The sequence below is a fragment of the Helianthus annuus genome, chromosome 17 (assembly GCF_002127325.2).
Source record: "Helianthus annuus cultivar XRQ/B chromosome 17, HanXRQr2.0-SUNRISE, whole genome shotgun sequence".
In the NCBI taxonomy this organism is placed as follows: domain Eukaryota; kingdom Viridiplantae; phylum Streptophyta; class Magnoliopsida; order Asterales; family Asteraceae; genus Helianthus; species Helianthus annuus.
The window spans coordinates 92843592-92915680 of NC_035449.2; positions in this window are offsets into that span (position 1 = coordinate 92843592).

Genomic DNA, 72089 nt, shown 5'->3' on the forward strand with positions numbered 1-72089 from the left:
CTTCTTGAAACCAAACCTGTTATGAAGCCGGCTGATGGCAGGTCAGCGGAAACCGCACATGTTAGTTGGGATGCAACCTCGATATTGCGAGGGACAGACATTCGACACCGGTGTTACCTCTGCCATCCTTGGCAGTTACGGCGCAATAGTTAGTGTTGGTGGGTTATTAGGACATATCGCCCCGACGTACCCTGTGAGAAGAAATTTAGCATCACTATATGCTCTAAAGTATCAGAGTGGTGAAAAGATTAGCATCATGTCAGTAATGACAGCCTCGAAAGCGCCTATGGAAGGAGGACCTCACTGTATTAGCAATTATATCTAATGATCAGACTAAGTAAGATGGGATCGAGGACCCACCGATTGTTGTGACTCATCTTAAAGTGCAATTGGAGGAGCTTTCAGGCCTACTACCACAACTATTAGTCAGAAACTCGGTGATCTCACGATTAGAGGGAGCTCCGAATACTCATACTCTTACCATCTTACACCAGGAGGGTTGCAAGGATTGTGTAACTTACTACGAGAATTTTTGCACAAGAGTTTGTTGGACCTAATTCTTACTTTGGGAAGCCCCAGTTGTATTCGTGAAGATAAGCCTTTTTGTGTGTACGTATCAATTGTCGAGCACCCATCGAGACGACAGTTGAGAACCGTTTGCCACGGCCATGTATCGAAAACCGATCGACTAGTTACAAGAGACGAGCTTTCATTCAAGGATTAACTTACAAGCGCATTGTTATCAGATGGGAACCAAAGGGGAGAAAGTTCTTAAAGAAGCTTACCAGACGCAATTCGGCAATACAACTTTGCACTTCAACACCTTTAGAGCGATCATCACACCGGCAGCCTCATAGATCATGTGAACCGACCATGCTATTGGGTGACATTTTGACCCCTTTTCGGGGGAAAAGCAACAACATGGACAACTTTTTGGGAAGACCTGATGGAGGAGCCACATCACGCGAAGTCTTGACAGATGTAGCTTCTGAAATTCGAGAGGTACCTTTTGGGTAATGTAATCAACAAACTGGGGATGCACGTGAATCACGCTAAGACCCGTTTTCTTTGGAAACTGATCGACACTAAAAGTCCTTCGAGGATACAATGATTTCTTGGTTCCGCTTGATTTATCACAGGAATTTCGAAGGTCGCATAGCTTAGATCCCTTTAGCACAGCGGGGTGCCGTGTTCACGAAAGACAGAACATGAGGACGTCTCTTCAGCTTTCGAATCCTAATTCAGTAAGGTACTGAGCCTCATTTTTACCCAAGGGCGTGGGTAATACAGTGGTATATCATTATGTTTTGAATCAGAGTCCCAGTTACACGACGACGCAACACGAGAGTGTAACGACTTACGAAGAACTGCATGACACACAACTAGTGGTGGAAACCGAGGTCTTTGGAGTTACACGGAGGCATTACTTGGACAGTACCAAATGCGTTACTAGACCGATCACAAGGGCCTTCTGTGTACTCTGGTGTCGAAAGAGCTAAGTCAGTAAATGGCATCGTTGGATGGAACTTCTGAGTGGAGTACGACTGTGGAACCTGAACGTGTATGGACTTTGCAGCTCGCCATCGACTCTAACCCACCTGACACAACTCGTTCCGTACAAACTAGGGAACTAACGGGAGAGAATTTTCAAGTTGAGCCCATGCGGGGCATGGAAGAGCAACCTTGGTGAAACGAACGATATTCATTAACTCATAGAACGACTATAAATCTCACTTCACAGCAACGGTAGGGAAGTTGTGGTTAGCAAAACACACTGGCTTTGAAAATTCTATTCAACTGGATTTTAAAGAAAGATGTTTGGACATGTAAATCTTGTACTGATGATTGGGCATGAAAACCCGTCTAACAATGTATGGGTATGACTTTTGACTTTGGGAAAAGTCAACGCGAAGTATAAGAAACTGGCAACACCTATGTGGAAGATGGGAGCAGACTGCTATGAATGCTGCCACTAGCCTATTTACAACTCGAAATGGAAACACAAACAGTAACAATCATTGATCGCTGAATGTGATCAGCACACCTCCTTGCAGTCAAGGGAACTGATGAGTCTTCTCAGCTTGTGAAAATTTCTCTGGAAGAGACGGATTATAGGCATGAGGACAATCGAGCAAAGTGACGAACCATCTGAGCACATGAAGGCATGTTGTAAGTATGCGCATAACTGACTTCAGTAAACGTTTGGGAAGGACACTTATCTTGGGGAGAAACTCTAATGCAACTGCACCATGATAGTATGCATATAGCCCATGCTGAGACATAACCTGGACAGTAACTCTAATCTCCTTGTTGGACTAATGTAGTTGACAACGTAATCGCGGGTCCAGGACCTGAGCTCAAAACTCTCGAACATTGCTTAGATCGGAAATTGTTTGATGGCAGCGCATGAGCGCTAGGAAAGCTGATTAGCTTAGGAAACACTGGGAGTTTGCTGTAGGCAAACGTGTCATTATCGAAAGCATCGCCCTGGGGGGGTGCGGTATGCTATAGAAAACATGGCAAGCTTACTTTACGACGCGTGAGACATTCAGATTACTGGAACAAACGGTGACTTGGCTCACAAACTTAGGCTAACTGATGAAACGGGATAACTATCATAATGTTATGTATGCCCTAGGTTTAGGGCAGTGGTTGCCCGATGAAACCCTGGTGATACCCTTACCGGAATTTGAGGTCATCGGATCAGTTGTATATATCAGGGAATCTATCGGAAACATGGGCTAAGAAGTCAAGGTTCGCTAGCATGAGCCATATGACAATCGTGAGGGCTTGTTAAACTTCAATATGTGGACTGAAGTTCACATAGGAACGGAAGGACATGTTTAAACTTCAATGTTCCCAATTGTTCAAAGGATTGAACCAACTCTTGATATCACTGGTGAATTTCGGGACGAAATTTCTTTCAAGTTGGGGAGGATGTGACACCCCAGGAAAACCAGCAAACGATATAACTTACCTAGCTTTAACTTATCTAGCTTTCTTAGTGAGTGCGTACCAAATTTCGGGACAAAATTTCTTTTTAGTTGGGGATACTGTGACAACTCGTAATTCCGAACCTACCTTTGTGTGATATCTGTGAACATGACAGGACTTTATGAATCTGAATGATTAATTGAATGTTATGATTGTATGCTTTGTGTATTAACTGTTTGTGTTAATTGAGTCAAACCGCACAACTCACTCGATCGCACAATGCACCAAAGCCCACTTCGGCCCTTATCTCTTGTAACCGGATCAAGGGCAGCCCAAGTAAGGGCCGGCCCACTCTTCTTATATGTACAACACACAATAAGGGGGGTGGTTCCTCATTTGTTTTGCAAAACACCCACACACACAAGGAACCCTAGCTACCTCTGTCTCTCCTCTCGAACTTGACGGTTGCCAAACATCCCTTTCATCGAAAATTGTGGTGTTCGGTTCAATCCTTGGCCCCTCTCTTTCATCCGGTTAGTGTATCACCTTGCTTGTATGATTATTGATTCTATGATTGCTATGATACCGTGAGTGTGTGTGAATGACATGTATGACAGTGTTAATCAGCCATGAGGTATTGTTTTCGGATTGAATACATGATGAGTTAATGATGTCTTGTGTTTGAATGTAATCTAGATCATTAATTTAGTATATGCATGATAACCGGATTGTATACGTGTTCTAGACAATGATGATACTAATTGGATTTCACCTTGGTTCGATGTTCATTAATCGGCTGTGTGTTGCAAATCGGTTTAGATGTAGGGTCGATCATGAAGTGTTACGTGATGGCTTGAAACCCTAGTCGGTTATGTTTAAGTGTTATGATGAGTCGTTCATGTCTTTGTGTAATTAGGGTTCATGAGAATTTAAATGTTAAAACCCTCATTTGATCGAATGTGGGCATGATTTGAAAGAGATTAATTGTTGATTGGTAAATGATAAATATGGAAACCGAGTAACTGTTGATTGATTGTGTAAAAGTTGGAAACTATTAAGTTGTAACCGATTGCATAATATCCGGGAATACTTAATCAATCGCACGAGATTTCCGAACCGCACAAGATCAAATCCTACACGATCTGATCTAATCGTACAAGGTGGCCCAATCGCACAAAACACATGGTACAGCTTAGTATTGCATGATCGCACAACACCCTGTGGATCGCACAAGTAAGTTGCGATCGCACAAGGGGTTGGGCCACACACTCTCATTTAGTGTTGATACACTGTTGGGCCGAATGGCCCAAACTATTAATCGCACAACTTATTTGAAGCACACAATTGTTCGGGTCGCACAAGTTTGGTCGGGTTGTACAAGATATTTGTTGACTTGTTGCTTGGGCTGTATATGTTGGATTAATTACTTAACCTGTTGGGTCGGGCATACCTATTGGACTGGACTGGTACGGACCGCACAAGGCATAACCAATCGCACAAGTGGGTAATGTTCTTAGCGGTTGGGCCTCAAGGCCCAAACCTGATCGCACAACCCAACCCAGTCGTACAAGGTGTTGGGATCGCACAAGACTGTCATTTGTTTATCGATTGTTGGGCCGTATATGTTTGGACTGTTTATCTATTTGGGCCGATCACCATTAGACATATAAATTGCATAAGTTGTATGTGTTGCTTGACTGCTAAACTGTTGACATGATCCCTACGTGTTTGTAACGTGTTAACTGTACGTGCAATACTTGAATACAAACCTGACCTGTATGATAAACCTGCTAGGACGTGGTTGATCACATTGTAGCTTAACTGAACCTTTTCGTGTATCATACCGAGCAACCCCAGGTGAGTTCATTGCATTTTTCTCAAGCATGCGTCCCGGTGGTTTGGGACAACTGGTAAACATTTGGAAGGGAAACATTGGGTAAACAACTTAATCGGTTTTGGTTATTGCCTGGAGGGCAATGGGGGTAATTAGTTGATAGCGCTATTAGGTGGGAAACCTCACACCGGGCCGTAAGGACGGGCGTGAACTAATTATCTGGATAGGGCTATGGTTGTTAGAGGCACACTCCTCGGATACATATGGGCACACTCCCTAGGGTATCTAACGATGGCAACATAGCAAACAGTCGTTAAGGGGTACCCACTCCCCGGATACACATGGGCACACTCCCTAGGGTATCTAACATGAGCAACATCGTAACGCAACATTGAATCGCATTAACATACATCTGGTAACTCAACACGTGGACAAAACCTTGAACTCACCAGCGTAGTCTGACACACTTGTTTGCATGCTTGTAGGTCATTAACGTTTGGAACATGGACTTGCTATCTGGGAGTGCTGGAGTGGTCATGGATCGAGACTCTTGGATTGACTTATAAACGATACATGGATTTTGATTATTATCATGAAACTATTGCTAAACGATTTGTTACATGCTTCCGCTATACAACATTGTGGGATTTGATATCATGATTGACATTTTCAATTGGTAATTAATGGTATGTTTTATTAAGTATTTATCATTGGTTCAATGTGATTGGTGGCTCGAACTCTGATGCGTAACACGCCTCGCGGGGCTCCCGCAGGTGGAATTTTGGGGGTGTTACACTTTCACGTGTCTAATCTCAAGAAGTGTTTAGCTGATGAGAACCTCCACATACCACTTGATGAAATTCGTGTTGATGACACGATGCATTTTGTTGAAAAACCTATGGATATCATGGACCGTGAAGTCAAATGGCTCAAACGCAAGCGCATTCCACTTGTCAAAGTTCACTGGGAATCTAAACGTGAACCAGAATTTGCTTGGGAACGTGAAGATCAAAAGAAGGCGAAATATCCACATCTTTTCCCACAAGTTTCCTCTAAATAAATTTCGGGACGAAATTTCCACAAGTAGGGGAGACTGTGACATCTGTGCTTGTAATCATTGTAAATAGTTCAGTTATAAATGAAACAATGTTATTTGATCCCAATATTTGTTTATTTATGTTTGACATTTTGCATGTTTTGATTTTTGTTCAATTTCAAACTCTATTTCGCTTTCTAGAGAGTTATACGCAAACCGATGCATAAACTTAATCAGTTTAACACGAAAAGCACTTCGGAACATGAATATATGCTTAACATACCTTAAATAACCTTTACATAACTTAGAAATAAGGTTTGAAGGCTTTGGTATGGCAAAATCAAGTTTATTCGCATGCAGGGACTAATTTCGACAAACTGCGAAAGTATGTCGATTCATACTGTAACAGACACTCCGGAACATGATCATAAGTTAAACATACCCTAAATATCCTTTACACAGCTTAGAAATAGGCTTTGAGGGGTTCGGTATGCTAAAATAAACTTTTTGGTCATTCAGGGACTAAAAGCGTCAAAAAGTGCATAAGTTTGCATTTTCGCGCATAACTTACGCTCTGAATACATCCGGACATCCAAAAATTTATGTAATCATTAAAATATTTTATTTTAGTGATTGGCATGATAAAATTCCATTCGTCGCATAATTTGGATCGTTTTTCGCGTCCGTTCGTGTTTTGTCGTAATTAACCGAATAACGTGATCGTACGACCAAACGAACCGACATCCGACATATTTTCAAGCATGTTTCATGTCCCCTATGCTTAGGCATCATTTTAGAGCCTTGAAAATGGCTTAACGGGCTTTAAATGTGTCAGTAATGGCATTTAACATGTGCAGGGACCAAAGTTGCAACTTTCAAAACTGTTGCTGATATCCCAGGCGGTCGCGGGCCGCGTAGGATCTTCCTATCTCGTACGCGGGGCGTGAGCGACCCCTAGATCATCAAAACTTGATTCCAGCTTGATCCAGTTGTTCCCCATGTTTGCAAATGGTTTTTATCAAGTCTATGGGCTGTTTTGAGGCACCCATGGTATTCTAAAGCTATGGGCACACTTGTAAGGCCAAGATCGAAGCTCGTTTTCCGATGAACGATCCTAACGGTGGCCCAAAAACTATATAAACCCACAAGTTTTTCATTTGCAACTCACACTTTGATCTGATTTCTCTAAGTTGAAGCTCAAAACCTTCATACCTGATAATTTTAAGATCAAATCCTCATCGCTTGGACCTCTTGTAAGCTTCTTTTGTTCTTTTATGCGTTTTTAAGCGTGAAAGTCAAACAGTGTTTGACTTTCTGCTTTGACCAGTCAATGGTCAACACGAAGTTCGTTTGAACTTTGCAACGTGAGCGTAATCACGATGGTCATAGTCCTTTGTGACCATACCTACTGATTACCACGTTATTTACGCGTAGTGACGAGTCATATTTTCGGTCAAAATGCGTATTCTTGCATATTTTGCAACCAAACTATTCTTGCGTATCAAAACCCTTTGTTTTGATATCAAACTTGTTTTCTAACTTCGTTAAACATGTTTTAACATGTTTAACTCGTCACTTTACGTTTAGTGCTTATATAGGGTCGTAAGATAAGCGGTCTAAACAACCGCTTAGACTTTCGAACCCGACCTGTTTGGTCGATCATTAGGATCCGACCAAACACATTTTGTGACCATAGTTGTATAGGGAATAACCTTCCGAGGTTTTACCTTATGGTCACTTCGTTTAGCTAGTTATATGACAGGTAATTATATGCCTTAGGAAAAATGACCAAAATGCCCTTTTTACGCCAAATTTCATTCTAAGCAAATTTTGACATCTAAACTGATTAGGCAACATTTTTAGACATGCTAAAGCATATAATACTTGTCATAGGACTAGTTAGGCGGTCCGAACGCGTTTTACTCGAACGACGCGTTAAAGTAGCGTAAGCTACCTAAACGGGTCGTAATGGGTCGTAAGCACTCAGGATAAGTTACGATTTAGAATGTAGGCTTTGTTAAACCATATTACATGAGTTCCTATACTCATTTGGTTTACGAAATTAACGTAGTTACTTATATTAGGTGCCGATTGATTCCGTGATCTTTCTAGCTTTGCTTGGTTGTTATGCAAAGACTATTGAGCAATCCCAAGTGAGTACATAGTCCCCTCTTTTACTGTTTTCAAATGTTTTGGGGTGATTTCATTCTTTTATAACATATACTTGCTATGTTCATTGGTACACATATAGTACATGGTTTTTCTTCCATGTTTTTGCTATGTATGTTCACTTAGCATGCTAGCACATTGATTTACATTGCATTTTTGTTTCATATGTTCACTTACCATATGGACACATTGATTTACATTACATTTCTATTGCATATGTTCACTCAGCATATGAACACACTGTTTTACATTTCTACTTTGTATGTTCACTTAGCATACTAGGTACATTGTTTTCATAAAACATGCTTACATTTGATATGACATTTGGTTTGTTTAACGAAACTGACATACATTCATTAACATTAGTTACGCCGCTCGGTAGTAAGTAGTGGTACCATAGGACTTGACAACTCCCATTCCTGAAATCCTAGGTTTGTTTGGATGTAAGGAATGACTGAATCCGAAAACATTTTTGATAACGTTTGATTTGTTCTAAGGTTTATCTTACAGTCTCAAGGCTTGAATGTATACGTTTAACATTACCGCATTGATGTTTGTATCAGTAAAGCATGCATTTATTTTACAAAACATAACTTTTGATTTATTCAAATACTTTGTTTTGTGCATTTTTACATATGGTTTAAGTAGTCACTTTTTACTTACCATACATGACATTTGTTTACACATTACATGATTTACATTTGACAATAGACATTTTTGGTGGTTTGTTTGGGTAAGTGATTTAAGTAACGAGGCGTGTGTAATATGATAAAAGCATGGTGGATACGCCGCTTGTACTTCTCCTATATAAGTGCTTTTATGGTATTACATATCGTAGCGTTATTTAAACCATTTCAGTTTAGACATATTACTTCACAACATATTTTCACATAAACATTGTTTTAAAACAACTTATTTTATACAAACTCATTTTTACTTAATTGCTTATTTAACTAAACATCTTTCTTTTATATATCATCAGATTTTCTTATCACTTTTTATATGATTTATAAAAGAAAACATTTAACAAGATTCATGACTAACTCTTATTAAACATTTCTTTAAACTTAAGTCTTGAATCCTATTTTAACAAAACCTATTTATCTCACAGGCATTTTTATGCTGACATACCTATTTTTACATGTGTTTTCAGGAGCTGGTGCATAGGATTGGGCAGGATACACTTAGGCGGACCTGTGCCTTAGTGACATAAAATGAAGCTAGATTAGTTTAACTTTGTTATGTACTCTTCGTTTCTTCTTTTAAGACAATGTATCTCCTCTTTGTTAATAAATAAAACATAACTTTAATTACCATGGTTGTGAAACAATAATTCTGTTGCTACACTCCCCGACGTTTCTGTCGCGGTTTGTTGTTATACGCTTTCGGGGTGTGACAGTATACCACGAAGTCTTCAGTGCCTTCGAGTAGAGATAGTATTGGTGCATCACATAGCTTACTTTTGAGAAGTTGGAAGGCTTCTTCCTGCTTATCACCCCAGTCGTACTTCTTGTCCTTCTGCGTAAGGGAAGTCAGCGGTTGAGCTATCTTGGAGAAATTCTCGATAAATCTGCGGTAATAGCCCGCTAATCCCAAAAATTGTCGAACTTCGGTTGGTGTCTTGGGGGCTTCCCAATTCTTTATTTCTTCAATCTTTGCTGGGTCAACATGAATACCCTTCTCGTTCATAACATGACCAAGGAACTGTCCCAATTCTTTATTGCTTCAATCTTTGCTGGGTCAACATGAATACCCTTCTCGTTCACAACATGACCAAGGAACTGTACTTCGTGAATCCAAAATTTGCACTTTGAAAACTTTGCATAAAGCTTCTCTTTCTTTAGTAGTTCCAGAATGGTCCTGAGGTGTTGCTCGTGCTCGTCTTTCGTTCGTGAATAAATCAGAATATCATCAATAAATACAATCACAAATTTATCGAGATATGGTTTGCAGACACGATTCATCAGATCCATAAATATTGCTGGTGCGTTCGTCAATCCAAATGGCATCACAAGGAACTCGTAATGCCCATAACGAGTCCTGAACGCAGTCTTTGGTATACTCTCTTCTTGGATCCTTAACTGATGATAGCCAGACCAAAGGTCGATCTTGGAGTAGTAACTCGATCCTTGCAACTGATCGAATAAGTCGTCAATCCTCGGTAATGGATACCGATTCTTGACAGTGAGATTATTCAATTCTCTATAATCGATACACATCCGCAGTGTTCCATCCTTCTTCTTTACGAACAAAACTGGAGCTCCCCAAGGCGAGAAGCTCGGCCTTATGAATCCTTTATCCAACAACTCCTGGAGTTGTGTAGATAACTCTTGCATCTCGGATGGCGCAAGTCGATAGGGTGCCTTGGCTACAGGAGCGGCGCACGGAACCAAGTCAATATGGAATTCGACTTGTCTTTGCGGAGGTAGTCCTGGCAGATCTTCGGGAAAAACATCAGGAAGTTCCTTCACCAAAGGAATGTCTTCGAGTTTCGGCTCCTCTGCCTTCTTATCTACAACATGCGCCAAGAATGCAACACATCCTTTCCTTAAGCACTTATGCGCCTTCATACAATTGATGATTCGCAGAGGTGTGTCTCTTTTCTCTCCATGCACGATGAGAATTTCATCGGTCGCAAGTGGGATGCGAATGATTTTCTCGTGACAAACAACTTCAGCCTTATTCTTGGATAGCCAGTCCATCCCGACCACCACATCGAAGCTACCCAATTGAACATGTAAGAGATCGATACTAAATCTTCGCTCACCAAGTTCCAATGTACAACCCCTAACAACTTCGCCCGACTCAACAAGTTTGCCATCGGCTAGTTCTATGGAATAAGGAATGTCTAATCTACTAGATTCTATTCCAAGCATACGTTTAAATTCCACAGACATGAAACTATAATCGGCACAAGTGTCAAATAGTATGGATGCAAAGTGATTATTAACGAGAAACGTACCGGTGACCACATTAGGGTCCTCGCGTGCGTTCCTTGCTCCAATCACAAATGCTCGAGCCTGAGCGTTGTTCTCCCTTGGGAAATCTTTCTTGAAATGCTCTTTGCTACCACATCCGAAGCAACCTTGGTTCTGCCCAGTTCCATTACCATTCCTGTTACCATTACCATTGCCATTTCCATTCCCATAACCAGCACCGTTTTGGTTTCCATTCCCGTTCCTATTACCATTTCCATTTCCTTTTCCCCAACAGTTCTCGGTGCGGTGACCCAGTTTTCCACACTTGTCACATTTTGGAATGGGACAAACTCATTCGTGGTGACGCTTGTACTGATTGCATTTGGGCAGAGTGCCCTGGTATCCTCTAGTAGGAGCGTCATTCATAGCTGCAAGGGCTTTCGCCTCCTTAGGCGGGTTGGGGTCACGTTTCTTTTTGCTGGAACCCTTGTTGTTACGCGTTGCTTGACTCAAATCGAATGCTTCCTCTTCTTGTCACCAGACGACTCAGCATGCGTCTCGGTTTTCTCAGTGGGTTTCAGCGACAACTTCTTCATACGGACAACATCCTCAGTAAGGCTAACAGCCAGAGTTACAGCCTGAGCGATTGTTGTGGGTTTAGCCACAGTTACCATGCTGCCAAATTCCGGAGCAAATCTCCAGATGTAGCGCTCAATGCGCTTAAATTCGGGAGTCACCAGATAGGGGATCACTCTTGACAGATCATGGAACCTTCGAGTATAACCAACAATGTCTGCACCTTCCATGGACAGGTTCTAAAACTCAGTCTCCAACCTTTGGAGTTCAGCACGAGAGCAATACTTCTCCCTCATTCTTTCCTTCAACTCATCCCAAGTCATACCATACGCAGCATCATCACCCAGAGTTTAGACTTGCAAATTCCACCAAGTCAAAGCCTCATCAATAAACAACCCAGTAACAAAAGTGACTTGTTGGAATCAGTCTTCTCCGTCCATCGCACAAAAGCCACTGCACCTCCAGTGTCGTCGTAGTTCAGTGGCTTGCAGTCGAGAAACTGCTTGAAGGTGCAGCCTTGGGTTGTGTTTCCTCCTGATGAATCTCCATGTCCATTACGTCTAGTACCGCTTGGTCCTCCACTGTGTTCAGTGCGGTTCGCCTCATACTAGGCGATAGCTTCGGAGATCCTTTCTTCCAGCATGGAGTTTAGTTCTTCAGCAGTCCTCGGCATCAGAGGAGGAGGGGGTTGGTCATGAGCATTCACAGCTCTCCTAGGTGCCATGTTCTTTCAAAAAACAACACAACAGAGTTAGACATTTGTTTAATATCATCATAAAAGATAGTAGTATATACACACATGCATATACCCACATAAGTAACATCAAACAAACCGCCAATCATATAAATCAATTCATACAGCAACAAGCACGCATAAATAGATAAATACTGATGTGTCATAAGATATTCACAGAGTCTTTATACATATCAGGACAACTTGTTACATCATTGTTTGCAAAGAAAACAAAATGCATAAGGGTTACATCACCCCATAGTACAAGTTTAATACATATAAAAATAAAATATCTTTCCTCACATTGGCGGTTCTTGTCTTCAAGTTGTGCCCAAGCTCGGCTGTAGTCTTCATACCTAAAAATACTACTCTATCAAGGTACCTGTAAAGAAACTCAATAGGCTGGGGGAGAGGGTGGGGGTGTAGGGAAGATCAAACTATGAAGATGAGTCACTTCATCCTCAAGCTCATGAATTCGACGGATGAGGGAGCTCATCTGAGTGGGAGTGTAGAAAGGTGTGGAGATGTGAACAGGAGAAGATGGCGCAACAGACATAGCGTCATCATCACCACCAGTCGGGTACACTCTCAGTCGAGTAGCAAAAAGCTCAAGGTCTGAATCAGAAGGGTCATCGGTAACGATCATAACAGCAGAGGCCACACTATAATCCTGGTCATCAACGAAAGACCAGTCCTCAGCAGGGATGGCGGCAAAAGGAATAGCATGAATGGGAAAAGGCTCAACGAGATGTTTACCATCGGGATGTCCTATGATAAGCTGGCCATGGAGGGGTAAAGGTAAAGCTAAGACATCATCGAGATCATCATCATTGGTTACCACCTCAGGGTCGGTCTCAAAGTCAAACGTGAGAACCTCCAGATCTGAAGCAATCTCGTCATCAGAGACAATTATCATCAGGTCACTTTCTTCGGATAGGTTGCTTCTTTCAGACGAAGACATGTGTACCTGTAATATTTTATTTGTGGTATATGTATATATTATTTACCATTACTTAACTAATATACAAATAATTATACACATTGTTGCAAGTAGTTCTTAGTTAAAGACAAGTGTTATTCCAGTGCACCCTAAGTCTCGTAGTGTCCTTACTTGACTCTTTGAAAACAGTTTCAGGTAGTGGATGTTGCGGAGAGTTTTATGCAATGAAAACTTTTGAAAAATTATTTTCGTGAGAGGATCCTAAAGATTGTAGTCTAGACTCGAGAAGGAATCCTGGTTCACTACAATCGCAGCTCTGATACCAATCTGTCACACCCCTTTCTAAGGCGAAAGCATGAGGTGTGATCCTGAAAGGTTCTCATTGCATACGAATGGTAAACATACTACATGCTCGTAAAATAACTCCAAAATGCCATTGTCATTACATAATCAAAACATAACATAAGTTTAGTGTTTACATCACACGACTAATAATTGTTTAAAAAGTTTACAACTTATTTTCAAAGACAACCACAAGGTTTTTAATCATTATATCACCACACGAGATGGAATATAACAATCAAATCCCACAAAAGAGGAATTGGAATCTTGACACAGCACATCTAAAAACATAAACGACATCCTGGATCAAGAGTAAGACAGCACGTACATCCACTTTAGTTACCTGAAATACATGTAAGTTTTGGAAAATCGTCAACATAATGTTGGTGTGAATTCATGCAGTTTTGTGTAAAACAGTTAAGCATTTGCTGTAGAAAACATGGTATGTAATTGTACTGAAATAAGTGCTTCTGTAAATGTAAGGAATACGAGATCGCTAATGGTTAGCTAGGCCATCAACATGTGTAACGACATAGGAAGCATCCAAACCATAGGCATTTTTACTTGTCGATTCACGACTAGAGACACAAAAGCACTGCTTGGTAAAAGAGTGGCCAAGAGTGTGGTTGCCTGAAACCCATTAGATCTAACCTTTTGTTCCGCGGTCTTGGTATGTAACTGATTAATGGTGCTTATGGCACCCTATACATCACATGATCTATAGTATCATTCCTTAGTTTTTGTAATGATCATACCATAGTACATGTATTTTCCCCAAGTTTAGAAAACAAGTAAAAGTTTAAAAGGGGGGACATGAACTCACAATTTTGCGTATCCTGCGTCGTAAACTTCACCGGGTTTGCTTAGAGCGTCGTATCACTACCTACACACGTACTATGTCTTATTAGACGTTTAGGTCGTGTAACGACTATTAGTCTTAGTTGTTTATTAAGACTTATTTTGGAATCGTTGGTATATTTTGAGTTACGTCCTTGAAGTATTATATAATTCCAAGGTATAATTATTAGTTAAAATAATAATAATTTAACTTGAATTATATTTATCCAATTATTTAGAATATTATTAAAGTAATATATTTCCAACTTGGTTTATTATATATATATTCTACCAGTATATTTTCCCAAGCATAGGAATACTTATATTTGTGTATATTCATACTTGTGTATTTTGCCAGGAATTGGTGGTGTATTCCAGTATGTATTTATACGTATGAGGGTACGTATTTTCTTTTATTTATTAAGTATTTTATTCTTAAACATGTGATTATTTTTCCGGAATGTTATTTTTATATAACTAAAAATCACCACATTATTTTTAGCATTCATCGAGTAACACGTATAACATCCAGTAAAGGTTAGCGTATAAAAGTGTTTGCGCTGTGTGTAGATTGTGACTTGAAATAGGTAATGTATGTAACACCCAAAAGTGCGTAAAGCAAAAAGGGTTCGAGTATACTCACAGATAGTGTTTAAATGAATAAACATAGTCTTGGATTGAAGGGAGCGTTGAGAGATTAGCCTGAACACAATACGACAGTATAAGCATTGAACGTGCGTAAAACGGTGCCGAGTGAGCTGAGTAACGAAGGGTCATTCGATCGGATGACAATACGGATGGATGGTCATCCGGACGGATGACCATTCGGTCGGATGGTCATTCATTTGGGATGAATGTGTTTGTGTATGATGTGACTTTGAAGTTTTCTTTGTAGCATTTTATAAAATGAGAAGTATCTCTACTTTTCAGGTCGTCCGGTCGAACGGTCATCCGGCCGGATGGTCGTTCGATCGGATGGCAATCCGTTCCAAGTGAGATGTTTCAAGAACTCAAGTCTCCTAATAGAATAGTCATTCGATCGGATGGTCATCCAATCGGATGACTATTCGTTGGAAACTGTTATGATTTGAAATGTTGTTCAAGTGTTGAAAGACCACAAGTCGTCCGATCTGATTGTCGTTCGATCGGATGGCTATCCGATCGGACGGAAATCCGGTTGATAACCTGTTCATTTCGAAATTTGTAAAATCCACTAAGTTTAGAAAGTTTGCGGTTTTGAACGAGACGGTATGACAACGTGTTCAAACAACGGAAACTCCACCAAGTCCAAGTCATCCAATCGGATGGGAATCACCTCGTCCGATCAGTTAACTATTCTTGATGGTTGTTCATGTTCAACCCGTTAAGTCAGTCATCTCTTCGGTAGAGATCTGTTCTCAGACCGACACTTTACTATAGAACGAGTAAAGGGCCTGCACGAGCTCAGATTCTATCGGTTTTTTAGTGCAAGAGTGTAAAAGAATGTGGAAGAAAAGTTATGAAAACATCTTTCAACTCTTTTAATCTTGTGAGGTTTGAAAATGTCTAGATTTAGGTGAAATCAGTGTTTAAACATGTTGAAATCTCTTAGATCTGAGTTGTTCTTTGGTGAAATGAGGTTACACTTTGAAGTTCATGATAACCCATGATGACATCATCCTAGAACAGCCCAAAATCGGTAGATTTCATGGAGGAAAGTTAAGATTTCTTGGTGAAAATGATGAAGAAGTGTGTAAAGATCAAAGAAGTACAAGATTTGAGTTAAAACTTACAAGAATCGCGAGAAATCGAGAGAAAATAGGGCTGGAACGTGCTGGTCGAACGAGAGCTGTCACATCACATGAACAGTGATGTGACAGGTGCTATTTATAGGTGAGAGGGTGAGAAAGGCAGTGTAAGGAGACGGATCAAAGGGCAGTCCGATCGGATGGGCATCCGGACGGATGACCATTCAATTGAATAGTCCTTCGAACTGATGGTGTGAGTGGGTTAGTTTCCGACGTTTTGTTTCGTGCGCTGAGCGTTACGATGCATTGTGAGTAAGCGATGCGATAGTATTAAGCAATAGTTACACAACAACCTAGCTAACATACAACATAAAAGTAAACCTTATATTTCAAGTTCGCGATGAGATTGCGTTGCGATAGAGTTGCGATTGCGTTTTCGATTAATCACCACAAACATAATATAAACATGCACAGGTAACACATAATATAACACACACACGTAAAACAATATCCATAACCTGCGGTTCGAGTTGCGATGCGATAGCGATGAGATTAGCGTCAAATAGATTAGCGATTAAACTGCGATTATTGCATTTACTCCACATAATACAACTAAAGTAACATAAACTATAGTATCGATGCACAAGTCAAGGAGTACAATCACTAATTAAGCAAGGAGTGACAGATCGCATTTAGCAATCTTTTCTTCCTTTGACTTTGACTTTGACTTGTACTTTGACTTCAAAACGCGGGTTGTTACATTAGTACTTTTAAGAATTAATCTTGTTCAATAATTCTAGAAACATATACAAATATATATATTTTTTGATTGGTTATTATGTCGAATACTTATTTTATATAATTTAAGTCCCAAATAAGAGAACTCAATTTCCTAAAATTAATATTTTGTCCGTTCGTTTAGGATTTCTTTTATTATTATTTTAGGGTGATTATTATTGTCATTATTTTTTACTCTATTCAAATCCTCTCGTGCGTAAATTCATACGTATCGTTTCTTCGCAAACAGTAAGTAGATCTATATCTCTCCCCTTTTTAGTCATTAAATATTTTTAAGGTGTATCATGTGCCATGTTTACTTATGTTTCTATTTAAAACTTCAACATGCAAATCAATGTGTCATTATGTGTTGTGTTTTATTTCATATTTCTTGTTTTTATTGTTTCTAGTATCTATTGTGGCATATACGTGTATCTATGTGTTTACTAGCTTTGTGTCACATGTTTCTATTATGGATCCTGTCACACCCCTTTTAAGGCGGAAGCACAAGGTGTGATCTTGAAAGGTTCTCATTGCATACGAATGGTAAATATACTACATGCTCGTAAAATAACTCCAAAATGCCATTGTCATTACATAATCAAAACATAACATAAGTTTAGTGTTTACATCACACGACTAATAATTGTTTAAAAAGTTTACAACTTATTTTCAAAGACAACCACAAGGTTTTTAATCATTATATCACCACACGAGATGGAATATAACAATCACATCCCATAAAAGAGGCATTGGAGTCTTGACACAACACATCTAAAAACATAAACGACATCCTGGAGGAAGAGTAAGACCGCACGTACATCCACTTTAGTTACCTGAAATACATGTAAGTTTTGGAAAATCGTCAACATAATGTTGGTGTGAATTCATGCAGTTTTGTGTAAAACAGTTAAGCATTTGTTGTAGAAAACATGGTATGTAATTTTTTTTTTAAAGAAAATGTCTTTTATTTTATTTTTTTATTTTTTTTTTATTTTTTTACAAAGCAATGGCAGGTAGTCGGGCAGCAAGTTGCGCTGGCACCCCCTTTTGAATAGAAAAACCAATTCTACTAAATACAAAGTTTGAAACCTTTAGCGACGAAGAATTGCTATTAACGACTTTTTGAACCAGATTCAAGAGTCGTACAGCGTCAGGAGCGAGACCACCAAAGGTATCAAACGCAAACGGGACTTTCAGTATGTAATTGTACTGAAATAAGTGCTTCTGTAAATGTAAGGAATACGAGATCGCTAATGGTTAGCTAGGCCATCAACATGTGTAACGACATAGGAAGCATCCAAACCATAGGCATTTTTACTTGTCGATTCACGACTAGAGACACAAAAGCACTGCTTGGTAAAAGAGTGGCCAAGAGTGTGGTTGCCTGAAACCCATTAGATCTAACCTTTTGTTCCGCGGTCTTGGTATGTAACTGATTAATGGTGCTTATGGCACCCTATACATCACATGATCTATAGTATCATTCCTTAGTTTTTGTAATGATCATACCATAGTACATGTATTTTCCCCAAGTTTAGAAAACAAGTAAAAGTTTAAAAGGGGGGACATGAACTCACAATTTTGCGTATCCTGCGTCGTAAACTTCACCGGGTTTGCTTAGAGCGTCGTATCACTACCTACACACGTACTATGTCTTATTAGACGTTTAGGTCGTGTAACGACTATTAGTCTTAGTTGTTTATTAAGACTTATTTTGGAATCGTTGGTATATTTTGAGTTACATCCTTGATGTATTATATAATTCCAAGGTATAATTATTAGTTAAAATAATAATAATTTAACTTGAATTATATTTATCCAATTATTTGGAATATTATTAAAGTAATATGTTTCCAACTTGGTTTATTATATATATATTCTACCAGTATATTTTCCCAAGCATAGGAATACTTGTATTTGTGTATATTCATACTTGTGTATTTTGCCAAGAATTGGTGGTGTATTTCGGTATGTATTTATACGTATGAAGGTACGTATTTTCTTGTATTTATTAAGTATTTTATACTTAAACTTGTGATTATTTTTCTGGAACATTATTTTTAGACAACTAAAAATCACCACTTTATATTCTCAAAATATATATATTTTGAGAGGATTTTTATAGAAAAATATCTATAAATTTATTCGGCAAAAATAAGTATATTTCCATATAAATCTCAAAAATAATATATATTTTTAAGATTAGTCTTAAAAAATATTTTTCTAGTCTTCACCCCAAAATAATATATTTTCTATTTGACAAAAATATGATATATTTTTGTAATACTTGTAAAAATTTATATTTTGCCATTGTCTTGGTTTCAAAAATACAGTTCGTCACGTTTGTTACGTTACAGATTTATTTCCAGAATATATTACTTATAGTCCATAAGTCCGCTCGTCCGATTGTCCGATATTCGGGTATAATTCATATATGTGTCTTCTTGGAATTTTGGTAGTATTTTGTATTTTTGGTATATTTGTGTGTTATATTATTTTGAAGTTCCTAAAATAATATAACTACTACACATAATATACAAGTAACACACATATTGTGACATCTAAATATATTTTCCTAAATATATACTTAGTCACCTTTATTTATCAAAAATCAATCTCCAATGTTTGTAATTTTTGTAATAAAAATTATGGAAAACTTTTATATGAAATTCATGTTCAAAATTTATTTATAAACACTTGTTTAAAAATATTTTTCTAAGTGTTTAATTTCTACAAAAAATTTGCCATAGTTTCCCCTTAAAAATGGAGGTTTCCATGCTTTCAAAGCATATCATTTTCTTTTAAAATCATCATCAATCATCAACAACTCAATCAAGACTTACTATAAGCCAAGATTATGTAAATTACACTACATCATGAAGTTGAAATTTTTGTAAAAACTTGTAGTAACTTGCCATGTTATTTAGTAGGTTTAGTTACCCTTTAAAACATGGTGATGTGTTTGTAACCCACATTCTTTAAAAATTTAGTCATTTATAACTTGTAAGATGATTTTTCCAAAAATAATTCTTTTGTATTTTTCTTGTTACAAACATGTTTCTAGTCTTGATTTAACACTAAAAATATGATTAGTTTACTTAGAAACCATGACTTTGTAAATCTTGTAAATAAACGTGGTTTCTTGAGAAAATTATTTTTGTAATCATCTATTTACAAGACTTTTAACATATATCAACCCTCATCATACTCTAAAACATTTTTATTTTCAAGTTCATGTGAAACATAAAGGATGATCATTATGATTTCTTCAAGATCCATCCTTATACTTGCTAGATCATGTGTTTAATCATCTTCTAGCAAGGTTATCATGATGATCATCATCATAAACACAAGAAATCAACAAACAAGTCTCATACATACACTTAATCATCTTAGATTTCATGTTATTTAGCTTTATGTTAGTGATCTTCTTCATATTTCATTGTGATTCTTGAGTTTAACAACTTACATAACACTTTAACCATTATGATTAAAAGTAAAAACAAGATCAAGAAGCTTACTACTAGCTCTAATGGCTAGGGAAGTGGCACAAGAATGTTGATGATGAATATGAAAGAAAATAGGTGACTAAAGACTCCACAAAGAGGTCCTTCAAGTTCCTACACTTCAAGCTTCCTTAGATAGCCTCCATACACCTCTAGATCACCTTAGATTATGAGTTTGGAGCTTGAAAATGATGGGTGTGGGTGTGTGTATATGAGCCGAGACCAAGAAGGGGGAGAAGGAGGTTGAAGATGAGTTAGGAGGTGAAGAATGAAGGTGTGATAATATTTTATGGTTTTTATAAAATCCTCACAATCTTTTTGGTATATTTGTTAGAATATTCTACAACATAATCTCTAAAATAATCAAATAAAATCATGTGTAGGACCCTTGTCCCTAACCGTCCAAGATGGGTGGGGGGGGGGGTTAAAGTGTAATATTTCAATTACAAGTTACATGATTTAGTTAGGATTTAATGGTATTAGTTAGGTATTTTTATGTATTTAGTATTTATGAGATGTAATAGGATGTTTGGTGATCATAACTAGCTTCGTAACAATAAAACAATGTTTCTAGTGAAAATTTGGTATTTCGGGTAGTGTCCGGTTGTTCGTTTCGTTACGGTTCGTTAAAGTGCTAAATCGCGCAGTTTCACTAAGTATGAAGCACCTTTTATGACAGTTTCAATTCCCGACACTTTGTAAGTTATTCTGGACTCTAATTCATAAATGTTGCATGATATTTTGGTGTTAAAAGCTAAATTATAGCTGATTTATGGCTGAATTATGCTGATTTAAGCATTTAAAGTGAGTTTCAGGTGCTTTTTAGTGCACAGATTAGCTTCCGGGAAGTCTATGAGTTGACCCTTGTATCCATACTTGGGTTTTAATGTATTTTAGATGTTGGACCTACTCCTAGGCCCTAATTCTATTGTCTGACTGCTTTCTGCGGAAATGCTGACACAGTGTGTCTTACCGATGAGTTTACTAGTCTTTCTGACGCAACGCTTAAAGTAATGCATAAAGCAATTTTTGAAGTATAAAACGTGCATGAATTCATATGTATAGCAAGTAATCAGGCAATGTTGACGCTTAAGCGCATAATTGCAGATATTAAATAATATTAAAATAGTACGGAAATTACCGGTTTTGTGCCAGTTGTCACATATCCCCGACTGACTAGGTTCCTCACGGCCATGGATTGAACTTAGTATTGCCACCATTAGAATCGCTCATCGGGGCTTGAATCTCATTGTTTCTATTGTTTTTGTATTATGATTGTGGTGATTTGATGATTGTTGTTGTGATTATGAGATGTCATTGATGTTCTACTACTCTTGAAATTGCATGTTCAAAAATATTTCTAAATGATTTGTTTTAAGTAAAATAGGTGAAATAATAAAGAAAGATATTTTTTTTAATAAAGTAGATCTATTCACCAACCTTGTGTTGACCTAAAACCTCTTTTACGCATGATGCAGGTACACGAGTAAGAGGTAAAGTTGAAGAGAAAGACACGCAGGACATGCCTTGGATTAATGAATTGGATTTTATCTTATATGGGTAAATTCGTCATTGTATGATTTATTTGTAATTCCATGTAAAGAGTGACAAATTTAAATTAGATCATGTTTTAAATCATAAACTTATAATAGTGTTCATGAGCTATGGACAATCATCAAATCCGTTGCGAATCAGGGTGTGACAACTTTTAAAAATATATTAACTTTAATTTAACTTAGAGTTATTCACCAACTCTTTGTAGTTGACCCAAAAATATTTTACACGTGATACAGAAAATGAGAATTGAAGAAAGCTGGATTAAGGACATTTAGGGATTTGCCTTTAGAAGTTTAATAAAGAGATTTGGCTATGTTATTTATTTTGGTTATTGTTGGATTATTTGAACTTATTTGTTAAGGTGTGACAAATTAAATTTATGGCATGTTTAATTATGAAATATTTAATAGTTCTATAAATTTTGGATAATCATCATACCCTGAACAAAAATCCGCTGCGGATCGGACGGTGACAATTCATGTACACCGGAAAACGCAATAATGTTCCTTGATCCCTTTGCCATCTTAGAGCTACTAGACGCAAGGTACCTAGTGAATATGCAACCTACTCAGGTTCATTTGTCAAATAACATTTTCTTGTCATGTCATATTATGATTCATGTACATAATGAGTATATTTGAGGTTTGAGCTATCAACACACGAGCACAAGCTACCTAAGACAAGGTTTGAAACTAGAATTTCGTTTGAAATCCGCATAAAACGATATACCAATATGCTAGATTGGCCTACTACAGAATTTGGTTTGAAACATGAATTGCCTTTATATTATAAGTAGGATCAGCTCATGATTTCCCATGGGAAGCAAAATAAAATGAGCCAACGACTTTCAAGGGGAGTGAAGAAGAATAGACCAGAGAGGGTCGGTACTTCTATGGTGATGAATACGGATATGGCCACACCTCGCCTTCTCCGTCTCATCCTAGACATGCAAATAAGAAGAAAAGAGAGACGTGGGGAGACTAGAAACGGCCGGTAGGGGAAGAATCCCCTATTTCCAACTACAAAAGTGTTTGCCCTATATTGCATGCCCTAATAAGGGGTAGGGACCTCCTTATATAGGAGATATGGGAAACCCTAACCTCAATGGCCAGGCACAGTTAGGGGTTGTCTCTACAAGCCCATAACCTAGTGTAGTATAAAATACAACGTGCTAGGCTTCGCGGGTTAGTGCACAATAATAATAAACATTAACATAAAAGGCGATAGGTAACGTGTAACCATTTGGGCCGGGTCAAGTACCTTACCTCGTCATCTCCCCCAAGTCTAGTTTTGCTCCCGCGTGCAAGCGTTGGGAGTAGCACTGGACTCGTTAGGAGCTCGGGGGTGAAGATCACTAATTTTAGGCTTGCATGTTGTCCGGGTGCGAGAAAGTCGCTGACCACGTTTGTTGTGGTTGTCGTTAGCTGTGAGTAGAGATAATGGAACAACGAATAGTACACGATTGTTCATCATGGAAATTGGTTAGGCAAACCTAGCATAGACTGATTGGTTGTAGACAACCGTCGTTTGCATTGCCACAAGCCTGTTAAGGTTGCGCGTATGCGGTTAGGTCCCGTGCATGAGCCTTGGAACAGGCTAAGTTTTGGTAGTTAAGTGTCTCGCCTTTGGATGATTTTTCGGGTGTGGCCCTGCCTTAGCAGTGCGCACGTCGTGTGGGCTACTGTAAAATATTCACCCTTTGATGTGACTTTTGTTGGTTAACATATGGTGCGCTAACGGCGTTCAACCTATTGAAAGAGTTGATGTTAATGTGACGACGATCCCTACCACGCGCCCGTGTCACCGGGATCCCTGTTGTCGTAATGTGCAGCGATTGGTGGTCATAGACGCATATGCGGGTGTTATGCCACCTTAGGCGAATGTAGAACCGCTGGTTGTTGTACCAGTCGTTGTTATTGATGATCCGATTATGGCAATCATCTTTGCAGTCGAAAAGAATGATATACAATGCACCCCTGCAGAAGTGCTTGCTATGCTCAGTGACCTCGAAAGGGTTCTTAGAGCATTATTTATGTTCCCCACAATGTTTTTATAATTTTGGGACAAGTACTTGGTTTTTCATCAGTGGTTGTGCATCTATTACCAAGATACCCACTGGAATAGTAGTGGTTGAATACATCTATTACTAGGATGCCCACTCTTAGCGCTGTATTTTGTGAGCAATACTATTTTGTATGTGTTGGTGTTTGTACTACGTTATACTTAGTATTGTCGTTTTATGTTTTACCGTATGGTGCAGTTCAGATGCGATGGTATGTTGTGTTTACAAATGTTTATATGAACACTTGTTAATATAAGAAAGTGCTTTATAATGCGCATGGCGTTAATGAATACTTGAACAACAAAGTGCTTTCTACGCGGTTGGCGTGAGTGAACACTCATTGATATAATACAATGCTTTATACATGCTAGGCGTGAATGAGCACTTTATGTAAGCTACCACGTGCTTTTCCCGGACGTGCACTGGCGTGTGGGATGCTTATAATAGGTGGCGTGTCTGTTTAAATTACCTCGCCAACTATGGCGTGAGGGTTTTCTGTTATCCATGTCGCATATTGGCGTGGAGAATACACATCCGAATAAGTACTTTTCCTGTCGCGTGTGGAATACTTATTCAGATAATCAAGTATTTTGGTTTTGTCGTGCGTTTGTCTTGACTACCAAATTGCATGTGTTGTGTTGAGTGGTATAATTGTAGGCCAAATGATGTGATACGTATAAATATCATCTGGCGTATTGAAACATCCACATTATATAAGAACCGATGGGGGATGATGTGCAGTAGACATCATCTTAATGGGCGGCCTAAGAGAAAATGATCACTCTTTAGGCGTAGTGGCGCTATACCCTGCTAGTCCCCCAGTTCATTGCTGGTAAATAATGTTAGTAGTATTGAACTTAAATAATATAAGAGATGTTCCAAAAGAAGCAATGCATGCATATATAAAAGTGAAGCGTATTTGATGGGATATACCATGTTTGTCGAGCAAAATATCTACACATGTCATCAGAGAAAAGGCCAGCTCTGATAAGCTCATAAGGCGTGTTTGCGCTTGTCTCCAGCCAGATTTTCATGTCATCAGAATATGAATGTTGAAAGATGACCATAAAAGTTTCTTAAGTAACATAAACGATGTAGGATAGTAGGCTTAACAGGGTAGTGACCTAAAGAATGCGAAACCCAATATTGAGCTAATATGTCCGCGAATTGTTTTGATACCCACACTATTAATTAGCTCAGGCATGTCAACATCCTTCTTGCTAACTGGTTCCACTGGCTGGTTGCAATCATGTGAATTTAAATGGTTTGTCCATGTACTTGATGATAGTTATGATAATTGCACTAATGATTGGCTCAAGGCTTCGGAGTTATTACTCTGCCGTGTCACACAGTTGGTTCATTTATGATATGATTCTTCATTCATCACAGTTGATGTGGTGTAAGGGCCCGAGGCGCAAATAGGAGCGGTGTGAGGTTAGTCCACACGTATATGGGTGGTGCGAGGTCAAGTGGTATGAAGGATAGTTGGCATAAGTCCAAGCGTCACGCATGTAAACGGTATGACTGCAGATGCGTAGATGTGGTCGGCGTTAGGGCCGATTGCACGATGGCGGGAAAGATAGGGGGCGTGGAAAGCCGTTGGGTTGTGACTATGCATCCAGGAAGTGTGAGCGAACTGCTGGCAAGCTGTCTTCCTGGACCAAGTAAGATTGTACCGTGTTATCTAGGTTTACTATACGCGTGTTAAATTGTACCTCCCCTTTTATAATTGAGATATCGACCTAGCTTTGGCACTTTGTTTTGATTTCCACGTTCCTTGTATCCAATGGTGGTGTATCGAACCCAACCACATGCGATTGTCAGTAGTTGCTAAATTCCATTCCCTACTGTACAAACGATAAATTTTTTATATCTATAACAATACTTTATATCTTCTTCAGTTCCAACCTATTAAGGAGTGGCAACTAGCATGACATAACGGTTTCGGTGGATAGGGTGGCACGCGGTACCAGTCGGAGGAGGTGTAGCATGGGACGCCAAAGAAGATTACCGGCACAAAGGGTGCGGTGGCGCTTTAAAACATGGCGCAACAATTATGCTTTCATTCGTCTAAGAGTTTGAAGGTTAGAAGACAAGCTTCATTATTCCAAAAATGATGAAAGGGTGGTTTCAAAATTTCTTTTTTTTTTTTTTTTGGGTAAAGGGTTACCCCGGTGATTCTATTAAAACAATCCCAATAAAGTACAAGTAGTGAGGATGAGTTCCACACTAATTCATATACAGGACATGCCCCGTATATGTAAACCAAAAACAAAACCAAACATTCTAAGACAACCCATAACCTAGCCTACATTACATCATGAAACAAAGTAGGCAAGACCAAAACACGAAAAAACCAAAAAACGACTCAACCTCCATCATCAAAGATGAAATTACCACAAACTGGCAACCCCTTGACTCGATTCACTACATGTCTAGCCATTGGAATCCTTTGTGGAGGAGTTGCTTGCCCGAGCTCTAGAAGATGAAGGATGTGTTCCCGAAGTCATAAATTCATTAGTTTCATTGTAGACTTCAACGACCTCCTCCTCATCTGAATCCTACTTTTCATTAGACTGCTTGGCCATCTTCTCTATACGACCCACCGTACTACCTCCCTGACCACCATCATCGTCCTTAAGGGTATCAAAGGGGTTTGATTCATCGGCTTCCTCAAGGACGAATTTGGTTTAGGGTTTACAACAGGTCTATACACTACCTTAGGTTTCTGATTTTTCATATGAAGACCTTGGTTAGTAGCTTTCTTCTTCTTGGCACCCACAACCTGAAAATCATCAATTTTCTTCCCAGAATCCCCACTCGAAACAACCTGAGGGTTCTTTGGGCACGAGTTATTTTCATGACCAAACACGCAACAAGATGAACACCTTAAAGGCTCCCAATCATATTCGATTTTTACCTCCACCTTTGAATGACCATTACCATCTAAAGATGGGATTGCAACAGTAACACTCCTCTTTAACTCAGCCCCGGCTTGAATTTCAATGAGAGCTCTAGCATAACTGCTTCTTCCCCACGACTCAGCACACATTGTAGTAGTGTACGAATCTAGCATCTTAGGCACCCCTATCTTAGAAGCGAGCAAACTAAGACCGTCCTCAGTATATGCTGCTAACGGCACATCATGCATCTTGACCCAAACTGGGATAACTTTAATATCTTCCTTTTCCAACTTGACAGAGGCCGACCACTCCTTCAAAATTATCGGGACATTTCTAATCATCCAAGGTCCATCCTCTACCATTTTATCCATCCCTTCCTTTGTTTTGAATTTAAAGAAAAAGAACCCGTTCGCATTCATCATTAGTCTAGAGAGACCATATTTAACCCAGTTGTTCTTTGCAAAATAATCCACCACAGGAAAAGCCAGATGTTTACCCAGAAAATATCCATACAAAGTGTTAGCATACCTGTCAAAGACTTGTTTAACCGAAGACAATGGAATAACGACATCGGCTCCATCAACTGACTCGCTAGATTCCATCATCCGAAAATTAACCTTTACATTCTCCTTTGCGTTATTCACTACTTTAGCAAATGATAAAGGTTCCGCAGCCCCAGAAAATCTTGTATTCGAGTTACCAGCCAATGGATTCGCAGCCCCAGAAAACTTTGTACTCCCCTTATCAGCCGACAAATTCAGTCCATGAACACCTGTTATTGGTGAGAACAAATTATCCAATTGAACCGGTGCCGAGACCTTAGTGAGTTCATCGATAATGTTTATACCACGTTTTGGCTGTATATTGTTCCCATCAACATCAAGTATTCGATCCGCTATTTCTTTGAATGACAGTGGTGGCTTTCCACCAGGTTTCGTGAGTTCATCCATAAAAGAACCCTGACAAACCCTAGCAGCCTTCAACAGAAATTCGTTCAAGAAAGATTGAAGCAGACGAAAACTATGCAGCAACTTTGTAAATGCAGCAAAAGACTCATAACCCTAATCTGTACTCGCACAGATTCAGAATTACAAACCAGCTGACACGAAACAAATCTGAAAATAACCCAATCTGGACACAACCTAATCAGCGACAAAGGAGAAAGACGCCGGAACCCTAACACTAACTGATAAAGAAAACCGGCCGCTCACCCTGTCGTCAATTAGCACAGCAAACGAAACAGAAACTGAACCCTAGAAAACGGAAACCTAGACAGATTTCAATTGAGTAGCATGTAAAGGACGATTGGAACCCTTAGATGCTAGCCAAGATCGATCGATACCAGGTAGAAGGATGAATCTTCTAGGGTTTCACGAAGTCGCCAAAAATCGCCCAAAGCTCCCCATAGGCATGGTTTCAAAATTTCAACGGGGGGTAAAGCATAAATGAGTTAATTCTATAGTATAACAGTTTAAAGCTATGAGCTATTATCCACCAAAATATAAGACTTTAGGTTTCTTCCAAATAATAAGCTTCTAGGGACATATGTAACTATTATGTCAAGCCCAGCAAAAATAACCTTGCTAAACAACAAAGAAAGTGCAGGATTTGGAACTTGTAAACCGGAGTCTCTAGTATATATTGGGTAAGCGAGTGGTGGAGCTCGACTGTCATGCGCAGGTGGCGAGCTCGTCCGTCATGGGCGGGTGGCAGGAGCTTGCCAGCCATGTGAAGGATTCCCTGAAAGATGCGCGGCTTACGCCAGATAGTTATTGCACTCCGGCGAACTTTGAGAAAATATAGATTTGGTCACTGTTGATCCATGAGTCGTGTGTAGACTCTCGGTGAGAATCGCAAATAGCATAGAAGTGCAGTCCAGGCGTGAAAGTGGTTGCCCTCCGTTGATGACGGGAAAGATAGAGGGCGTAAAGATAGTCGACCTTAGATGGCGGAATGAGATGTTAGTCCGCCAGAAGTGGGAGGAGCGTGATACCCGTCCGCCGTAGGTGGCGGAGTGAGATGTCGGTCCGCCAGAAGTGGGAAGAACGTGGCAGTTGTCTGCTTGGCGGAGCCTGATAACTGTACGCTGGAGATAGCGAATAGAGATTGTAGTTTGCCGGTATCAGTGCACCTTGCGAAAAGGCATGTTGAAGCACGCTGCCACCAAAGAACAAAGCTTATCCGCCGTGCGCGGGTTGAAGCTTTTCCGCCTGGTAATGGTGCGGGTTACACTGGATAGTCCCTACGCTCTGGCAGGGATGCGGGGGACCTGTGGCCTTTTCGCAAACCGTATATACACCTCTACCCGCTTTATCCAAACTAATACATGGTCGAGGCGGGAATGCATGATAAGCATGTGGAACAATGGGATGGCGCATCACTTTTTGGTTTTCATTTTTAAGAATATATGCTGGCGGCAAGGAGGCGTGCAGCGCGAACCGGGTGGCGTGAAGGCCCGAACGTTTACCTTCAATTTCAAGTACTTGTAGACATAAAGTACCATTATATATATATATATATATATATATATATATATATATCACTGAATAAGGATCGCCCGTCGTGTTGGTCGGGGAGCCCTGACACGATTATTGGCTTTGGAGTTGTGTAAGTGCTCACAGTTCAAGGTTGTTAAACAATAAGAAAACCTTTGAATGGAACATGTATGTATTATACCAAGCCGCATTCGTAAACGAGAACCATTTGGTGTGTTAATCAGGATGTTCGAAGCATATTGTCGTTTCTTTTATGTCCGATAACACCAATATATATTGTATCATGCGCGTTCCCAGGTTCAAGGCTGCTAAACATGTTAGAAATATTCCACAGATAACACAATTCGATCAAACATTTATATAGATGCTCTCTGAAGCAGATGATATTAGTATAGCCAATTTAAACAAGGGGTTCAAGCAACTTGGCTTTCCAAAAAGAGATCGCGTGCTATTTATCCATGAATCAACTACATGGGAATATATTAGTAACAGCTTTTAAACATATGGATCTTGATAGGTTTAGCTTGTAATGTTGCATAACCAATTTATAATTTTATTATTTTTACTATTTTTATTTCTCCCGCGTAGATCCGAGACAACATAGTGGAGGCGGAGCGTCGTATTAAGTTAGAGTGGCAAAGAAAATCGTTTACCAAGGTCATGGGGTGAACAAAGACGCATACCCACCGGAACCGTATGTTATAAACAAATATGAGATGATATTTCTTTGTACATATTAAGTAGAAAATATAAGAATCGTGGCATTGCGGTTATATCTAAATATACGTTTATACCACTCATTTGAATTTTAATTCCACATATTTACATTATTTTATATGGATGTTATCAGGAGTTGTTTTCGTCTTTCAACATGTGTAAATATGAAGGTTACCCCTTTTAACTTTGTCAATTACACCTGTGACTGATTAACCAGTACGATAATACGCCATTGTACAATGAGTTGTTGATTGTACTTAGAAGGGTAACATAATAAATTATGAGGGCCTACCCTTCTCTGGTTCATACATTTACTTAATGGAGGTGTAACAATTATCAACAAAATGATACACATAAAGTTTAAGCAAAGCATGATAGATTCCTTTGCGATTAAATTATATATGTCATAGAAATGGAAAAACTTATCTGATTCGACTTGAAATTAGGCGATCAAAGTCCTTTCTAGTGTGCTGAAGATGCAAGGCCCATTTATAACCTTTGTAGAGTGACTGTCCGACATGGATAGTAAGCGGCTTAGCCAACAACACTCAAGTGTCGCGAGACGAGGGTGGCACAACGGTGGTGGCGTACCTAAAATCGTCCACCTGAGGAAATTCGGTGCGCCCAAAGGGCGATTGGGTATCTAAACTGTTCTGCCAGATATGGCGTGACTTGGGACGATGCCCGCCGATTGATGGCGTCAGCAAGGACGGGTCTGCCGGAGATGGCGTAAGTGGACAAAACGTCCACCGAGCGGCGGGGTGGACAAAAAGCTTTTCCCGAGATTTGGCGGGTTGAAGAACATCGTTAGCCGGAGGTGGAGGGGTGTATAAGAACTTCCGCCTGTTGTGTCGGGGTGAATGAAAGTGTTTATCGGAAACGGGGTGGAGTGGCGTGCCATAGACGGGTTGTGGTGAGGGCGCCGAAAAGGTTGAGCGGGTCACAACATGCTATGGCGATGCCACAATATCAATAAGCGATGACATCGCCCGGCGCAAACGGAAGAAACCATACCTTTAAATCTGGATATCACCCCGTATGAAAGTTTGTGTCTTTCCACTTTCTTTTATATCTGCAAGAAGTAGAGACAAATTTTACAATAAAAGGTAACCTATGCATATATGTTCGTACCTTGTTCGATAAGGATGTACATCTCTTTCAGCCGATACAGCATGCCAATATGACGTTTATGGTTTACCCATATGTTGCTTTTGTAAAGTGTTTTTAAGGCATAGTTTTGTTATCTTTCAAAACAAAAAACGTTGACCGTATCAGAAAGAGTGCGAGATTTGGGAATAATAATTAAAAGATTATGCAGGGGCATATGGGGAATCATGTGCGGAACCCAAAACAAAACCATATTTGAAGTTGTGGGTCCCTAAAAACATACAGAACGCAGATCTGGTAATTGGAGAAAAACGAGATGTGTCTGTCGTCGGGTCCCATGGAGGGCGCCAATGAAGAAGAATCGACCCGAGCGGGTCGGTACTTCTATGTTGATGAATACGGATATGGCCACACCTCGTCTTCTCCGTCTCATCCTAGACATGCAAATAAGAAGAAAAGAGAGACGTGGGGAAAGTAGAGACGGCCGGTAGGGGAAGAATCCCCTATTTCCAGCTACAAAAGTGTTTGCCCCGTATTGCATGCCCTAATAAGGGGTGGGGACCTCCTTATATAGGAGATATGGGAAACCCTAACCTCAATGGGCCAGGCCCAGTTGGGGGTTGTCTCTACAAACCCACAACCTAGTGTAGTATAAACTACAACGCGCTACACTTCACGGGTTAGTGCACAATAGTAATAAACATTAACATAAAAGGCGATAGGTAACGTGTAACCATTTGGACCGGGTCAAGTACCTTACCTCGTCAGGGAGTATGTCAGTATGATAAGATTAGAATTGTGGAGTTAAAAGGGTAATTAATTTGTATCAAATTATAATGATTTTTTAACGACTAAAATCATCATACCTGTTATTTACAGAATTTAAACTCAAAAATATTTGGTTGGGGAACAAATCACTTTACCGCCACATTATTCACTATGATACTAGATTTATATTAGTTTACAGAATTAGATTTATATCTAATTCTGTCTATTTCGTAGCATTTCTTGGATATACATCAGTCTATCACCAATAAAAGTGAAACAATAATATTGGAATTAGAAAGATAACTAATAAACTTTTTTATATGATTTTTATACCGAACCTTTATACTGTTTCTTGTATGCCACGTATTTGTAAAAGTTTGTAAATAATTATACAGAATTTCTATATTACTTTTTGTCACCTCACTTGTAACAAGTAGGGCTGTAAACGAACCGAACGTTCAGTGAACAGTTCGTGAACTGTTCGGCGGGAAGTTCGTTTATGTTCGTTTGTTTAATAAACGAACAAACATGAACAAGAAATTCCGTTCGATTAGTTAAATGAACGAACATGAACAAAGGTCTTGTTCGTTCAATTGTGTTCGTGAACGTTCGGTAAGGTGTTCGTGAACATTCGTTCATTTGCGTTTGTTTATGTTCTTATGTTCGTGTTTTAATTAAAGATTTTTATACTTTGCATATATTTTATCTATAGTTTTTATACTATTAAACTTTTATTTATATTATTACCCTAACAATTAAAATAGGAAACCCTCTTTCACCTTGTTCATGCACCATTTCCCTTTCTTTTTCTCATTATTTACATCGACGAATATGATCTACCTCCGTTCCACAATAAGGGATTCAAGTTCTAGTCATACTCTCTGGGTCATCCACCTTTATCCTTCATCGCGTTCGCCAAATTTATTTGTGTTCGCTTGTGTTCGTGAACCGTTCGTGAACACGCTCATTTCCTTAATGAACGAACACGAACATAAAATCTTGTTCGGTAAGTGTTCATGGACAGTTCGTGAACACATTTATTTCCTTAACGAACGAACACGAACAAGGCCTCGTTCGTGTTCGTTCGGTTCGTTTACAGCCCTAGTAACAAGTATTAACTATATACTATCCCCATTTGGCATCGACCTCACAACCAGCATCCACTGTCATCCCCACCACAATCTAAGATAATTGATTATAACAACATGGGTAGTGGTTTAGTGAATAATGCCTTTATCTTTAGATGTTTTCTGCCATGTGACAGTTCAGTCAGTAAGGGGGTATTATTGGGCGTTTTTACAAAAGGCGCGTAGTGGAATAATGCCCAATAATGCCACAACCAATCATTACACAATTATTAATTTTTTTAAATTAAAAACTAATAATACTTCATTAAATAAAACAAAAATTACAATACTAAAAAATTACATTGCAAAATTTTAGATTTTATAAAAGATCCAAATGAGACATTTGATAAACAAAAATTTAGAGACTGATATAGCATTTTTGAAACTTAAAATATTAAAGATAGTGAAGTTTAAAACCAAATGGGCCTAATGTGACAATTGAGCAAACTTTTAAATCAAACACCACAAAACCCAAAACCAAAAATTCCGGCAAACCCAAACCCAAAAATTTCATCTCTATCTCTTTAAACCCACATGATCTTATCTGATTGTCCATCAACATGCTCTAACAGCGTGATTTAAAACACACCAAAACCAAAAATTCGATCAAACACGCCCAAACACACCATGGGGCGGCTGTTCGGCGTTTAACGGCGATATTAACGAATTTTTTTTGAGAAAAAAAAAACGCTCAATACGAACGGTCTATAATACCTTAAATTATAACCATTTTCCTTAACATCCTATACATCAAATGCGTCAACAGTTCAACACACATGCCAATAAATTAAAATAGCACATGAACCACTTTCACGTGAAACCAAATGTGTGAGAGAGAGAGATTATGCACGCTCACCCAAAGATTCTAATCATTCAACAAAAACCTAAAACACTCTTCAATTCGATATTACATCATCGAGTTGTTTTACTAAAGTGGTGTTAGTGAAAAAAGTATTTATCAAAATCATATTGTTTGAAAACTATTTGCTAAAATTGTGTTTTATCTTAATTTATTAATTTCTCACTCTTAATCTAATTGAATAACCTACAATTATTCTTAAAATTAAAAAAAAAACTGTTTTTCTTAATATAAAAAATATTAACGGTCACCTACGTAAATAAAAATGTAAATATATTTTCCCTTTAATTAATAAAAAATGTTCATGATCACCTCACATATGTAAATAAGTATGTAATTATTTGTTTTTTTACTAGAAATGCCGAGAGAACAATTTTTTATTATCCATTATATATCTATCCAATACGTAAAACAATGAGGAACTATAAATAAAAAAATCAATTATATGTGTATACAAATATAAACTAAATAGAAACATAAATTAATTTTTAATAACAAAAATCATATAATGCGATTTTTAAATAGAAACATAATTGAATTTTAAATAACAAAAAAATCATATAATGCGATTTTTGAATAACGGGATCGGTTCAAAATTCATCGATTGAATTCGATTCAAAGCGAAATTCGGAATGCGTTACGGATTATAAGCCGTTATAGTTTTCTTTGTTAAGCAACATACTATATTGCTTTTCTTTTGTATTTTTTTTCTAATTAATTAAACTTATTTCGCATGATTCTTTTAGTTTATATTTTACTTGATTGATTGATATCTGAATTCAAATTTGTTGTTCGAATTTGAATAAGTTCATTCAAGTATGTTTGATATGCGTATTTCAATTAAAGATTCCATGTCAAATAAATTTTAAAAGAATCATACGAAATAAATTTACAACATGAAATAATATAAGATGATAACAAGTTGATTGAGAAAAATAAAAAAAAAAGTTTATAGCGAGTTGGATAAAAAAATATAGTTGAGTTAAATAATTTCTATCTTTTCCTATTATATATATACATATATATATATATAGTTTTTACAGATAATACATATAATTACTTATTGAATTATTGTTGCTCATTGTTTTCTTTACATGTGGACAGTGAAATTATAACACAGATAAAAAAACAAATTAATCTCTTTCAGTTCCGGAAAAAAAAATCAAATGTGAAGTCTCAACGTTAGGAAAGTATTTAAAGTTAATAGTCTAAAGTCGAGCCAAACGGGTTTTATCGGTAATTTCACCGTCGTGCCTATAGGCGGGTGGGTTACCGGGTTTTCCCGGAATTGGTGGTGGACTCGGGTTACTCTCGGAGTACTCTGTTTGTCCGGTGAGTGCCCCGAGAGTGCTTGGGATTGATTCTGTTAGCCGTTCAAAAAAAAAAATACAAGTGTAGTCTGGTGGTAAGAACAAAGTTTGGATTTTGTAGAGGGTTGGGTTCGAATCCCACCACATCACTCACTCTTTTAATAAAGGGTTATAAATGCATATTTTTTAATCACATCTCTTAATTTAATAAGCTAAAATATTTTGTCTACATAATTTTTAACATGATATGTCCATGTAAAATTTTATTTAAAAAAAATCGTTTCTAACTAATAACAATAGTATACTTAAAATAAGTAGCATGTTTTAATTTGTTTCACAGATAATGTAAGTAATTATTTGTTTGGTTAAACTCTTTAGACCAACTTAAATTTGATTTATCTATTAGATCCCAACATTATTTGATTAGGGAAATCATCTAGTTTATATAATGGTTAAGTGCTTTATAAGTTACTTCCTAATATATTTCATGTCAGATATAGACCAAAATTACGAGCCTAAAAAAATTAAAAAGGGCTTCAAAATTTTAATTTGATTTGGGCCTCCAAAATTCTAGAACCGGGCCCTGGTCATCTCCGTAACAAGAAATCAAGCTAGCTACTTTTTTTTTTTGAACGGCAACAACTCTATATATTTATATATATAGGGCCAGCAAGAAACTGGAAGGGGAACAATACAAGCGAAGAGAAAAAAAAGACAAAGAAACGGACGACGCAAACAATGGACTTATAAGACGTCCATTACATTGAATTCTATCCAGTTCTCCCATCTGGGATTATGGATTGAATTCTATCCAGTTCTCCCATCTGGGATTATGGATTTTTGCCCTATTACAAATCAAGCTAGCTACTATATTTCGTTGGAAGAAAGGATGTGTAGGGATGGTGATCTCGAGGATGCAGAATATGCTTTGATGGTGAGGTGTATGATTCGTTGACGCATGCATGGTCGGTCAGGATGCACATAGTCGTTTTAAAAAAAGTTTAAAAGTAATAACATTAATACAGTAAGTAGTTTTGTAATAGAAACAGTGGTAAATGATAATAATAATAGTGATAATCATAATGATATATCGGTATTACAAATATTATTGAGTTTATAAAATAACACCTTTGCAAAAAATGACTTGTCACATAAGTCATGTGTGAACATATTGACTTATTTGAGTAAGAAAACTAATTAAAGAACAGAACCAATGTGATTGAGTTTATAAAATAACACCTCAGCAAAAAATGACTTCTATTCATCAGTTAGGGGCTGTTTGGTAGCCTCTTAATGACCATTCAGATGCTACCTCTTAATGGTTTAAAACTTCTGAATGAATAAGAGGTAACCTCAAGTCTGAATGGTTAAGAGGTAACATCTGAATAGTAAATCATCACATGTCACATTCTTGTACCTTTTCATTGGTAAAATTCTTAATGGTTCTATTAAGAGGTAGCCTCTTAATGACCATTCAAAGACTAACAAACAGCCCCTTAGTTGGACATTGAGTGAAAGGGGTGTTCGTATCTCATGGGAAGAGCTAAACTTTTCATTCATCTAATTATCTATTGTCATGTTAACTCGTCTCTTTAAGTCTTCTTTTACCCAAAAACATAAGGGATGGTCATCTCTCTTGGGTGGAGGTAAACTATTTTTTTTTATTTTAAATTATGTATTTAAACAAAATAAATAAAACATAAAGCATCAATTGTAATGTTCGGGAACTTTTTTCAAAAAACCTTTTGATTTTTGTTGATTGTCTTTTGTTTTGTTTAAACTACAATACACATATGCCATGGCTAACGCCTCTTCTTGTTTCTTCGTCCAACTTTGACGATCTGCCTTACCCCTTTCCTTTCGGTTCATCTTCGGCTTCTTCTTCGACTTCAAGTTGTTCTTCTTGTTTGACATAATCTGCATTTTCTTCTTCATCTAAGTTTTGAGTCTCGAGCACAAATTCTTCTTCTTCGTTATCATCATATATTGGAAGCATGTGTTCAACATTATCTCTTGGAGATTGAGTTGGTGGACTCCGATAAGCAAACGGGTCAAAAGAGTTTTGGGCATCCATAGGATATTCATAGACATCGGGTGCAACCATCGTGGGACCTTGTAGTAGTGAAAAAAAATTATGGTGGATAATTGGGTTGGGGTAGGGTGTTATAAAAACCTGGTTGTGTGGGGAATAGCCGAGTTGTGATTGAAATGACACACTTGAACCACTAGATCCGCCTCGTCTACTTTGCGAGCCATGCCCCCTCGCTTTCGAACTTGAACCCCAAACTTTTTTCTTGCCATCACCCTTGTTTTGTCTATCCATAGTATGAGAATTTTGAGATTTAAGTGAAAATATGTGAATTGGGTGAAAAATGGTATTATTTATAATGTATTTATTTGTTTTTTTAATTAAGACGGTAATATAGACGTTATCACATGCTCAACGGTCGAAAAAACCCACAACGGTTAAATCATCATTCGGTAAACACTCACTGATTTCCAAGTGAATCATCGGGGTGGGGAAGGTCGGCAGCAGTGTTGCCGCGCGGTAACAGAGGTCACCGCACCCTTCCCCGCTGTCACACCCCCAAAATCCACACCCGGAGTACCACCGCTAGGGAGCGTGACATGACCAGGATCAAACCACCAATCATATTGAACATGTAATTAATATCAAGTAAAATAAATGTAAACCAAACATCCAATACGATAGGTGTTCAAAACATAATCATAGTTTCAAAGTATAGCGGAAGCATTAAAGTGAAAACCCCAAACATAAGTATTAATGTATGAAAAGTAAAAAGTGTTTAATAAGCGTTCATGATCCAATCCCCACAACGACCTGCTCCTCCTTGTGCAAGCTCCTTAAGTACCTAAGGTCCTGCAAGGCATGCAGCAGAGAGTCAACAACTAGTTGAGCGAGTTCACAGAAAGTAAGTTCAGTAATAGTAATTGTATGAGTCATATTATGTTCGTTCATTGTTCATGTATAGTGTTGGTCTCCATCGCAGCCCTCTAGGCATGTATGCGAAGATTTAGGAAAGTTCTCAAGTATTCTAGACTATGTATATTTGTATCGCTGGCCACCCTGGCCACCCTGGCATGTGTGCGAAGTTTAGTATGTATAGTTCGCAGCCTTCCTATGGCATGTGTGCGAAGATCAGTCATAATATCGCAGCCAACCCTTGGCGTGTGTGCGAAGATCAGTTCAAGTAGGTATACTAGTCTAGCCGTATCTTATCATTTACCATCCTCACCCTGAGGACCATATCATTAGGTTCCATTAACTATGTGCGCACGAAATAATCATCCAATCCCATTCCCACCCTGGGAACCCCATGCCTTGGCTGTGTGAACTCACCTTGGGTTTGCTCGGCAGATACACAAAAGGAGAGGGTTCTTGAACTAACAGTGGTCAACCACGTCCTAACAGGGTTACCATACAAGTCAGGTTCGTATATCGCACGTATGTTCTACACGTATTGTATCAAGTATGATCATGGCAAATCACATAATACACGTTAACACTTTAACAATAATAGTCAAGCACTCATTATGTCTAACTTGTACGATCCGAAAGATATAGCCCAATAACAGTCGGCCCAACATGTTGTGCGTTCAGCACAGCCTTGTGCGATCCACAACATGTTGTGCGACTCCGTTAGACCCCCGACCCAAAATAATAAGAAGCCCAAATAACATAACAATCAACAACACATTCTCGGCCCAATCCGATAACACATAAAAGCCTTGTGCGATCCGGCTTAGGCTTGTACGATCCGAGCTGCTTGTGCGATCAGCTCTATTACTCGGCCCAAGACTACGGCCCAATAAATAACTAAGCCTTGTGCGATCCTATTGGGTTGTGCGACTGGATTTGGGCTTGTTCGGCCCAACTGTTAACGAACCCGATAACTTGTGCGATCCCACAGTTCTTGTGCGACTGAGGATCTCTTGTGCGACATGCCCTTGTGTGATCGGATCAAGTCTCTTGTGACTTGTTTCTTGTGCGACCAACTTGTGTGATTGGTTTTAAATTCCGAAAATCATTCCCATAATCATGCTTATCAGTTACAATCTTAATCAATTTGTTTGACCAACACATAGTTTCCATTTTAATGAACACAATTAACAGTTTCGATCAAACAAGGAAATCAAACATCTAATCCATATGAACCCTAGTACCGTGCCTATGAACAATATCTATCAATATGCAATCGAATCAAACCTTAAAACATAACAACCACATACCAGCCGATTACATGCATAACCCGATTCACTAGCACATCAACAAGTTATCAATCCGGAACATATATCGTAACAGCAATTTAATCAAGCATCATTGAATCGGTTTTGAAGTTATTCTCATGCAATTCGATCCACAAGAACATCTATATACGGTTCATATTGTTCATCATAACAATCAACCCTAATGGTTTTAATAAAGTCATATAATCACAACATCATTCAACAAGATATCAATATCAAACACTAACCGATATGAAAGAGGGTGAACAAGAATTGATCCAACTTGTAATCTTGGTGCCGTCGGCTTCGAAGGAGAGAAGAGGGAGCTAGGGTTTTGTGTGTGTTAGTGTTTTTTGTAAAAAGTGGGGAATGGTTACAACTCTCCTATGTGTTAATCGGTTTAAGGAAGGATGGGCCGAACCCACCACTTGGGCTGCCCTATAGTCTGAGTACAAAACAGTGCGGCCCAATATGGGCTTGTGCGACCGGGTGCCTTCTTGTGCGATCGGTTTATGGTGTGTGGTTCGGGTTTCATTCAAACATGTAAAATGCACATCACATATAACATAATCACATAATCATTCAATTAATAACGTTCTCATAACCACGTATCGTTACACAAAGTAGGTCTAAAGTTCGAGTTGTCACATTATCCCCAACTAAAAAGAAATTTCGTCCCGAAATTTGGTACGCACTCACTGAGGAAGCTATGTAGGTTATATCGTTCACTGGTTTTCCTGGGGTGTCACATCCTCCCCCCGTTGATCTGGAATTTCGTCCCGAAATTCCGAAGCAGTAGCTTCAGCCTCAGTAGTGGTTGCATTGTTTCCGAATAACTGGGGGTACTTTTCTGTCATCCTGTCTTCGCGTTCCCAAGTGTACTCTGGGCCACGTTTGGAGTTCCAACGAACTCGAACAAGAGGGATTCTCTTGTTTTTGAGGACCTTTACATCCCGGTCAGCGATTTCAACTGGTTCCTCGACGAACTGCAACCGCTCGTCGATGGTGAGTTCTTTAAAAGGAATGATAAGGGTCTCATCTGATAGGCATTTCTTCAGATTCGACACGTGAAATACGTTGTGAACTGCACCGAGTTCAGCTGGTAGGTTCAACTTGTAGGCCACCTTGCCTATTTTCTCAATGATCTCGAATGGTCCGACGTACCGCGGATTTAGTTTGCCCCGTTTGCCAAAACGTACCACACCCTTCCAGGGTGAGACTTTAAGTAAAACCCGGTCCCCGACCTGAAACTCCAAAGGCTTTCTACGCTTGTCCGCGTAGGCTTTCTGACGGTCGCGTGCTGCCGCCATGCGTTGTCGTATTTGTGCAATCTTTTCTGTGGCGTCCACTACAATCTCTGGACCCGTAATCTGACTATCCCCCACCTCTGCCCAACAGAGAGGTGACCGGCATTTACGTTCGTGCAATGCCTCGAATGGAGCGGCTTGTATGCTGGTGTGATAACTGTTATTATACGAAAACTCCACTAACAGGAGATGCTTTTCCCAGCCGTTGCCGAAATCGATAACACATGCCCGAAGCATGTCTTCAAGAGTTTGGATCGTTCGCTCAGACTGCCCATCCGTCTGAGGGTGATACGCTGTGCTCATGTCTAACCGTGAGCCAAAAGATTTGTGCATCGCTTGCCATAGTTCTGATGTGAATCGTGCATCCCGATCCGAAATGATGGAAGTGGGCACCCCGTGCCTCGAAACAACTTCTTTAAGATAGATGTCTGCGAGAGTGGAGAACTTATCCGTTTCCTTTATAGCTAGGAAGTGTGCAGACTTGGTGAGTCGGTCCACGATCACCCATATGGTATCATTCCCACGCTGGGATCTAGGTAGGCCTGTAACGAAATCCATGGAAATTTCTTCCCATTTCCATTGCGGTATTTTAGGTTGTTGTAGTAGGCCCGCTGGTTTCTGGTATTCGACCTTGACTCTCGCACAGGTCAAGCATTTTCCAACGTACGTAGCGATGTGGGCCTTCATGCTAGGCCACCAATAAGTAGTTCTGATGTCGTGGTACATTTTTGTCACACCCCCAAAATCCCACCTGCGGAGTACTACCGCTTGGAGGCGTGACTGACCAGGATCCAGCCACCAATCATACTGAACAAGCATATAAATAGTTATAAAAGTTTAACCATTCACGATTGGTGTTCCAAAACAAATAAGTTTAAGTTGCAAGCGGAAGCATAAGTTTAAAGTTATAACATAAGTTCCAAAAGTTTCAAGTTTAACATAGTTTTGTAGCAATCCCTGTCCCACAACGATCTTCCTCCATGCAAGCTCCCACTGAGTACCTATGGTCCTGCAAAGCATGTAGTAACGAGTCAACAACTAGTTGAGTGAGTTCACGGGTGGGCGTTCGTTTTAGTTGTTTCGAAAACAGTTTACTTTATCTGGCATCCTGCCGTGGGGGTTACCCCATAGTTTTAAAAACGTGACCAGTTCGTTCCCAGTTACTCCGGCACTCCGGCCGTGGGGGCTACCCCATGTAGTTATCAGGCATTTCGGCCGTGGGGGCTACCCCATGTACATCATCTGGCTCTCCAGCCGTGGGGGCTACCCCATGTGTATACTAGACTCGTTACCGTATCGATTGCTGACTGTAGTCATGTTTATGTGCCCTGAAAACATCAATGTCTATCATCATTGACGTGCCCCAGATCCATTAGTTCACGCCCGTCCTCTGCGGCACGGTGTGAGGCTTGTCAGACCTAAATAACGCTATCTAACTAATGACCCGCTCGCCATTGGCCCGGCGATTAGTCGATACAAAAAGGAGGGACTTCGTGATAGAGTTTTAGTCTAGTACGTTTATCCGTCCATCCGGACGAGGAATCACATTCCTGAACCACTGACGTCCTACCCAAGGTAGACGAGGAACCACGTTCCTTAACCCCGTTCCCAACCCAGGGAATCCCATGCTTTGTAAAGGGTGTGAACTCACCTTGGTTTGCTCGGCAGTCAAACACAGAAAGTCAATCAAGTCGCAAGTAGTCAATAACGTCCTAACACGGATATCACGTATAATCAGATTCGAACCAAGTAGTGCACAAATGTTCAACACGTTTGGCAAGCACGTTTAATCAGTAACAGTTCATAGGTAACAGTTAATCACATGTTCAAAGTCCAAACAGTTGGGCTCGTGATAACAGGCCCAAATAACTCATCAACAGTAGCACAGAAGTTCATAAATTCGGCCCACTAACTTAGGCCCAAAAGTGTGGTCTCGAGTCGCAACCGGACTCGCAAGCATGGTCTCGAGTCATGCTGTGTGTTGATCATGGATGGTTGCGAGTCGCAACTGGTGTCGCAACCATGGTTTCGGTTCATCATGCTGAGGTCTCGAGTCGCAACGGGACTCGTAACCTGTGGTTTCGGCTTGTCCTGTTATGGTTGCGAGTCGCAACCGCGTGGTCTCGAGTCATCACGCTGTGGTTGCGAGTCGTAACCGGGTGATTGCGAGTCGGTAACAGTCGTTTTCAAGTTCACGTGTTGATGCAGATGGTCAGATTAATGGTACAGTATAATCAGGCCCAAATCCGGAAATAACCAATAGAATTCCACTAACATATTTCCTAATCAGGTTATTAGTCAAAGATGGATCAAAATCACAAGGGTTTTCAATCTTCAACTATCATTCAAAGTGTTCTTCATACATTCAAAGCATATATTCAAGTTCTTCATAACATAAACAACACTTATTCACCCAAAATCATGAACAACTATCAAGATACAATTTACTAGCATGCATCCTACTTGACAACCATATTTATTAGCCGATTTTTCTTAGTATAAACACCCAAACTTTTCGGATCAAACCCAAATGCAACCAATATCATCATTCACCTTTTTGTCATACCATGAACCCATTTTCAACATCAAATATGTATAGTTCCACTCATAACAAGAAACATTCATGAACCGATTTCTTTTTCAAAACATTATGTATAACTTAACAACTTAACATATTGTCACATAATCTCATCATACATTTATTCAAGCACAAACACATCATGAACATATTTAACACTTAAGCATTCAACAATATCCAACAAGAAATACTAACCGGTTGGTGAGGTGTGTGTGTGCCGATCCAAAGTTCCAAACCCGAGAGTCCTTGTGCTAACCGATTAGATCCGAGAGTCTTGGAGGTGTGTTTGTGTTCTTAAGGCTTAGAGAGAGAAGTAGGAGAGTGTGTGTGTTGTATTGTTCAACAAATGGCAAGAACTAACTAAGGGTAGTTTATATATAGGCTAGTTCCAAGTGTGCACCCTTAGTGGGTTTCGAGTGGGGTTTACGGCCCAAAGGCCCAACCGGCCAAAGGTTCTCGGCCCAAGGCCCAAAACCGATTACTAGTCACTCGAGACCTCATGGTCTCGAGTCGGGTTCCTTGTTGTTTCGTGTCGGGTTCTCGGTTCACATATAACACGTACACATATATATACAATACACACGTAACAAAGCACTTATCACATAAAAAGGTTTACGTTATCATTTTAACTAGTCACATAACGTACAAGCAAGTTACAACGAAAGGTTCTAAATTTCGAGTTGTCACATCATCCCCAAGTTGAAAGAAATTTCGTCCCGAAATTTGATGGCACTCACTGAGGAAGCTAGTTAAGTTGCATGGTTTTCCTGGTTTTCCTGGGGTGTCACATCCACCCCCCGTTGATCTGGAATTTCGTCCCGAAATTCCGTAGCTTCAGCCTCAGTAGCGTTTGTACTGTTCTCAAACAGTTGGGGATACTTTTGTTTCATCCGATCTTCGCGCTCCCAGGTAAACTCTGGGCCGCGACGTGAGTTCCAACGAACTCGAACAAGAGGTATTCTAGTGCTCTTGAGGACCTTAACATCCTGGTCCGTGATTTCGACAGGTTCTTCGACGAATTTCAACTGTTCGTCGATCGTAAGTTCCTTCAGAGGAACTACGTGCGTCTCATCTGACAGACACTTCTTCAGATTTGACACATGGAAAACGTTGTGAACTGCCCCGAGTTCTGCTGGTAATTTCAGTCTGTAGGCCACCTTGCCTATTTTCTCAAGGATTTCAAAAGGTCCAACGTATCGTGGGTTGAGTTTGCCGCGTTTACCAAAACGAACCACACCCTTCCAGGGTGAAACTTTGAGTAAAACCCGCTCCCCAACCTGGAGCTCGAGTGGTTTCCTGCCCTTATCGGCGTATGCCTTCTGACGGTCACGAGCGGCCGCCATGCGTTGTCGTATTTGAGCGATCCGCTCCGTAGTGTCTACCACATGTTCTGGACCAGTGATTTGACTATCCCCCACCTCTGCCCAACAGAGGGGTGACCGGCATTTACGTCCGTACAATGCCTCAAACGGAGCAGCTTTAATGCTGGTGTGGTAGCTGTTATTATACGAAAATTCTACGAGTGGCAGATGCCTTTCCCAGCCGTTGCCAAAGTCGATTACACAAGCGCGAAGCATGTCTTCTAGTGTTTGGATAGTACGCTCGGACTGCCCGTCCGTCTGCGGGTGATACGCTGTGCTCATATCAAGACGTGAGCCAAAAGACTTGTGCATTGCCTGCCACAGTTCCGAAGTAAAACGTGCATCTCGATCAGAGATAATAGAAGTGGGCACCCCGTGCCTCGAAACAACTTCCTTGAGGTATATTTCTGCTAAAGTGGAGAATTTATCCGTCTCCTTGATTGCCAAAAAGTGTGCGGATTTTGTGAGTCGATCCACGATCACCCAAATAGTATCGTTCCCGCGCTGTGATCTAGGTAAGCCAGTAACGAAATCCATGGAAATTTGCTCCCATTTCCATTGTGGTATCTCTGGTTGCTGAAGTAGGCCTGAAGGTTTCTGATATTCCGTCTTGACTCGCGCACAAGTCAAACACTTGCTGACGTAAGTTGCTATGTGGGCCTTCATGCTAGGCCACCAATACGTGGTTTTAATATCGTGGTACATCTTGTCCGAACCAGGGTGTACCGAGTAGCGAGATTTGTGCGCTTCATCCATCACAAGTTCTCGTAAATCGCCATAGTGCGGGACCCAGATGCGCCCTGTTACATAATAAGCACCATCTTCCTTCTGTTCTAAACGTTGCCTTGACCCGCGTAGTGCTTCAGCTCTAATGTTTTCTGGCTTCAGTGCTTCTATCTGAGCAGCTCGTATTTGCGAAGGTAGACTAGAATGGATCGTGAGTTGTAAAGCTCTTACGCGCTTAGGCGTAGTGTCCTTCCGACTGAGGGCGTCTGCCACAACATTGGCCTTGCCCGGGTGATACCTGATAGAGCACTCGTAATCATTCAGCAGCTCGACCCATCGTCGCTGCCGCATATTCAGTTCCTTCTGCTTGAATATGTGTTCTAAACTTCTGTGGTCGGTGTAGATGGCGCACTTGGTTCCGTACAGGTAATGCCGCCATAGTTTAAGTGCGAAAACAACAGCTCCCAGCTCTAAATCATGTGTCGTGTAGTTCTTCTCGTGAACTTTGAGTTGTCGTGAGGCGTAAGCTATGACTTTATCTCGTTGCATCAATACACAACCAAGACCTTGAATTGATGCATCACAGTAAACCACAAAATCTTCTGTGCCCTCTGGCAGTGAAAGGATAGGTGCACTGCAAAGTCTATCCTTTAGATGCTGAAAAGCTAACTCCTGTGCATTTCCCCAACGATAAACAACGCCTTTCTGTGTTAACAAAGTGAGAGGCTGCGCGATCTTAGAAAAATCCTTAATGAATCTCCTGTAGTAACCTGCCAATCCCAAAAATTGGCGAATTTCCTTTGGTGTGCGAGGCGCAGGCCAGTTCTTAATAGAGTCCACTTTGGATGGATCAACGTGAATCCCATCCTTGTTCACCACATGCCCTAGGAAATGGACTTCACGAAGCCAGAAGTCGCACTTCGAGAACTTTGCGTAAAGCTGTTCCTTCCGGAGGAGTTCCAAAATAAGTCGTAGATGTTGTTCGTGTTCCTCTTTGCTCTTAGAATAGATCAGGATGTCGTCGATGAAGACTATAACAAACTTGTCCAGATACGGTTTGCACACTCGATTCATCAAATCCATAAAAACTGCCGGTGCGTTCGTCAGCCCAAACGGCATGACCAGAAACTCATAGTGCCCATATCGAGTCCTAAAGGCCGTCTTAGAGACATCCTCTTCCCGAACTCTCAGCTGGTGATATCCCGATCTCAGATCGATCTTTGAATAGTAGCTCGACCCCTGCAACTGGTCGAACAAGTCGTCAATACGCGGTAGAGGATAACGATTCTTCACAGTCACCTTGTTGAGTTCTCGATAGTCGATACACATTCTGAAGGTACCGTCCTTTTTCTTCACAAATAGTACTGGAGCCCCCCAAGGCGATGAGCTAGGACGAATGAAACCCTTATCCAAGAGTTCTTGTAGTTGCGTGGAGAGTTCTTCCAATTCTGATGGCGCTAAACGATAAGGTGCACGGGCTACAGGCGCGGCTCCAGGAGCTAGATCAATCTGAAACTCGACTTGGCGATGGGGCGGAAGACCAGGTAATTCCTCAGGGAATACCTCGGAATAGTCGCGTACAACCGGAAAATCCTCTAGCTTCTTCTCTTTTTCTGTGGTGTCAGTAACTAGAGCCAAAATCGCAGTGTGGCCCTTTCGTAAGCATTTCTGGGCTTTAAGAAGAGAGATAATGTTCTCAACAGCACTTCTCTTGTCGCCACGAATCATGAGAGGTTCACTACCTAGACCAGGAATACGGACGATCTTCTCGTTGCAAAGGATCTCTGCTCGGTGTTGGGATAACCAATCCATCCCAATGACAACGTCGAAACTACCCAAGACAATAGGAATAAGATCGATAGAGAAGGTCTGGTTAGCGAGAATAAGCTGGCAACCCTTGACTACGTGTGAGGCTTCCAAACTCTTACCATTAGCTAGCTCTACAGTGTGCTTGTCGCTCAGGGGTGTAGGAATACGCTTAAGCATCTTACTAACTTCTAGTGACACATAGCTAGTATCGGCACCCGAATCAAATAAGACTGTAACATAAAAGTCGTCGAGAAGGAACTTACCCGTCACCACGTTGGGATCATTCCTTGCTTCACCTTGACCAATCACGAACACTCGTCCCCTAGCACCATTGTTGTTGTTCCCATTGTTACCATTCCCCTGATTGTTGTTGTTGTTCTGGTTCAGTTGGGGACAATCTTTCTTGAAGTGGCCTTCAGCTCCACACTGAAAGCATCCTTTGTTGTTACCCTGCTGCTGTCGCTGGTTCTGCTGAGGTTGCTGACGATTCTGATTGACAGGATATGCGCTCCTGCAATCCTTTGCAACATGACCAGGCTTGTTGCATCGATGACAGTTGCCCCTGGTGCATGGCCCACTGTGGTGTAGGCTACAACGATTGCACTTGGGGTGATTTCCTTTGTATCCACCATGACTTTGACCACCAGACGACTGCTGACTGGGGCTCTTGTGATCATCTGTCTTTCTCTGCTGAGACTGAGTTTGCACTGAAGTTGAACCCCTGCTTGAAGTTCCATCCCATTTCCGTTTATCTCCACTAGAAGCACCAGAAGTAGTTGCAGCACCTATACGCTTCGGTAACTTGTTCTGCTCCACAGCTTGATCAGTAAGACGGTGAGCCAACTGTACAACCTGCTGGATAGTAGTCAACCTCGCTGAAGTCACATGACTTTGGATCTCTGGCACCAAGCCCTTGAGATAGAGTTCAATTCGCTTATACGGAGGATCCACCATAGTAGGACACAACAAGGCAAGCTCATGCGATCTCTTAGTGTATGCCTCAATTTCTGATCCTGACATCTTGAGATTGTAAAACTCATCCTCCAGTTTGTGAATGTCGTCACGACTGCAGTATTCCTCCCTGATCATTTCCTTGAAGTTTTCCCATGGGGTGGCGTTGGCAGCAACCAACCCTAACATCTGCACTTGAGCATTCCACCACGTGAGAGCCAAACCCTCGAGAGTACCAGTAGCATACTTCACCCTGCGCGCTTCAGGGCATTCGCACATTTCGAACACAGACTCCAGTTTCTCAAACCAGTGTAGGAGACCTACTGCTCCTTCAGTGCCGCTAAAAGTTGTGGGTCGACAGTCCATAAAGGTCTTAAAAGTGCACACCGGTGCCTGACCTCCTGCGTGTGCGGCTGCGAGCGCTGCGGCAACTCGTTCGTTGATCAAAGCCGTCAACTGGGCTTGTGTCATGTTAACGCGTCCAGACATGGTTCTTCATAATAAGAGTAATACGTGTGAGAGAGGTTCGCGAAAGCACGATAGTAGGACAGAGTAAGCACGCACGTGTTCAAACAACAGTAGCTATACTAATCAAGCATACCATGAGCAATGTACTACGTAACTAACAAGTAGGCAATATACATACATCATATTTCCTAAAGCGTCGAGCCTTGCATGAGGAGCGAAGTGTCGTTGTGGACCGTTGAGCACTAAACCGGTTATAGTCTGGTTTTAACAAAAACGTTTCTCCTTTATTAAAACCAAGTTCACTATAACCAATGGCTCTGATACCAATCTGTCACACCCCCAAAATCCCACCTGCGGAGTACTACCGCTTGGAGGCGTGACTGACCAGGATCCAGCCACCAATCATACTGAACAAGCATATAAATAGTTATAAAAGTTTAACCATTCACGATTGGTGTTCCAAAACAAATAAGTTTAAGTTGCAAGCGGAAGCATAAGTTTAAAGTTATAACATAAGTTCCAAAAGTTTCAAGTTTAACATAGTTTTGTAGCAATCCCTGTCCCACAACGATCTTCCTCCATGCAAGCTCCCACTGAGTACCTATGGTCCTGCAAAGCATGTAGTAACGAGTCAACAACTAGTTGAGTGAGTTCACGGGTGGGCGTTCGTTTTAGTTGTTTCGAAAACAGTTTACTTTATCTGGCATCCTGCCGTGGGGGTTACCCCATAGTTTTAAAAACGTGACCAGTTCGTTCCCAGTTACTCCGGCACTCCGGCCGTGGGGGCTACCCCATGTAGTTATCAGGCATTTCGGCCGTGGGGGCTACCCCATGTACATCATCTGGCTCTCCAGCCGTGGGGCTACCCCATGTGTATACTAGACTCGTTACCGTATCGATTGCTGACTGTAGTCATGTTTATGTGCCCTGAAAACATCAATGTCTATCATCATTGACGTGCCCCAGATCCATTAGTTCACGCCCGTCCTCTGCGGCACGGTGTGAGGCTTGTCAGACCTAAATAGCGCTATCTAACTAATGACCCGCTCGCCATTGGCCCGGCGATTAGTCGATACAAAAAGGAGGGACTTCGTGATAGAGTTTTAGTCTAGTACGTTTATCCGTTCATCCGGACGAGGAATCACATTCCTGAACCACTGACGTCCTACCCAAGGTAGACGAGGAACCACGTTCCTTAACCCCGTTCCCAACCCAGGGAATCCCATGCTTTGTAAAGGGTGTGAACTCACCTTGGTTTGCTCGGCAGTCAAACACAGAAAGTCAATCAAGTCGCAAGTAGTCAATAACGTCCTAACACGGATATCACGTATAATCAGATTCGAACCAAGTAGTGCACAAATGTTCAACACGTTTGGCAAGCACGTTTAATCAGTAACAGTTCATAGGTAACAGTTAATCACATGTTCAAAGTCCAAACAGTTGGGCTCGTGATAACAGGCCCAAATAACTCATCAACAGTAGCACAGAAGTTCATAAATTCGGCCCACTAACTTAGGCCCAAAAGTGTGGTCTCGAGTCGCAACCGGACTCGCAAGCATGGTCTCGAGTCATGCTGTGTGTTGATCATGGATGGTTGCGAGTCGCAACTGGTGTCGCAACCATGGTTTCGGTTCATCATGCTGAGGTCTCGAGTCGCAACGGGACTCGTAACCTGTGGTTTCGGCTTGTCCTGTTATGGTTGCGAGTCGCAACCGCGTGGTCTCGAGTCATCACGCTGTGGTTGCGAGTCGTAACCGGGTGATTGCGAGTCGGTAACAGTCGTTTTCAAGTTCACGTGTTGATGCAGATGGTCAGATTAATGGTACAGTATAATCAGGCCCAAATCCGGAAATAACCAATAGAATTCCACTAACATATTTCCTAATCAGGTTATTAGTCAAAGATGGATCAAAATCACAAGGGTTTTCAATCTTCAACTATCATTCAAAGTGTTCTTCATACATTCAAAGCATATATTCAAGTTCTTCATAACATAAACAACACTTATTCACCCAAAATCATGAACAACTATCAAGATACAATTTACTAGCATGCATCCTACTTGACAACCATATTTATTAGCCGATTTTTCTTAGTATAAACACCCAAACTTTTCGGATCAAACCCAAATGCAACCAATATCATCATTCACCTTTTTGTCATACCATGAACCCATTTTCAACATCAAATATGTATAGTTCCACTCATAACAAGAAACATTCATGAACCGATTTCTTTTTCAAAACATTATGTATAACTTAACAACTTAACATATTGTCACATAATCTCATCATACATTTATTCAAGCACAAACACATCATGAACATATTTAACACTTAAGCATTCAACAATATCCAACAAGAAATACTAACCGGTTGGTGAGGTGTGTGTGTGCCGATCCAAAGTTCCAAACCCGAGAGTCCTTGTGCTAACCGATTAGATCCGAGAGTCTTGGAGGTGTGTTTGTGTTCTTAAGGCTTAGAGAGAGAAGTAGGAGAGTGTGTGTGTTGTATTGTTCAACAAATGGCAAGAACTAACTAAGGGTAGTTTATATATAGGCTAGTTCCAAGTGTGCACCCTTAGTGGGTTTCGAGTGGGGTTTACGGCCCAAAGGCCCAACCGGCCAAAGGTTCTCGGCCCAAGGCCCAAAACCGATTACTAGTCACTCGAGACCTCATGGTCTCGAGTCGGGTTCCTTGTTGTTTCGTGTCGGGTTCTCGGTTCACATATAACACGTACACATATATATACAATACACACGTAACAAAGCACTTATCACATAAAAAGGTTTACGTTATCATTTTAACTAGTCACATAACGTACAAGCAAGTTACAACGAAAGGTTCTAAATTTCGAGTTGTCACAATTTTATCCGATCCTGGATGTACCGAATAGCGAGACTTGTGAGCTTCATCCATTACCAGCTCGCGTAGACCGCCATAAAGTGGGACCCAAATACGCCCCGTTACATAGTAGGCGCCGTCTGCCTTCTGTTCTAATCGTTGCCTTGAGCCGCGTAGGGCTTCAGCCCTGACGTTTTCTGGTTTCAATGCTTCTGCCTGAGCATCTCGTATCTGTGTAGGAAGGCTAGACTGAATCGTAAGCTGTAGCGCTCGCACGCGCCGTGGTAGAGTGTCTTTCCGACTGAGGGCATCAGCCACAACATTGGCTTTGCCTGGATGGTACTTGATGGCGCATTCGTAATCGTTCAGTAGTTCAACCCATCGTCGTTGACGCATGTTTAATTCCTTCTGCCTGAAGATATGCTCGAGACTCCTGTGATCGGTGTAAATTGTGCACTTGGTACCGTACAGGTAGTGTCGCCATATCTTGAGTGCGAAAACAACAGCTCCCATCTCTAAATCGTGCGTCGTGTAGTTTCGTTCGTGAATCTTAAGTTGGCGCGAGGTGAAGCAATGACCTTGTCCCGTTGCATCAATACACATCCAAGACCCTGGATGGATGCATCACAATATACTACGAAATCGTCCGTGCCCTCTGGCAAAGAGAGGATAGGTGCACTGCAAAGTCTATCCTTTAAGTGCTGAAAAGCAGTTTCCTGCGTGTTGCCCCAACGGTAGGTGACACCCTTCTGTGTCAGTAGTGTAAGCGGCTGAGCAATCTTTGAAAAGTCTTTAATAAACCGTCTGTAGTAACCCGCCAAACCCAAGAATTGGCGTATTTCTGTTGGCGTATGTGGTGCAGGCCAGTTCCTGATCGAGTCCACCTTGGATGGATCAACGTGAATCCCATCCTTGTTTACTACGTGGCCTAGAAAGTGGACTTCACGAAGCTAGAAGTCACATTTCGAAAACTTAGCGTACAGCTGTTCCTTTCGAAGAAGTTCCAAAATAAGGCGTAGATGCTGCTCGTGTTCCTCCTGACTCTTGGAGTAGATCAGGATGTCGTCGATGAAGACAATGACGAACTTGTCAAGATAGGGTTTGCACACCCTGTTCATAAGGTCCATAAATACGGCAGGCGCGTTCGTTAACCCGAAAGGCATGACAAGAAACTCGTAGTGGCCATAACGAGTTCTGAATGCGGTTTTGGAGACGTCCTCATCCCGGACTCTCAGCTGATGATACCCTGACCTCAGGTCTATCTTCGAATAGTAGCACGACCCTTGCAACTGGTCGAATAAATCATCTATACGCGGAAGAGGATAACGGTTCTTCACCGTCACCTTGTTGAGTTCGCGGTAGTCTATGCACATCCTGAAGGTACCGTCCTTCTTTTTCACAAATAACACTGGAGCTCCCCATGGCGAAGAGCTTGGACGAATGAAGCCCTTTTCCAAGAGCTCTTGTAGCTGCTTTGACAATTCTTCCAATTCTGATGGAGCTAGACGATATGGTGCGCGAGCTATGGGTGCTGCTCCTGGAGTGAGCTCGATTTGAAATTCGACCTGACGATGTGGCGGTAAACCAGGTAAATCTTCAGGAAACACCTGAGGGTAGTCGCGAACAATTGGAATATCCTCCAGTTTCTTTTCCTTCACTGATGCGTCTGTAACGAGTGCCAAGATTGCGGTGTGACCCTTCCGCAGACACTTCTGAGCCTTCAAGAAAGAGATGATGCCTACCACTGCACCACTCTTGTCTCCTTGAACTTCGAGAGGTTCTTGACCAGAACGTGGAATACGAACGATCTTCTCACTGCATAAGATCTCTGCCTGATGTTGGGACAACCAATCCATCCCTATGACGACATCAAAACTTCCCAAGACTATGGGAATAAGGTCGATGGAGAAAGCCTGGCCGGCTAAGACAATACTACAACCCCTGACTACTTGTGTGGCTTCTAGGCTCTTACCATTAGCTAGTTCTACGACGTGTTTGGTGTTTAGGGGTGTTGGTGTACGTTTTAACAATTTACTGGCTTTCACAGAAATATAACTTGTATCCGCACCCGAATCAAATAAAACAGTAACATAAATATCGTCAAGGAGAAACTTACCCATAACTACGTTGGGATCGTTCACTGCATCTCCTCGTCCTAACACGAAAGCTCGACCCCTTGCCTCGTTGCCATTGTTGTTGTTGTTCCCACCGTTGTTGTGCCCGTTGCCCTGGTTATTGTTGTTGTTGCGGTTCTGGTTCTGGTTCAACTGAGGACAATCGCGTTTGTAATGACCTTCTGCCCCACACTAGAAACATCCCCGGTTTCCACGCTGTGGCTGCTGCTGCTGTGGGTTCTGAGGAAATGGTGGCGGAAGTTGCTGATTCTGGTTCGCAGGTCGTGAGCTCCTACAATCCTTAGCTTCGTGCCCTAGCTTGAGACATCTCTGACAACGTTCTTTACGACACCTTCCACTGTGGTGCCTGTTACACTTGTTACATAGTGGGTGAACTCCCCGGTATCCACCCTGTCCCTGACTGCCAGATGATTGCTGACTCGAATTCTGGTAGTCATTCGTCCTGCGCTGCTGTGCTTGAGACTGAACGGAAACTGATCCCCTGCTGGAATCCCCATCCCATTTCCGTTTGTTGTCGTTGGGTGTAGCAAAAGTAGCAGCTGTAGTAGCGGTTGTAGTGACGCGTTTGGGCAGCTTGTTCTGTCCTACTGCCTGATCTGTGAGTCGATGAGCAAGACGCTGGATGTCTTGAATGTTGTCGAGGTTTGCCGATGTAACATGGCTCTGGATCTCTGGCGCAAGTCCCTTGAGATACAACTCAATGCGCTTCACTGGAGGGTCCACCATAGTTGGACACAGAATGGCCAGTTCGTTTGACCGCTTTGTATAGGCTTCAATCTCTGACCCCGTCATTTTCAAGTGATAAAGCTCGTTCTCCAACTTGTGGATGTCATCACGCGTGCAGTATTCCCTCTTAATGAGTTCCTTGAAGTCGTTCCAGGGTGTGGCGTTAGCAGCTGCCAACCCTAAAATCTGAACTTGGGCGTTCCACCAAGTTAGTGCTATTCCTTCTAGCGTGCCAGTGGGGTATTTCACCCTACGAGCCTCAGGGCATTCACACATCTCAAACACAGACTCGAGCTTTTCAAACCAGTGGAGGAGTCCCACTGCCCCCTCTGTGCCGCTGAAAGTACTTGGACGACAGTCCATGAAGTTCTTGAAAGTGCAGACAGGTTGCTGCGCGTGTTGACCTATTGTGTACGAATAGGGCAAAGTTTAATTACAAGGGCTAGTTTAGGAGTGTAGGATCTAAGGATCCTAGTGTGTGCTATGACTACAGGATATACTACCTGCTTGAGCAGCTGCAAGTGCCGCAGCAACTTGAGCTTGAACGAGAGCCTCTAGCTGGGCTTGAGTCATGTTAATTCGTCCAGACATGATCTTCATAGTAAAAGTAGCGTAAGTGAGAATGGTTCGCGAGTAGGGCGATGACAGAAAAGTGTAAGCACGTAGGTATTCTCATGTAATAAAGTCATGTGTATCTAAACGTAATGCGAGCAAAGTTCTATATAGTTCTAGCATGCAGGTAATAAACATAAACCTTATTACCTAGGATGTCGAGTCTTGCACGTGGAGCGAAGCGTCGTTGTGGATCGTTGAGAGCATTGTTCTGGTTATAGTCTGGTTTTAATAAAACGTTTTCCCATATTAAAACCAAGTTCTCTATAACCAATGGCTTTGATACCAATCTGTCACACCCCCAAAATCCACACGCGGAGTACCACCGCTAGGGAGCGTGACATGACCAGGATCAAGCCACCAATCATATTGAACATGTAATTAATATCAAGTAAAATAAATGTAAACCAAACATCCAATACGATAGGTGTTCAAAACATAATCATGGTTTCAAAGTATAGCGGAAGCATTAAAGTGAAAACCCCAAACATAAGTATTAATGTATGAAAAGTAATAAGTGTTTAATAAGCGTTCATGATCCAATCCCCACAACAACCTGCTCCTCCTTGTGCAAGCTCCTTAAGTACCTAAGGTCCTGCAAGGCATGCAGCAGAGAGTCAACAACTAGTTGAGCGAGTTCACAGAAAGTAAGTTCAGTAATAGTAATTATATGAGTCATATTATGTTCGTTCATTGTTCATGTATAGTGTTGGTCTCCATCGCAGCCCTCTAGGCATGTATGCGAAGATTTAGGAAAGTTCTCAAGTATTCTAGACTATGTATATTTGTATCGCTGGCCACCCTGGCATGTGTGCGAAGTTTAGTATGTATAGTTCGCAGCCTTCCTATGGCATGTGTGCGAAGATCAGTCATAATATCGCAGCCAACCCTTGGCGTGTGTGCGAAGATCAGTTCAAGTAGGTATACTAGTCTAGCCGTATCTTATCATTTACCATCCTCACCCTGAGGACCATATCATTAGGTTCCATTAACTATGTGCGCACGAAATAATCATCCAATCCCATTCCCACCCTGGGAACCCCATGCCTTGGCTGTGTGAACTCACCTTGGGTTTGCTCGGCAGATACACAAAAGGAGAGGGTTCTTGAACTAACAGTGGTCAACCACGTCCTAACAGGGTTACCATATAAGTCAGGTTCGTATATCGCACATATGTTCTACACGTATTGTATCAAGTATGATCATGGCAAATCACATAATACACGTTAACACTTTAACAATAATAGTCAAGCACTCATTATGTCTAACTTGTACGATCCGAAAGATATAGCCCAATAACAGTCAGCCCAACATGTTGTGCGTTCAGCACAGCCTTGTGCGATCCACAACATGTTGTGCGACTCCGTTAGACCCCCGGCCCAAAATAATAAGAAGCCCAAATAACATAACAATCAACAACACATTCTCGGCCCAATCCGATAACACATAAAAGCCTTGTGCGATCCGGCTTAGGCTTGTACGATCCGAGCTGCTTGTGCGATCAGCTCTATTACTCGGCCCAAGACTACGGCCCAATAAATAACTAAGCCTTGTGCGATCCTATTGGGTTGTGCGACTGGATTTGGGCTTTTTCGGCCCAACTGTTAACGAACCCGATAACTTGTGCGATCCCACAGTTCTTGTGTGACTGAGGATCTCTTGTGCGACATGCCCTTGTGTGATCGGATCAAGTCTCTTGTGACTTGTTTCTTGTGCGACCAACTTGTGTGATTGGTTTTAAATTCCGAAAATCATTCCCATAATCATGCTTATCAGTTACAATCTTAATCAATTTGTTTGACCAACACATAGTTTCCATTTTAATGAACACAATTAACAGTTTCTCAATCAACCCATATTCGATCAAACAAGGAAATCAAACATCTAATCCATATGAACCCTAGTACCGTGCCTATGAACAATATCTATCAATATGCAATCGAATCAAACCTTAAAACATAACAACCACATACCAGCCGATTACATGCATAACCCGATTCACTAGCACATCAACAAGTTATCAATCCGGAACATATATCGTAACAACAATTTAATCAAGCATCATTGAATCGGTTTTGAAGTTATTCTCATGCAATTAGATCCACAAGAACATCTATATACGGTTCATATTGTTCATCATAACAATCAACCCTAATGGTTTTAATAAAGTCATATAATCACAACATCATTCAACAAGATATCAATATCAAACACTAACCGATATGAAAGAAGGTGAACAAGAATTGATCCAACTTGTAATCTTGGTGCCGTCGGCTTCGAAGGAGAGAATGGGGAGCTAGGGTTTTGTGTGTGTTAGTGTTTTTTGTAAAAAGTGGGGAATGGTTACAACTCTCCTATGTGTTAATCGGTTTAAGGAAGGATGGGCCGAACCCACCACTTGGGCTGCCCTATAGTCTGAGTACAAAACAGTGCGGCCCAACATGGGCTTGTGCGACCGGGTGCCTTCTTGTGCGATCGGTTTATGGTGTGTGGTTCGGGTTTCATTCAAACATGTAAAATGCACATCACATATAACATAATCACATAATCATTCAATTAATAACGTTCTCATAACCACGTATCGTTACACAAAGTAGGTCTAAAGTTCGAGTTGTCACACCCGCACCCACCCCGTTCACCCTTATGAAAAATTTGAAGGGTTCCAATGAATGGAAGAAGGTGATCGGATGAATTCATTTTGTGACAGCTGAGGAGATATGGAAGGCTAGGATCGAAGCGAACTTCAATGATAACCATTTTCATTTTAATAAATGGTGGATACCATCAAGGAGAATTCGTTTTTTCTAGATTTCTAATAAATCTGGATATGTGAACCTTTGTTGGGATAGGTGACGTGAGTTTAATATCCGAGATGTAATTTTGTAATTTGAGATTCCAGTTTCTTGTTGGTCATTTTTCTATATCGTTATATAGAAGTTTCGCCGTTCCAAAAATTATATAGAGGTTGAATACACCGGTAATATGTAATCAAAATTCATTAAGGTAATAATATACACACACCCTATAATCTTATTCTCACACCCCCTAGTATATACGGGTCGTATAAAGTTATACACCCCGTATAGAATGATTTTGCACAGAAATAAATGCAGTGGAATCTTTTTTCTTTTGTTTTACATGTATACAGGCCGTATAAACTTATACGGCCCGTATAGATGTGTATACAAGCAATATAATGTTATACAGCCAAATGTGTTTACTTTTTGAGGTTTGATCAGGTTTTTGGGTTTTAAAGATCTGTATACGGACCGTATAAGGTTATACGGCCCGTATATTTTTTTCTTTTTTTTGTGTGAAACCGAACAACCGTTTAACACATTTTAGTAATTCTTTAGATAACGTTTTCACTATCCAGAGTTTGTTGGTTTGTTTGTAGCTAGGGTTCAAAATGGTTGAATGTGGTGATATTAGAACATTGTACACTGCATGTAAACACAGTGCCTTTGTGATGCAAGGATCTTCGAATGTGGTATGTACATTAAATTTCAATAAATGATATTGTTATTCGTCTGTTAAGTACCGGATGGAGTCCTTTCATGGTCTAATCATATCAACTATGTAAGAGAGAGAGAGACCTTTAAGTACGGATCCTACAGCTGTATTTGGAACAAGAAGTCCAACAATTCGTTCATTATCTGTTGTTGTCTCAATGCACACCTCGTACGGCACATTCTTTTATTTTCAATTTTTATTTACTTCATACACCACCACGTTATCTAAATAATTATTAAAATTTATTAAACGGTTGTTCAGTTTTACACCCGATGATCGTCTGTTAACTACCGGATGTAGTACTTTCATGGTCTAATCATATCAACTATTCACTACATGGCGTAGATAACGGTTTGTTGGGTTGTTTGTAGCTAGGGTTCAGAATGCTTGAATATGGTGATATTAGAACACTGTACACTCCATGTGAACACAGTGGCTTTTTTATGGGAACCACATATTCGTGTGTTGCAGTTTGGAAAGATGACCGTATACAGATCTGATATTGAAATTTGTGAGCCTTCAAATTATTCTCAGACAATTCCTAACAACTGTCCTTTGAAAGTTAGGGTTTGTTGGGTTGTTTGTAGCTAGGGTTCAGAATGCTTGAAGCATATTATATATCTAAAACTTTTTAGATGGTGTTTGTAAGGTTTAATTGCCTTATGTAACTTTCATTGACATCTATCATTGACGAGAAAATACGGAACGAGATTCTTCGAGAACTAGAAAAGGAGAAAATACGGAACGAGATTCTTCGAGAGCTAGCAAAAGGAGAAAACGGGGAATGAGATTCTTCGAGAACTAGAAAAGGAGAAAATACGGAACAAGATTCTTCGAGAACTAGCAAAAGGAGAAAATACAGAACGAGATTCTTCCACTAATTAGTCAGCAGTCATTACTTAATGACCTCGAATTCACGAAATGACGAGTAATGTAAGGAAAAGCGTTGAGATTCAAGGATTTAGATGCCATGATAAGCAGTTGGTCGATGACATGAGAGATAAAATGCGGAAATGTTGCATAATTCATTTAGTTTCTGTTTGTTGCTTTCTGTCCATCCAACACGCCTCATACATGAACAAACCATCCATGTATGTTGCAAGTTAAATCCATAATCAATGTATAGAGCTGCAGCAACAGATTCAACATTATCGCTGATCTGGAATTGGAGAACCCGTTGTGTCTAATCATATCAACTATTCATTATAAGTTTGGGTAAATTACATTTTTCGTCCTTTATGTTTGTATCAGATTGCAATGGATGACCTTTAACTTCAATAATTACATTCACAATCCTTTATTTGTAAAACCCATTACACCTAAAGTCCTTTAGCACTAACCTGGTTATTTTTCATGGTTAAATCTAGTCTAGTGTGTTGCAAATGAGGGTATAATCGTCTTTTTACCCATATATTAAAATAAAAAATATAATAATAAATAAACCCACACTCTACTCTGTTCTCTCGCTATCTCAGGCCACCACCACCACCACCACCACCCATCAAACACTGGCACCACAAGCCTCCACCAAACGACCATTAACAACCATCAAGTTTTATTATAGTATTGGATTATGAAACAAAATTTGTTCTTTCCATTTTGTTGTGAGCAAGATCGACATGAATTCGCTGCAAACAATTTATGATAGATACTTCCAAAACAACTTACTAACATTTACTACATCCACCATGAATTGGTTTCTACTTTCTAGTTTAACAACCGATGAGATAAACTAAGAATTATATATATATACAAAAAGCAACTTAAGTTTCCTTTAAACATCATCGCATCACTTCGGGTCAAAGGCACCACTTCGGGTCAAAGGCACCGTTTCATTTATGGCTTTATATTAGAAGGCACAGGCACCATTTCATAAATTTCAACCACTTTCCATTACATTACAGTTATTATAATCATCATCCAAAAAACGGTTATTGGCTGCCACTTTCCATTCCATCCTCTTTGCGTCTCCCGCCAATCTAACCATGATGTAGCCGCTCGACGACGAGTGAGATACCGACCATGATCATAAATGGCTGCAACAACAACCGATGTCGGTGTAAACTCGATCGACGCCCCTTCTCCGTCATGATCCATCTTTGTTTATTTTGATCAATCTACACTGAATTATATATTTATACAAAAAGTAACACGCACCTTTTTATTTCAAAACACATGCCTCTTTGTTTACACCCACTCTTTCGTTTAAAAGATATACCCCTTGCCAATACCCTTTTATACAAAACACATACCAATCAATAACCAAATGACGTGCCTTTAAAGAAATTCATGAAACACACCTTTTTATTTCAAAGCACATACCTCTTTGTTTACACCCACTCTTTTGTTTAAAAGACATACCCCTTACCAATACCCTTTTGTATAAAACACATACCAATCAATAACCAAACGACGTGCCTACAAAGAAATTCATGAAAATATACACACACAAAGTAACCAAAGGACACGTCTACAAAGAAATTCAAAAGAACCGACAAACACATTAAAATGAAATATTACGTTATCTCTATATATGCAAAAGGACTTTTTTTTCATAACCACATACATAAATCCACATTACCCTACCGCCTCCAACGTTTCATATTCACACCCATATTCTACAATCTACCCTAATAACAATCCACCGCCCATGATTTATATTTCCTTCACTAACGCCATCGAGCGACCTCTATAACCGTCAGAATTAATCTTCACCCCACCGTTATCGGGTATAGATGTTTATCATTCCTATGAATTTAATTGATGCATAACTTTGTGAACTTGAATTCCTTGATGATTCGTCAATAATCTGCCTATCTCAAATTAACGACATGTTTATGTACCATTTTCGTTATACTTTTTGTACAGTTGCAACCCTTGACGAATCTATTAGTAATCTGCCTCTTAACCTTCATTAACGCTCTATTTATGTATCAATGATTGGTTGGTGTTCAATAGGAAACCAAAGATGTGAAAGGCTAACGAAAAATTTATTTGAATGGTCAGAGGTGTTAAAGTAATTGATTTGAAGTAAAAGACTGTTGCATTAACGGAAAAATTGATTAGGTTTCCTATTAAAGTAAAATACTAATGCATTACGATTAAAAAAAAAATTAATTGAATGAGTTTTTCATAGAGAGAATCTAATTATCTAGACTCAATTTATTTTCCAAATGTTGATCGTATTTGCTTTGTACCAAACATTAGGTTTTGTGTGAAACCATGATCCCAGTTTCGAAACCTTGATTTCATTTGTCTTATACCAAACAGTAGCATTTGCATGATACCGTGATCCCGGTTTCTATTTGTACGCTTGGATTTCTTGACAAATAACATTTTGATTATGACGTCAAAAAGTTTAACATGGAAAAATTTGAAATAATCATGTTAATTTGTTTTATTATACCATTTTTTATATTTTTACAGTTTCTTAATTTGGGCTTCATTAATGGTAAGGTTGATGAAATCTTCTTTCTTAATTTGGAATTCTTAGCCTTGAACTTAGAATTACGAATCAGTGTACTCTAGTTTTTTTTAAACTATGAGTATTATTTATAATATCTTCAGGATGTATTTGTAAAATATGATAATGTGTTACATGTACATGATAGAATCTTATAACATATACCACTAATTTAAGAACCACACAAGAATTATTAAAAAAAAATATGACTACCCGAGAGTCCTTGCCAGTTAACTAGACCAACATTTATGATTTTCACATTCAGGAAGTAATCTATTAAAATATACTCCGAAAAGGCCTTTGTGCTTGGTTGCTAATTAAATTCAAATTAGAGGTTTTAGGAAGCAACATTTTTTACAAATATGACTACATATTACAAGGTTTCGTTCGATTGGTTGTATGATGGATCTGTGCATGCATTTTCATATTCTGGTCTGAAACAGTTGCATGTTTTTGGTTCATGCAGGGTGAATCAACTTAAGTGGTATGTTTTCATTTATGTTTGTATTTTTAAATTTTAAATTCTGTACAAACTGTTTATAATTATTAATTCGAGGCCTCAACTATCATAAACACCTTTATTTCATGCCCATGTTAATCGTTAATTTATAACCAATCCGTTGTATGATCAACATGTGAATGCATTTTCGTCTGTTCACATAGTGTGAAATTAGTTAGTGGTGTATTTCATTGATATTAATAATATGATTAAGATATGTACAAAACAATGTTTGGTTATCAAGAATCATAAAGGCGTTTGTAATTTGTTTCATGGCCATATTAACTACCGATTTCTGCTGAGCATGCAACTTTATGTTCTGGAATCTAAATAAACAATGGTATATGACGGTGTATAATCAACCTCCCGCTGCAACGCGCGGGTTAGCGTCAACTCGTTAATAACAAATTTGTAAACAGAACTCGATTTGGCGACGTCACCTTTAGTTATCGTTACCATTCACCGTAGATGCCATTGTCGTTCAACCGCCACCCTACGCAAAGAACTTCACACACATGCATCAAATTTAAACAGTAATCACATAAATAATCATATAAAAATTCTCACCACTAAACTACGAAAATGAAAACGGGATTTCATTGAATCCCAATTTCCTCCGAGAATGCGTTTTTTTTTTCACCAAAAATCAAAATTAAAACCAATCATAAAAATCAAAGAATTCACTATAAAAATCGTACATTTTTAGGACTATAAGAAATCGTACATTTTAGTTTGTTTTTTTTGCCTATGTGTAAGTTAAGTTATAACTGTAATATTGTTTTTATTTTTTCATAGGTTTAAATTATTAAATTAATTATAATTTTACTCGGTTCTTAAATCCAATCTGATTGATTCAACCAGCAATCCAGTAAGATGTTGGGTTCGACGTCTGGTCCGAAACATTGTAGTTATCATAAATTTGAACAACTAATTATATGTAATTTACAAGGATTATTTTCGCATCTTATTTTATATCAGCTTAATAGATTCTTAATAGATTTTGAGCTTAAATCATACATAATAAATTTTGAAGATGTGAGGAGACAAAGGGATAAATTAGTAAGGGCGAAAAAAGTTGTTTGTCACTTGCCCAAAATTTTACTATTTAACGTGACAAATGTGACTAAATAAAGGATTAACATTTTTGGTGAGTGTGAAAATGAAAAAATATTTCCAACTAAAATGTTTTAGTAGGCGTTGCATGAATATAATTTTTACCTCTCAAATATAGTGATACCAAATACATTCATAATCAACGTTCCGCAGCAACGCGCGGATTAGTGATAACTCGTTTTATACAAAGATGAACCAATTTAAAGCTGAATAATTAAATTACATGATCGGAAACCTGAAACAAAAACATGAGAGTTGACTTTCCAAAGTCAAACAAACAACTCTCCAACATCTGTAGCGTACCAAACTCAATCCAAAACCTTTAAAAAACAAATTTATACAAAACGATCGATCAATATGCAGATCTGGAACACGAAACCAAAAGGTGAAATAAAACCGGAGTCGTCAAGGGTTTCGTGACAGAACCGTAGATCGGTTAGAGATATAATGTGTACATACTGCCGCCATCACCACAGAGTAGCTAGTCACGGCCACCGAAATCTTGCCCGTCGGACGCGTCAATTACCACTCGAAGATAATCGGTGAACGACCAATGTCTGGTAGATGGTGGGGTTTGTCTAAACTCTGGTAGATTGTGGATGAGGAAATGACAATATAGTGGTGGTGGTGATGGTGTCTCATCATGGCAGTCTGGTGTGATGGTAGATCTGAGAAGGTTGGTTTTGGGGAAAAGGATAAAGCTTGGTGGAGATTAGGTTAAAGAGGTTATGTATTTATTTAGATAAATAATCATTTAAACTATCTTTTATTATTAAATGTCATAAATTAAGTAAAAAGACTAAACAACCCTTGTATGAATAGATTTTAACCAAAAAATTTAATTAGGTTAAGGGCAAAGGACGTAAGGTGAAATGAGTTTTACAAATAAAGGACTGTGACTGTAATTATTGAAGTTAAAGGTCATCCATTGCAATCACATACAAACATAAAGGATGAAAAACGTAATTTACCCTATAAGTTTTGTGGTCTAATCATTATATCAACTATTCACTATAAGTTTTTAGATGGTGTTTGTAAGGTTTGTAACAGGTTTGCTGCTAATTGTACTGGAAGTCGCTTTTCCTATTTGGTAGGCACTAGTTGTGAATACAGAAAACTTAACAAGAGAAGCAGCTAAAAAAGCGGTGAACGGTGAGGAACTCATTTAACATCTCACATCCCTTTAATCATCATAACCAATAACATTCACCTTTTCACAGGCTGATACATAAATATACATATAACGGATGGAGTACTTTCGTGGCTAATCATATGATTCACTACATGGGTTGTCGCCATTAACTAGCAAAAGGAGAGTGTAATGACCGCTGACAAATTTCAAGATTGTATACGGCCTGTATAAGGTTATACGGGTCGTATACAACCTTTTTAATTTTTTTGTTCGATCGTATACTCAACATATGAGCACTGTTTGGTGTCTTATATACGGGTCGTATAACCGTATACAATTAACCAACTTTCTTTTTTAATTAATATATGTAGAATTGACGATATAGTTGTTGTAAAAGCTCACATTTTACATAACAAGAAACCTTGAACACAAGTTTTCTTTTTGAGCTTGATGGATGTCCATTAACTCAATGCTTCTCCTTATATTACTGATCTGTATTTGGAAACTGAGGTTGAAACTTTGAAGTAAAATATTTATATTTGCAAGTAAAACATTTAACATCTCACTAACGCAAATGCAATACTTACAATTAACCAACATACATTTATTGTGGATTTAACTTGCAACATACATCGTTGTGTATTTTCTTACAAATTTTCTAGGGCTAAATTTGTGTATTTGCTTACTGATTGTTGAAAAGATTTGTTGAAATTGAAGAAAAGAGTAAAAAAAAAAAAAGAAATGAGGTGTGTTTTGTTGGAAACTGAGGTTGATAAGATAGTGTAAGAAAGCTCCTTGAGCCTTGTGTTTAGAACTACGAACTTTGTTTGAGTTAGTTAATAACTTTCAAAGTAAAAATAACAAATGAACCAGTTGTAAAAGAAAACTGAAACCAACTTTTGCATTTGTAAACTTGATAGCAACTTCTTGCTTAAACAATGTTCTGATATGATAGATAAAATGCGGAAATGTTGCATAATTCATTTAGTTTCTATTTGGCACCTTCAATCTCTGTTGCATTCTCTTTGGTGTCAGAAGAACGGGATGCAATAAGTGTCTAAACAACAATAGTTGTTGTGATTCCAGGATCCGGTGAGGTTTGACGGAGTTTTGGTCCCGAGATAACTGGTTCGGTTGAATATTATTGATAAGAAAGGAGTAGAAGTAGAATCAACACCGAACAGGTTAATATAAACTGGTTTCTATTCAATGATTTGAAGTTACATACCCGTGAAACCAGTTGGACAGCATCTCCCCTATGGGAACCAAAGCTTGTCCAAATGAGGAACCCCTCATCCCTATATATAGACCATGTCCCTTCGTACGAACCAACACCTATGTCTATTCGTACGAATGGACTTGTAATAACGAATGAACTTATAGGGACGGATCAAGGGTCCATTCGTACGAATCTGCAGATTCATGCAAATGTACTCAGACTAATATGATGTCCATTCGTACGGATGGACTCCATTCATACGAATGTACATTTTTACTACAAAAGCTTGTCTGTTTCATACTATTCTATACAATATTCAACACACGCTCTATCTAGCCTATTCGCACAGTGGCGGACATACGAAATATGCACCAACAGATTCCCCCTTGGCCGTCACTGTCGAATTGTGTCTTTGAAAATCTAGAGCCATATTTTGAATATTCTGCAAACTTCAATCGGGCATCTTGAAATCTTCAATAGATTCCCCCTTGATTGATGATCCGGGTTTGCATTCTTTTCGGTATGCACAAGTTCCCCCTGAAATAAATCTTCAGGTCTTTGTTTGCACAGTTCACGACTCCTCCTCTAACTTGCTAAACTACAATTTTCACGAATAACCACCAACTTGAAAATAATCAATGCAGCTTCTCTGTTTCGGCTTTAACCACATCCGTGTTTGGTTTTTGATATACCATTTCATCACCTTCGATCACGCATTCCACCTGCTTAATCTTCTAATGTTCAAAAACCCAACCGGCAATTGATAGAAATTTCGAACACTACACCAATAACCTTCAAGTTTATGAATACCCACGAAAATCTGAACTCCCGTTTTCCTTGATCACCTTTAAGCACCTATCTGAATGATTGATCAGTATAAACGGTAATCTCCACAATCAGAAAATCTTCATCGGATAACGAATCATCTGGTAATGTATTCAGATCTCAGAAACATTCATCCATGATCAGATTCACATTCTTCCTCTTCAGTCACGATAACAGATATATAGTCTTCTCCGCTAGTTCTGACAGCAACTTGACCAACAAACATCATCATTCACCGGCGGTTAGTCCGAAAAACAATTCATATGCTCTAAGATTAACCATTCAGACACTTTAGACTATCACACGTCTGTGATATCTTAGAAGTATCCTCAATACGGATGCATCTCCTGATGCTAATCCTGGTGACCGGCTTGACGAAGACCTAAGACTCAAACCCTAAGACGTCAATCTGACCCTGATCTGTAGAGTCTGAACTTCCTATGATCACAAATTCATAAATCCAGATCCTATGTATCTCCAGATAATCCTGAAGTCAGAACCACCCGAATACTGTTGCATCATCATGAATTTCAAAAATGTCAGAATTTCATATTGAAATTTTTATCTCCCCTCATTTTTGCAAATTCTGACGTCTTATCACTGAATTCCCCCTCAAATTGAGCAATTCAGTCTTCTTTTATCTCTGAAAAACTCGACTATGCCGAAAATGTGACATTTTGGCCCTCAAACGTCAGTTTTTCATCATTGCGGATTTTTCTTTAAGGCCCATTAGTAGTCAGATAACCCAGATGATAAACATTCTGCACCAGTATCATGACTACCCCACTAATTTCCACAATCTGTAATCGCATCATCAAATTTGTTCGCTGAAGCCCCAGATGGTATCTCCAAACAACCCAGCTTGGTCGTTAAAAACCCGAAAAAATCTTCAATCACCAATTTTTTTGGAGACTCAACTCGTCGTTGTGATAAAAAAAATGCCTTTTAAGGCATTTGCTCATTCGTACGAAAGGAATAGGTCCATCCATGCGAACGAGCTGACTTGGAACGAATTGACAATTTGAACGGAATGTCCATTCGTATGAATCAAGAAGTCGATATGTACGAACTGAGATGTCGATCCGTACGAATCTGGAATGCCGGTTCGTACGAACCTGTGCATCCGTCCCAAAGAAGCTGATCTTCTCAAGAACATTCCCAATCACATGTTTCAATCCAAAATCTGTATTTCTACGAATTTCTTAATGAAACTTCACAGGATTGTGCGAAAATCAATCACGAACACAATGATGTGTTCAATTTTAAATTCCATCCGTGAATTGACCTTCAGTTCGTTGTTTATTCGATGTTTAACGTCAAAACCTCCAAAAAAATCCAAAATTTATGAGTGTAGGTGATTCAATCAACTGTTATATCAATTGAATCGGTAACGTAGCTCTGATACCAATTGTAATTCCAGGATCCGGTGAGGTTTGACGGAGTTTTGGTCCCGAGATAACCGGTTCGGTTGAATATTATTGATAAGAAAGGAGTAGAAGTAGAATCAACACCAAACAGGTTAATATAAACTTGTTTCTATTCAATGATTTGAAGTTACATACCCGCGAAACCAGTTGGACAGCATCTCCCCTCTAGGAACTAAAGCTTGTCCAAATGAGGAACCCCTATATATAGACCATGTCCATTGTTGGACCGTTTTCGTGACCCTAAACAGTCAAGTTGAGTAGTTCATCATCATTTACAAAGGCGGAATCAATGTAAACAACGTCAAACAGCTTGTTCCTTTTAATCCTTTACTTTACTGATTAATCCTGAGCTTTTACACAGTCAAATGACACACGGACAACACCTCAGCTCAGAAACAGTCACCTAATTCCGCTCCAAATGAACACACCACTCACATATATATAGGAGTCTGATTCTGCTTGAAACTGGTTCAAGCGGAACCTCCTGATTTCGCTCCAAGTGATCTCAAGCTGAATCACTATGCTTGGTGGTTCAAGCGGAAAAACTAATAATCTGATTTCGCTTGGAAATGACCTATTGTCATTTCAAGCGGAATCACCCACTAATTACATTTTCTTGATTTCTGTGCACTGTACAATCCTATCTAGACATAAGACTCAATTAAGACATAGTTAACAGACACTAAGTGCAACAACAGACTCCCCCTTTGTAACAACCCTCGTCAAAACTATTGCTTATTATATTATTTCATCCAATAGGAAACCCTAATTAAGACACCCAAGTGATTCTACACAAACCCTAAAAGTTTCAAAGCAATTGGAATCAGGATCAGGGCCCCTAAAACTCAAGGGGGGCAAAACCTAGTTAACGATTATCCTTATAAATCATTATAAAAATCGAATTTATAAAAACTGTCGACTCACCTGAGCTAGTTGGACGCGTACCTACCCTACCCTAAAAATGACTTCCCAGGCGAGTAGCGGGAGATTCCCCGGATTCTGCCGCGACAAGCGGGAGATGCCAATTTTCAGTATAAATAGAAGGGCCTGGGACTTGATTTCTGGCATTCGTTCGACGATAAAATTCGTCTTACACTTCGAGTTATAGCCGTTTTACTACACCAACACACACAAACCTCGAAACGCTGCCGCAATCAGGGTAATAACTCGATCGCTATTACGATACAACATCCGATCGATTATAACTATCCGACGATTGTCCGAGTGCTGCTCGAATTGAGCTTGTACTTTGATTGTTCATCGTGATTTCGACTTGAATATTTGAGTGCTGTTCGAATTCGGACTATGCTCTGTTATTCGTTGTGAATCCGATTGAATTATTAAGTATTATACTTTGTCGTTTGTCGTCAAGTCGATAAATGAGTTGAAGTATTGCACTTGTTAAATCGTTGTGAAGGTTTAATCTCGTGAATTGTCGTAACTGCTGTATTAGTTACAACCTCGTTTGTGTGAAGTGTTATTAGAATTAATCGAAGCAATCAATAGATTAGATTCTGCTCAAAATTTGATCTGCAAGGCTTATCTGTAGACTAAACTTTGCTCGTAGAAATCTGCAATGTGAGTTCATTTCTCTTTTCTCACCGTTTGTGAGTCCAATCTCTTTTCTCAAAGTTTTGTCACCTTTTGTGATATAATTATATTTACAAATATTTTCCAAAAGCATAAAGGATTACCTGTGATACTTACAGTGATTAGATTTTTATATTCTTTGCTGGTATAGGAAATCATATATTATTTGATCCTTGTTATTATTAGCCAGAAAGATAACTAATAAAAGTATTACCACAATCACAGTAAGAATTATACTCCAGTATCCATAACATATAAATTTTAACAGCACATCGTTAATAGATTCATAAGGTATTTATCATAATAAAATAATCAAGAATAAAGGTATCCTACCATACGAAGATTAGATTGTTAATTACGTGAATAGATCAAGTATTAATATAATTGAAATATTATACTTGATAAGTAGTAATAGTCTGATATGAATTGATATATGTCATTCTATGGATTGAAAGGCTTTGTGCCATAAGTAATATATTTACCAAAGTAAATATCACCGGACAACGAAGTCCAGAGTCGCTAGTTGAAAGAACGATCAACAGTGACATGACCAGGAGCACTAGTTGAAAGAATGATCAACAGTGCCATGAATAGAATCACTAGTTGAAAGAACGATCAACAGTGATATGACCAGAGTTACTAGTTGAGAGAATGATCAACAGTAACGTGACCAGGTGCACTAGTTGAAAGAATGATCAACAGTGTAATGAATATAATCACTAGTTGAAAGAACGATCAACAGTGATATGATCCCCGTCACAGGAATTGCCTAGTAACAGATAAATTGAATAATCATACACTATAATTACTGGATAAGATTCACGATTGGACTAAAGTAGGCCAATACGTGATATGATTGTTGTTACACCGGAATTACCCTATGTGACGATTACTGATTGAGTTGGATAGATATAAAAATCTTAATACTGTAAAGTATAACAATACATTTCCTAAAATGGAATGAATTCACCAGTAATTATTACTGACAAAATGTTTTTCAAAACACTTTTCAGGTAATTACATTAGGGTGGAATGAAAGCTGGATACGGCACTGAAAGGCATCAAGATGTGGCTTATCTTAATCAAATTAAGAAATATCGTTTTACAAAATAAAAGTTATCTTTACTAAAGCTACCATTATAAAACAGGGATTTATCCCATCTATTTAAATAAAATCCGGTGTTTGCTAAACTCTGATATTTTTCCTAACTCACGGTCCTGATGAAAATTCCGCTGCAATGTTTTTCAAAAATAATCACCGGTACCACGGGACTGCTCGCGGCTCCCGATTCCGTCCAGGGTGGGTCGGGGGTCGTGACACCCTTGGATGTTGACGAAGTCTTCGGCGTCGAGTCTTCAGTCTTTGTCTCTTTCCAAATTGTGTTTCTTGTAAAAGCTCTCTTCAAATCTTCAAACTTTAATCTTCAATCTTTAATCTTCAATCTCCCCTTTGTGTGTCGATCCAGAATCTAGACTCTCCCTTTCACAGACTCCCCCTCTCGGTAAGCTGGGATCCAGGGTAGTAATCTGGCTCAAACTTTAACATTTTGTTGCCATGGGGATGTTGTAATCCTGTTTCTCAAACATATAACATTACAATCTATACAAGCTTCATAATTTCCAACTGTTCATCAGTTCTAGAAATCCACTTAAGTATTCAGGTCCAAGTGAATGACCCTGATTACTCAATTGATCTACCAAGTCCAATTTAATGACCTTGGTTGATTTGTGACAAAACAAACTGATTTTTGTTCAAGAATTTTTCAAACATTTTCTGAAAATTACAAGTATCAAGTTATTGAACTTGTTTTTAACTTTTCAACAAACTGTTTTTAACAAAATAAGCTCTCCTCATCCTCCAGTCCAGAAACTTCCTGCATCTGCTTCAACTTAGAGAATCTAACGATCAACTCTCCACTTTGGTTTGTCGAAAAATAAAGCAGAAATAAAATCTTTTTGGATTTTAAAGTTTTTAAACTAGAAATTAAATACAGAAACTTAAATGCAGAATGTAATGAAAGTAAAATATTTACAAACATATTTTTGGTGAGCGTGTCAGGGAATCATATCAGCTATCAGACAAGTCACTAGTACCGTTAAGCTTTTATTTCATACTCAGAATTAAACAATTCACGTAGATTGTCGATATACTGATCCACTTTAAATTTTCACACAATTTTCAATCTGTTCAGGATACGATTTAGGTGTTTTAAGAACTTAAACTCATTCATGTATCCCACCTCTTGAATATACTCCCGTATCCAGATCCCAATATTCAGTCTTACAGGTGAGTATACCACAGATGAT